This window comes from Taudactylus pleione, unplaced genomic scaffold (assembly GCF_031769625.1).
Source record: "Taudactylus pleione unplaced genomic scaffold, aTauple2 ptg000792l, whole genome shotgun sequence".
NCBI classification, from domain to species: domain Eukaryota; kingdom Metazoa; phylum Chordata; class Amphibia; order Anura; family Myobatrachidae; genus Taudactylus; species Taudactylus pleione.
Genome location: NW_028285194.1, coordinates 1,336,919 through 1,409,007, shown reverse-complemented (window position 1 = coordinate 1,409,007; position 72,089 = coordinate 1,336,919).

Below are 72,089 nucleotides of genomic sequence, written 5' to 3'. Positions count from 1 at the left end.
CAGTAGCCGCACGTGCATCAACAAAGTAGTGCCAAGCGTGCGCCTGTGTCATAAGTAAAGGGCCGGCTGGCTTGACCGTTAAAGGGTGCTGTAACCCCCAAAGTACACTCCAAACCAAATAACAAAATATTTTCTGTGTTTGTGAATTGTGTGCGCAGTAGCCGCACGTGCATCAACAAACTAGTGCCAAGCGTGCGCCTGTGTCATAAGTAAAGGGCCGGCTGGCTTGACCGTTAAAGGGTGCTGTAACCCCCAAAGTACACTCCAAACCAAATAACAAAATATTTTCTGTGTTTGTGAATTGTGTGCGCAGTAGCCGCACGTGCATCAACAAAGTAGTGCCAAGCGTGCGCCTGTGTCATAAGTAAAGGGCCGGCTGGCTTGACCGTTAAAGGGTGCTGTAACCCCCAAAGTACACTCCAGTCCAAACCAAAAAAAAATATATTTTCTGTGTTTGTGAATTGTGTGCGCAGTAGCCGCACGTGCATCAACAAAGTAGTGCCAAGCGTGCGCCTGTGTCATAAGTAAAGGGCCGGCTGGCTTGACCGTTAAAGGGTGCTGTAACCCCCAAAGTACACTCCAGTCCAAACCAAATAAAAAAATATTTTCTGTGTTTGTGAATTGTGTGCGCAGTAGCCGCACGTGCATCAACAAAGTAGTGCCAAGCGTGCGCCTGTGTCATAAGTAAAGGGCCGGCTGGCTTGACCATTAAAGGGTGCTGTAACCCCCAAAGTACACTCCAAACCAAATAACAAAATATTTTCTGTGTTTGTGAATTGTGTGCGCAGTAGCCGCACGTGCATCAACAAAGTAGTGCCAAGCGTGCGCCTGTGTCATAAGTAAAGGGCCGGCTGGCTTGACCATTAAAGGGTGCTGTAACCCCCAAAGTACACTCCAAACCAAATAACAAAATATTTTCTGTGTTTGTGAATTGTGTGCGCAGTAGCCGCACGTGCATCAACAAACTAGTGCCAAGCGTGCGCCTGTGTCATAAGTAAAGGGCCGGCTGGCTTGACCATTAAAGGGTGCTGTAACCCCCAAAGTACACTCCAAACCAAATAACAAAATATTTTCTGTGTTTGTGAATTGTGTGCGCAGTAGCCGCACGTGCATCAACAAAGTAGTGCCAAGCGTGCGCCTGTGTCATAAGTAAAGGGCCGGCTGGCTTGACCGTTAAAGGGTGCTGTAACCCCCAAAGTACACTCCAGTCCAAACCAAATAAAAAAATATTTTCTGTGTTTGTGAGTTGTGTGCGCAGTAGCCGCACGTGCATCAACAAAGTAGTGCCAAGCGTGCGCCTGTGTCATAAGTAAAGGGCCGGCTGGCTTGACCGTTAAAGGGTGCTGTAACCCCCAAAGTACACTCCAGTCCAAACCAAATAAAAAAATATTTTCTGTGTTTGTGAATTGTGTGCGCAGTAGCCGCACGTGCATCAACAAAGTAGTGCCAAGCGTGTGCCTGTGTCATAAGTAAAGTGCCGGCTGGCTTGACCGTTAAAGGGTGCTGTAACCCCCAAAGTACACTCCAAACAAAATAAAAAATATTTTCTGTGTATGTGAATTGTGTGCGCAGTAGCCGCACGTGCATCAACAAAGTAGTGCCAAGCGTGCGCCTGTGTAATAAGTAAAGGGCCGGCTGGCTTGACTGTTAAAGGGTGCTATAACCCCCAAAGTACACTCCAAACAAAATAAAAAAATATTTTCTGTGTATGTGAATTGTGTGCGCAGTAGCCGCACGTGCATCAACAAAGTAGTGCCAAGCGTGTGCCTGTGTCCCATAAGTAAAGGGCCGGCTGGATCATTTCTTAAAGGGTGGTGTAACCCACAAAGTGCACTAGTCTCCAACAAAAATTAAAAATTTCTGTGTTTCTGTGCGCCTTAGCCGCACGTATATATCAATATAACATAAATGGAGGACCAAACTTTCTCCGATAAAAATAAAATAGGGAAAGATCAAGAACCACTTCCTCCTAGTGCTGTTGCTGCTGCTGGGAGTTGTTCATCATTCCAGAGAGGAAGTAGGATCACCACTACTTTTACTAAACAATTGACCCTCCAACAGTCCTTAGCGAGGAGGATGAAGTACGACAGCAGTCATCCTGAAGCAAAATGTATAACTGAGGCCTTGGCTGCTATGTTGGTGTTAGACGTGCGTCCGGTATCCGCCATTAGTGCTGCGGGATTTAGACAATTGATGGAGGTAGTGTGTCCCCAGTTCCAAATCCCGTCTAGATTCCACTTGCATCCTCAAAGCAGCAGCGACAAGCGTGCGTCTGTCTATTAAAGGGTGGTGTAACGTTCAAAGTGCGCTCCACAAGCAATAAAAAAATTCTTCTTTTTTTTTCTGTCTTTGTGAATTGTGAGGGCTGTAGCCGAACCTGCATCCTCAAAGCAGCAGTGACAAGCGTGCGTCTGTCTTTTAAAGGGTGGTGTAACCCTCTAAGTGAGCTCCAACAAAATAAAATAATCTTTTTTTCTGTGTTTGTTTGTGAAATGTATGCACAGTAGCCGCACCTGCATCCTCAAAGCAGCAGCGACAAGCATGCGTCTGTCTGTTAAAGGATTACATTGGTGACAGCATCCAAGTAGGCATGTCAGACAGTCTCTACCTGTACTGGCAGGAAAAAGAGGCAATTTGGAGGTCCCTGTACAAACTGGCTCTATTTTACCTGAGTTGCCCCCCCTCCAGTGTGTACTCCGAAAGAGTGTTTAGTGCAGCCGGGAACCTTGTCAGCGAAAGGCGTAGGAGGTTGCTTCCACAAAATGTGGAGAAGATGATGTTCATAAAATGAATTATCAACTCTTCCAGGGAGACCAGCCTCCAGAACGTATAGAGGGACCTGTGGTTGTGGATTCCAGCGGGGACGAATTAATACTCTGTGAGGATGAGGATGTACACAACACTGAAGAGGGTGAGGAATCGGTGGATGAGGAGGATGAGGACGACATCTTGCCTCCGTAGAGCCAGTTTGTGCAGGGACAGATTAATTGCCAGCTTGTTTTGTGGGGGCCCAAATGAACCAATCATTTCAGCCACAGTCGTGTGGCAGACCCTGGCGCTGAAATGTTTGGTTTGTTAAAGTGTGCATGTCCTGTTTATACAACATAAGGGTGGGTGGGAGGGCCCAAGGACAATTCCATCTTGCACCTCTTTTTTTTCTTTGAATTATGTACTGTTTGGGGCCTATTTTTTCAAACTGCCATCCTGTCTGCCACTGCAGTGTCACTCCTAGATGGGCCACGTGTTTGTGCCGCCCACTCATGTCGCTTAGCATAGTCATCCAGCTACCTCGGTGCAACCTTTTGGACATAAAAACACTATTGTGAGGTGTTCAGAATAGACTGGAAATGAGTGGAAATTAAGGTTATTGAGGTTAATAATAGCATAGGAGCAGAAAAACCCACAAATTCTGTGATTTTAGCTGTTTTTATGCTTTTAAAAAAAAAAAAATACAGATCCAAAACACAAAACCCAGAACCCAAAACACGGAAGGGTGGTTTTGGCAAAACCAATCCAGATCCAAAACACGAAGAAAGATCCAGATCCAAAACCAAAACACAAAACACGAAAAGTGGCCGGTGCACACCCCTAGTATATATGTACTGTATTGATGGGCCACGAGTGGCTATGGTTTGTGACCTTGGTGTCCCTATCATTACATACACTGGCATTTTACAGCTATCTCTGCTAGTAGCGTGGTCAATGCAATAATGGGGTAAAGGAGGTCTCTTTAGCGACCGCCTACTCTTCTATTGTATTGTAACAGGCCAGTAACAATGAAATACTGCAGGTTGATTGGCCAGCCACATGATGTAACAGCACTACAGAGCAGTCACAGGATATGCCAAAACATAGCTGGGTAAATGCATTCATGTTGGTCATAGAAGGATGACTGTCATATCAGCTTTTCCTGTGAATGTATCTTTACATATAGAAATATATTTAATATATACCTATATTTCTGTGTATATACTCTGGCAGTATCACCAGACATGGCGCTGGTGAGCAGCAGATTCTGTGTGGGGTAGGAGAGATCCGCCCACACAGGGTAGAAATACTAAGTTTTTCCACACCTATGGGCTGTAGTGAGAGTCAGTTTGCAAGACTCTGTAGTCAGGACAGGCTGGGTCCTATGTGTCCAGTACAGGTGGGACTACAGTTGGAGACCAGTGTGAGCTGGGAAGCCACTTGTGGCTAGGAAGCCTGGTTTGAGACCTACAGGAGGTAGGGAGAATCCAAAAATTCCACTTAGAAGGTTTTATTAGAAATTCTTAACCCCTTCTTTGACACTAGTAACCTCATTTTGGACACACTTTATTGCAGAGGCACTTGATGCACTTTACATACTTGGCTTCAGTGGCGTAACTAGGGCAGGGCGAGTGGGGTGCGTGCCCTGGGTGCCATTGGCGCCGGTCCTGTGCTGCACACCTGAGCCCGTTCCCTCTCCCTGAGCGCTAGGAGGCAGGCTGAGGCTGTGCATAACACACGCATCGCTGGCAGCGATGCGTGTGTTAAACAGCAGCCAATGAGAGTCAGATAGAGTCTCATTGACTGCTGCAGCACCCACTGCAAGAGCCGTACTTCCGTCCGGCTCCTGCAGTGGGTAATGGGACAGATGTCATGACTTCATGACGTCTGTCCCATAATGCTGAGTGCGCCAGCCCGGGAGGACTGGTGGGCGGCGGCGGGAGCGGCGTTGCGGACCGGAGCAGCAGCAGCGTGGATTCAGGTAAGTATATTTATATTAGGGGTGTGCACCGGCCACTTTTTGTGTTTTGGTTTTGGATCTGGATCTTTCTTCGTGTTTTGGATCTGGATTGGTTTTGCCAAAACCACCCTTCCGTGTTTTGGGTTCTGGGTTTTGTGTTTTGGATCTGTATTTTTTTTAAAAAAAGCATAAAAACAGCTAAAATCACAGAATTTGTAGGTTTTTCTGCTCCTATGCTATTATTAACCTCAATAACCTTAATTTCCACTCATTTCCAGTCTATTCTGAATACCTCACACCTCACAATAGTGTTTTTATGTCCAAAAGGTTGCACCGAGGTAGCTGGATGACTATGCTAAGCGACACGAGTGGGCGGCACAAACACGTGACCCATCTAGGCGTGAAACTGCAGTGGCAGACAGGATGGCATTGAAAAACTAGGCCCCAAACTGTACATAATGCAAAGAAAAAAAAGAGGTGCAAGATGGAATTGTCCTTGGGCCCTCCCACCCACCCTTATGTTGTATAAACAGGACATGCACACTTTAACAAACCAATCATTTCAGCGCCAGGGTCTGCCACACAACTGTGGCTGAAATGATTGGTTCGTTTGGGCCCCCACAAAACAAGCTGGCAATTTATCTGTCCCTGCACAAACTGGCTCTACGGAGGCAAGATGTCATCCTCATCCTCCTCATCCACCGATTCCTCACCCTCTTCAGTGTTGTGTACATCCTCATCCTCACAGAGTATTAATTCGTCCCCGCTGGAATCCACAACCACAGGTCCCTCTATACGTTCTGGAGGCTGGTCTCCCTGGAAGAGTTGATAATTCATTTTATGAACATCATCTTCTCCACATTTTGTGGAAGCAACCTCCTACGCCTTTCGCTGACAAGGTTCCCGGCTGCACTAAACACTCTTTCGGAGTACACACTGGAGGGGGGGCAACTCAGGTAAAATAGAGCCAGTTTGTACAGGGACCTCCAAATTGCCTCTTTTTCCTGCCAGTACAGGTACAGACTGTCTGACATGCCTACTTGGATGCTGTCACCAATGTAATCCTTTAACAGACAGACGCATGCTTGTCGCTGCTGCTTTGAGGATGCAGGTGCGGCTACTGTGCATACATTTCACAAACAAACACAGAAAAAAAGATGATTTTATTTTGTTGGAGCTCACTTAGAGGGTTACACCACCCTTTAAAAGACAGACGCACGCTTGTCGCTGCTGCTTTGAGGATTCAAGTGCGGCTACAGCCCACACAATTCACAAAGATAGAAAAAAAAAAAGAATATTTTTATTGTTTGTGGAGCACACTTTGAGGGTTACACCACCCTTTAACAGACAGACGCACGCTTGTCGCTGCTGCTTTGAGGATGCAAGTGCGGATACAGCCCACACAATTCACAAAGACAGAAAAAAGAAGAATATTTTTATTGTTTGTGTAGCACACTTTGAGGGTGTCACCACCCTTTAACAGACAGACGCACGCTTGTTGCTGCTGCTTTAAGGATGCAGGTGCGGCTACAGCCCACACATTTCACAAAGACCGAAAAAAAAAGAACAATATTTTAATTGTTTGTGTAGAACACTTTGAGGGTGTCACCACCCTTTAACAGACAGACGCACGCTTGTCGCTGCTGCTTTAAGGATGCAGGTGCGGCTACAGCCCACACAATTCACATAGACAGAAAAAAGAAGAAGAATATTTTTATTGTTTGTGTAGCACACTTTGAGGGTGTCACCACCCTTTAACAGACAGACGCACGCTTGTCGCTGCTGCTTTGAGGATGCAAGTGCGGCTACATCGCACACAAGTCACAAACACATTAAAAAAATAGTTTTTTATTTTTTGGAGCACTTTGAGAGTTACACCACCCTTTAACAGACAGACGCACGCTTGTCGCTGCTGCTTTAAGGATGCAGGTGCGGCTACAGCCCACACATTTCACAAAGACCGAAAAAAAAAGAACAATATTTTAATTGTTTGTGTAGCACACTGTGAGGGTGTCACCACCCTTTAACAGACAGACGCACGCTTGTCGCTGCTGCTTTAAGGATGCAGGTGCGGCTACAGCCCACACAATTCACAAAGACAGAAAAAAAAAGAACAATATTTTAATTGTTTGTGTAGCACACTTTGAGGGTGTCACCACCCTTTAACAGACAGACGCACGCTTGTCGCTGCTGCTTTGAGGATGCAGGTGGAATCTAGACGGGATTTGGAACCGAGGACACACTACCTCCATCAATTGTCTAAATCCCCCTGCACTAATGTCGGATACCGGACGCACGTCTAACACCAACATAGTCAAGGCCTCAGTTATACGTTTTGCTTCAGGATGACTGCTGTCGTACTTCATCCTCATCGCTAGGGACTGTTGGAGGGTCAATTGTTTAGTAAAAGTAGTGATGTTCCTACTTCCTCTCTTGGATGATGAACAACTCCCAGCAGCAGCAACAGCACTAGGAGGAAGTGGTTCTTGATCTTTCCCTATTTTATTTTTATCGGAGAAAGTTTGGTCCTCCATTTATGTTATATTGATATATATACGTGCGGCTAAAGCGCACACAAACACAGAAAATATTTTTTTATTTTTGCTGGAGAGTAGTGCACTTTGTGGGTTACACCACCCTTTAAGAAATGAGCCAGCCGGCTCTTTACTTATGGGACACAGGCGCACGCTTGGCGCTGCTCCTTTGTTGATGCACGTGCAGCCACAGTGCACACAAGTCACAAACACAGAAAATATATATTTTTTTGGTTTGGAGTGTACTTTCGGGGGTTACAGCACACTTTAACGGTCTAGCCAGCCGGCCCTTTACTTATGACACAGGCGCACACTTGGCACTATTTTGTTGATGCACGTGCGGCTACTGCGCACACAATTCACAAACACAGAAAATAATTTTTTTTTTGGTTTGGACTGGAGTGTACTTTGGGGGTTACAGCACCCTTTAACGGTCAAGCCAGCCGGCCCTTTACTTATGACACAGGCGCACGCTTGGCACTACTTTGTTGATGCACGTGCGGCTACTGCGCACACAATTCACAAACACAGAAAATAATTTTTTTTTTGGTTTGGACTGGACTGTACTTTCGGGGGTTACAGCACCCTTTAACGGTCAAGCCAGCCGGCCCTTTACTTATGACACAGGCGCACACTTGGCACTACTTTGTTGATGCACGTGCGGCTACTGCGCACACAATTCACAAACACAGAAAATATTTTTTTTTTTGGTTTGGACTGGAGTGTACTTTGGGGGTTACAGCACCCTTTAATGGTCAAGCCAGCCGGCCCTTTACTTATGACACAGGCGCACGCTTGGCACTACTTTGTTGATGCACGTGCGGCTACTGCGCACACAATTCACAAACACAGAAAAAAAATTTTTTGGTTTGGACTGGAGTGTACTTTCGGGGGTTACAGCACCCTTTAATGGTCAAGCCAGCCGGCCCTTTACTTATGACACAGGCGCACGCTTGGCACTACTTTGTTGATGCACGTGCGGCTACTGCGCACACAATTCACAAACACAGAAAATAATTTTTTTTTTGGTTTGGACTGGAGTGTACTTTGGGGGTTACAGCACCCTTTAACGGTCAAGCCAGCCGGCCCTTTACTTATGACACAGGCGCACGCTTGGCACTACTTTGTTGATGCACATGCGGCTACTGCGCACACAATTCACAAACACAGAAAATAAAATTTTTTTTGGTTTGGACTGGAGTGTACTTTGGGGGTTACAGCACCCTTTAACGGTCAAGCCAGCCGGCCCTTTACTTATGACACAGGCGCACGCTTGGCACTACTTTGTTGATGCACATGCGGCTACTGCGCACACAATTCACAAACACAGAAAATATTTTTTATTTTGGTTTGGACTGGAGTGTACTTTCGGGGGTTACAGCACCCTTAACGGTCAAGCCAGCCGGCCCTTTACTTATGACACAGGCGCACGCTTGGCACTACTTTGTTGATGCACATGCGGCTACTGCGCACACAATTCACAAACACAGAAAATATATTATTTTTTTAGCACTTGGGGGAGCACCCCTGATGGACAGTGCACCCCCTGGAAAACACTACAGCACCCCTTTAGGACTGGGACACTGCACAGGACTTTGGAGTGGACACAGCCCCTATGGAGAACTGACTGCACAACACAGTCCAGCCAGCCCCTATGGACTTTGAAGTAGTGGACACAGCCCCTATTAACAACAGCAGCACAGCACAACACAGCCAGCCCCTATGGACTTTGAAGTAGTGGACAACAGCAGCACTACACTACACTACACTACACAGCCCTAACTCCCACCCTCCCTCTTCACTGTCCACAGCCGAGTGAGAAAATGGCGCCGACGCGGGTACCTTATATAGGATCCAAAACCCGCGAGACTCGGAAGGCGGGATGATGACGTTTTGCCTCGATTTCAGATCCGAGTCAGGCGGGAAAAGTCGAGCCTGATTCGGATCGGACTCGGATCGGGGGGGCTCGGGGGGTTTCGGATTTCAGAAATCCGAACCCGCTCACCCCTAATTTATATATATATTTTTTTAACCTATATGCACTACTGGGGGCACAATGTGGGAGGGGGGTGGCTACTACTGGGGGGACCTCTACTGGGGGTGGGGGCACAACGGGGGAGGGGTGGCTACTACTGGGGGCACCATTATTGGGAGGACCTCTATTGGGGGGGCTACTACTTGGGGCACTTAATCGGGAGGGGGAACTTTTACTGGGGACTACTACTTGGGGGGGAACTACCACTGGGGGCATTATAAAAGGGGCCTACTACTAGAGGCACTGCACTCAGGGGACCACTACTGGGGGCAATAATAGGAAGGGCCACTACAGGGGGCACTGGATAGGGGGGATCACTACTGGGTGCCTGCATAAGGGGACCACTACTGGGAAAACTGCATTGGTGGGGACTACTGCTGGGGGCACTATATAAAGGGGACTACTACTGGGGGCACCATATAAAGGGCACTGCATAAGGGGATACCGTTACTGGGCGCACTGCATTGTGGGGACTGCTACTGGGGGCACTGCATAAGGGGGAACACTACATAGGGCACTGCATTTGGGGGGCCACTACTGGGGGTACTGAGTAAGGGGAACTAATTGGGGGCTGTATAAGGGGGACCACTACTGGGGATACTGTATAAGGGGCACTACTATGGGCCTGCATAAGAGGGACCACAACTGCATACTTGGGGTACTGTATAAGGGGTACTACTGGGGTTAAGGTGCATATGGATAGGAATGTTCAGTGTGAAAATAAAGAGGTGTGTCATGTTGACACACCCCATTTTTAAGTGACCATGCCCATTTTTTGCCGTGCGCGCCTTAGGCGTGCCCACATCGGGGGGGGGGGCTCCCTTTTTAAATTTGCCCTGTTCTCCAAATACTCTAGTTATGCCACTGCTTGGCTTGCTTCTCACTTGAATGCATTTATATCTTTATCAGCATTTTCAGATTGTAGACACCTTTCTAGCACTGACACTTTAAATATCTTGCACATGATACCTTATTGAACATAAGGTTAGTCTTATATTATATTGATTTTAAGCACTGTTTGGCGCTGGTTATCAAGTCCACTGTTCACTATTCTTATGCAAATTGCAGATCACCACTGCTTTAAATCTCTTGATTCAGCTGACACACATAAACCCTGGGGTAGTGCACTCTTAAATCTCTTTTAGCTACTACTTTATTATTGTAAAATAGAGGTATAACTAGAATCAAGTGGTGCATTTAATCCTCTGCTTACCCTTAAAATATATATATTAATTAGTTATGAGCGGTTTGATTTTTGAGAAAACGGAACACATCCGAACTTAAAGGTTCTGAGTTGTTGAATCGTGTCCCAGTTTGGAATCACTTTGGGGTGCCAAGTAGAACCGAGTCTTCTCTCAATTCAGAACGTGGATTTCAAAAAATGGATCTTGTGTGTTTTGGATTTATATTAAGTCCCTCCCTCGTGATATCAGGTGCTGTGAGATGGTCAAAATTGACTGCAAATGGCTGGAGATTAATGTTATTGATGTTCATAATGCTAAAAATAAACAAAAACATGTCCAGGTTACATGATTTTAGCTGTTATCAAATTTTAAAGAAATACAAAACCAAAACCGAATCTGAACCAAAACTTGAGGGTTCAGATTATAAAAACCAAAACATGACGATGATTTAGAACCAAATCCAAAACACGGAGGTCTGCTTTAAATCCTGCAGAAAAAACTGCAGAAAATCGCCGGTTATGACAAATCATTGACTAGTCATTACCTCACATCTTGTCATTGCATTTGAGAAGAGGTAGAGTCATCTACATGTAAAATGATCCAACCTCCTCCATGTACATGGAGGAACCAGGTGAGTCAGGGGCTGCACTAGTTTATACAAAATACAGCAATAATTGCAATTTTCCTGATGCATTTACAGGGGTATTCAATTTGGAGCAAAAATTTCGGAATCAGTGATAAATTATCACCGATGACGTCATTTTCACCGATTTCAATTATCCCCGTATTCAGTTTCAAAGACTTTTCGCAGGTTCGAAAAGTCTTTGAAAAAAAACAGGGATAACTTTTCACCACTGAAAAGGTGGTGAAAAAAAGTGCAGAATTGGGGTTTAGGGGTGCAGGCTTAAAAAAAATAGCCTGCAACCCTGAGAATGTCATTTAAAAATAAACTGTGTCAAAAAGAGTTTAAAAAAATATTAGGGACACCCCAAACAAATTATTTAAAAATTGGGGTGAAAAAAAATAATTGGAAAAAAGTGTTTAAAAATAGGGAAATAGGTTCAGGGCTATTCTGCAAGTATGCGGCAGGTGTTTTCTAGAATAGGCTATTAGCGGCAGGTGCATTTTTGCAGAATTTTTAAAAAATCACTTTAGGGACATAAAAATATGCTAGTACCCATTTTCATGTACCCCAAATTTGATGGGACCACTTAAAAAAAAACTAAAAAAAATAACCTAATTGCTCTTCTGCATCACTTCTTCAATGTCTGAAAAAAAAACCTGTCGCGGCTATTTAAAACCCCGACTTTCATTTGCAGGCTTAAATGGGGGTACCCATAGTGATCCCCCATGTTTTTACAGCTTTAGGGGGGTCCTACAATTTATTCCAGGTAAATCCCGTTTTTTTTTGCCGATCCTATTTCGCCGGCTCCCGTTTTGGTAGCTTTTTAATTGAATACGGGGATAAAGCGGGCGTGCGCCCGATACTTTATCCCAGGAAAATCAGCGATGTGGAGGGAAAAGTCCAGCTCGGACTTTTCGCTCCAAATTAAATACCCCTCTTAGTATCTTGCCATTAAACTAGCCATGTTATACTTTCTTTTATTAATGACATATTTCATATTTTTTATTATTTTAGGCTCTAATGAGTTATTTACTGTAGCATCAAAACTGATATCTCACTGATTGTTTTGAAAAAAATATATATTTTGTCTTTTTTTTCCAATACTGTCTGTACTGTAAGTATATGCCTTAACAGATACATGGGCATCTCAGTTCAAGTGATGTTTTTCTCCCAAAACTACTGAAGATTTGTTTATTTCATTGTTCAATTCCCTTAGTTGCACAGATTAAGTGAAGAGTAACAATTAAGCAATAATCTCAGAAGAACATCACATTGTTGTACACTGATGACGATTTCTGGGGGGAATATTATGATTATAGTTTGGAGGCCTGTGTTTTGTTTCTTTTGTAAGTAAAAAAAGAAACCACCAGGCAAAATCATTAAGTAAAATAAAGCTGTATATGTTTGCATGGCATAACAGATTCATAGATGTGTTTTCTAAATATAGTCCATTATATCAGGCAGACAGGTATTAGATAGCATAGTACAGGCATTGGGTCTCCACTCTCCATGAGGCTCTGATATTTCCATAAGTAGCAAATAACCCAAGCTTCCTCAAATAAAAAAAATGGACCATTCCATTGTACAAGAGTAATTGTAGTTGACCATGGTTAACCTATTCAGTGGCATCCACACAAATTCTACTTGCTTTGTCTGTCCCTAGGACACTAATACTGTAGGTCAGTAGACGTGCCTACAATTTATGGTATTGGCTTCTAATACAGTTGGTGGCTTCATTGACCTACCTGCTCCTTTTTCAAATCTATTTTATCCGTTCTTTGGTTTTATTTACACTTTTAATTGGCACTTTCTCTAGTGATCTTGGATTTTTTTCTTTAGCTTCAACAAAGTACTTTAGAACATCCTGACTCTTGAAACAGGGGACTAAATTACTGCTTATGTTGCCTTATAATGTGATCTTCACTGATTAACAATGATCATTGACTTGGTGGTGTTGTGTGTAATCAGAATGGATGACTTTGGATCACCAAAGCTCATCAGGTCTTCTCTCACTGTGGGGCATATTTATAATTATTTTTGGCCAGCATTGAAAATAAAGATTCCTTATCACAACTTGCGGCAATAAAGAATCTTTACTCACCCAGATGTATAATTTCTGAGTTGCTGGGTTAAGGGCTCTGATAGTAGCTTTTCCCGGCGATGAGTGAGAAGTAATGTCATCACATCACTTTACTTCCTGCTTTGCCCACTCAGCATTAGACATCGGCGTAAGTAGCCTTCAGATCCTTGTCCCGGAAAAAAATGGTGAGAGGTAAACCATTCTGCATTCCGGAGCTTGGTAAATCTGGCAGCACAGCAGCTCCCATAGAAACTGTGGCAGATAAACATGTCCTGAAAACATGAATGATGCTAAAATCAATATATATTAAAATCGTCAAACAGTGCTAGACTATATAACAAACCAAAGGGGTCTTCTGCGATAGTATATAGAACAGTATGTGTATTTGTGGAAGATGAGATGATGGTGATGTGTTGCATCTAAGCCTTGACAAAAACTCAGAAAATGACAAAAGACTTCTGGAGCCCAAGATAGCACAATCAGGGCCAGTTTTGCTATAAAGAAGCTTGTCTTTAATGCTGTGGAAACAGGTACTTTCCATGTCTACACAGAAGTCCAAGAATACATTTCTTCTAGAAGGTCTATTCATTACAATGTAATGGTAACTCCCAGCTATTTATGGAGCCCCATCCTGAAATAACAACTATAGCATATTGTATCTACTATAGATATGACAGGCTCTGGTGAAGTGCACGCATTGAGTAGAAGCAGCCATTTTATGGGCTGAGCCAAAATACTGTACTAATGTTTTGGTGACATCACTTGTTCTAGAGGCTGTAGTATATGCATAACAAAGAATAACTACATCAATTGTTTATACGAAACAGTTAACTTTTTGAGGTAACTTATTGACCACAGGCTGTTAATATATTGTGTTTATTTATATTGACTGATTTTACCTTTAGCCGTTATACTGTAAAATTGTGCACAATTAGTAGCTTCATATCTGGAATTTAAAATCTCTAAATAAATGGGTCAAGCTTAAGTATGTTTGTCATTGGTCTGGCTCTAGAAGTCATTTTCACGTGTGCCATTTTTCTGGATATCTGACCTTTAACACTTTGTGAGCACTGAGGAAGAGGCATGTACACTGAATTGTAGCAGAGAATGCAGCCTGAAGCAACTCTACAGATGATTGTTCTCTTGTTGTTTTCTGTTGTTATAGGCGTATAATTCTGACATGACACCAGAATGAATAGTATGCAGTGGTAGCCGGACTCACTCCCCTGAGATCAAATCTCCTCATAGTGAACTGTCATGTTCTCATCTGACACAAAGGACTGTAGATCTGACTGAGAGAACCACTTGGAGCAAAATACATTTGCAAGTGAAGAGAACAAGAGCAGTAACAACTTTTGCAGATATTACTGCACATGACATAATGAGGTTCCCTATTCAACATTTTCATACAAAATGTCAAAGGCGACCAAAATTAAAAAAGCCACCATTTTGTACTGCCTCATACCACATTTGGGCATCCTCTTAATTATATGTATATATATTTTTATCCTGTTGTAATTGTGTTTTTGAACACAAATTTGTTGGTATGAATAACAGACATACTTGTATGTAAATCTTTGGGGAGATCAGCTACATTGCGGACTTTGGAACACTGGGGTGTATGTACTAAGCCTTGGATGGAGATAAAGTGGAGCTGGGTGGCTGGTACTTTATCTCTGTCCACTTTATCTCCATCCAAGGCTTAGTAAATAGACCCCTTTATATTTGTCTTTGTTAGTTTGTCTTTGCATATCAAAGTGATTATTAATAAATGCACTTAGACTATGCGGGTAATCAATCTGACAGACGAAAGTGGTGGGTAGAGATTAGCACCATCTCACAAGTGGTGTGCAAGTCTTCCCATTTTATGAAGCTATGAGGTCTTCCACTAAAACAAGAATGCCTTCAAAGCTATATTACTTTATAAACTTAGGGGTAAATTTACTAAGATTCGAGATAGGTCGAGATGACCATCTCGGGTGATTTATTGATTTTTTTCCCTGCTTGCAAATTTACTAAAGGTAAAGTCAGGTGAGATAGAGAGAGCTTTCTCTCATCTCCCTCGTAAAACTCGGGTGAGATAGCAATCTCGAATCAAATCACATCGGGCCAAATCGGAAGTACTTTTCACCTAAAATATACATCTCTCAATTTACCAAGAATCGGGATGACAAGCTCGGGTGAGATAGGAGCAAACTCTCTCTCAAAATCACTTTTCAAACTCTCACCCCCTGGGCTGTGAGATGGTCAGAAACATACACAAATCATAGTGATTTGTGTATGTTTCTTTCTGTAAATGGTTAAAATAGGGATAATATGTAAAAAAAATGACGTGAGGTCCCCCCCCCCCAAAAGACTAACCAGCCCCGTGCTTGCCAGGCTAACCTGGTTCTTAATTTACAGGGAAAAATGTGTAGGGTTCCACTGTATATTACAAACCAGCAACAGGCAGCAGGGACAGAGCTGGTTTTAAATATACGGAGAAAAAAACTTACGTGAGGTACCCCATATATTTAAATCCAGCCCTGGACCCTTTCTAACGGGGGACTGATGCCACAGCCAGGGGTGCCCTTTCTCCGGGCCCCCCAGCCGCAGCATCAGCCCTGTCCATTAGTCCGCCCAGGCCAGGGATCCCTGGGGAGTTGGGAACCCCACCAATAAAGGGGTCACCCTCTCCAGGGCACCCCTGGCCTAGGCTGATAGCCCGGGGCTATCCCCACCACCCCTGGGTGGTGGGTGGCGGGTTGATATTGATAGGTGTAGTGTAAAAATTACATTTTTCATCATTGTCTTTACAGTGGAACTACAGGTCCCAAGCCTCCCCCGCTGGTACTTGGAGAACCACAAGAACCAGCATGCGGGGCATTAAGGGCCCACTGGTACCTGTAGTTCACCTACCACACCGTGAAAATAAAGCATCCATAAACACACTCAAGCTGGCCACACACTAGACCAACTTTCATCCAACCATCCAACTTGTTGATTGGTTGGAATGAAAATCTGGTAAGGTATGAAAGCAAATGACAATCAGCAATTTGCTCCCAAATGCCGGAAAATGGCCAAAAACTGTTGTTTGAACAAATTGTTTAGATCAAACATTTAACAAACTTGTTTGATTGACCATTTTCATCTGTTTTCTGGCATTTAGAAGCAAATTGCTGATCATCATTTACTCTCATACATTACCAGATTTTCATTCCAACCAATCAACAAGTTGGATGGTTGGATGCAAGGTGGTCTAGTGTATGGCCAGCTTTACACATACTCACCTATTTCCAGATGTTCATGTCCCCTTGTCAACGTAAAGTATCCCATCGAATTACCTGTAAAAAAAGATCCAATACACACCTTTATGTCCCTCGGTGATCTCCGCAGAAATACAATACGGGCTCCGGATACAGTGTAACAACATGCTTCTGCATGCTAATACACTGCGCTAATGTCTACTCGTGGGAACGAGTTCACTTCAGTCCCGGGCCGCCGGCCAATCAGCGGTGGCTAACATTAGCGGCCGCTCATTGGCTGGGACCCACGTGGAGGAACTGCTCATTGGCTAAGCCCACCTGGGTCCCAGCCAATTAGCGGCCGCTAATGTTAGCCACCACTGATTGGCCGGTGGCCCAGAACTGAAGTCAGCTCGTTCCCACGAGCAGTCATTAACACAGTGTAACACCATGAAGAAGCATGTTGTTACAATGTATCCAGAGCCTGTATTGGATTTCTGCGGAGAACATCGAGGGACATAAAGGCGAGTATTAGCTCTTTTTTTTTACAGGTACTTCGATGGGATACTTTACGTTGAAAAGGGGACATGAACATCTGGAAACAGGTGAGTATGTGTAAGTGTGTTTATGGATGCAATAAAGCTTTATTTTCACGGTGTGATGTGTGTTTTATTAACCATTTCTTTACAGGTGAACTACAGGTACCAGTGGGCCCTTAATGGCCCGCATGCTGGTACTTGTGGTTCTCCAAGTACCAGCATACGGGGGAGGCTTGCTGGGACCTGTAGTTCCACTGTAAAGACAATGATGAAAAATCTAATTTTTACACTACACCTAACAATATCAACCCGCCACCCACCACCCAGGGGTGGCGGGGATATCCCGGGCTATCAGCCTAGGACAGGGGTACCCTGGAGAGGGTGACCCCTTTATTGGGGGGGATCCCCAACTCCCCTGGGCTGACTAACGGTCAGGGCTGATGCTGCGGCTTGGGAGCCCGGTGAAAGGGCACCCCTGGCTGTGGCATCAGTCCCCCGTTAGAAAGGGTCCAGGGCTGGTTTTAAATATACGGGGTACCTCACGTAATTTTTTTTCTCTGTATATTTAAAACCAGCTCTGTCCCTGCTACCTGTTGCTGGTTCGTAATTTACAGTGGAACCCTACACATTTTTTTTCACTGTAAATTAAGAACCAGGACAGGCTGGCATGCCCGGGGCTGGTTAGTCTTTTGGGGGTTGACCTCACGTCATTTTAAAAAAAAAACCACAACACACAAGCAGCAGCAGCAAAAAAACACACAAGCAGCAAGCACATATCTCAGTGATATGTGCTGGCTGCTAGCTCGGGAGAGATTTGCAGAGAGAAAACACTGCAATCTCGGGTGAGTAATCTCCTGCAAAACGAGTTACTCGGGAGAGATATCTCGTTCTGATTCACCATCGGCAAACTCGTTTAGCCTCAAATCGCCTGTTGGTAAATTTGCAAAAAAAAAAAGGGATTAATTACCCGAATATTGGCGAGTACCAGCGAGATAAATCACTTTGAAAATCGTGACCATCTCGAATCTTAGTAAATTTACCCCTTAGTTTCTATATTTCACCCCACAAAGCAAATCTAATTTTAGAATTAAGGGGATGCAGTTTATTCACCGGCATCCAGAATGCCGATGCAGGAAGTCCGACTCTGTACTAAAGATAGGCGTCTAAATACTGACACCTATCTTTAGCCAGATGCCGAAATCCCGATGCCCAGCATCACGAACAAAGGTAAACGGGGACTGTTAGCTGTTATTCGCAGGAGAGGGATTTCTTTTAGGCACCCCCAGGGAGGTTTAGGGTTAGGCGCCACTGGGGGGAGGTTAGGGTTAGGCACCCCCCAGGAGGATTAGGTTTAGGGTGAAGGAAGGGGAGGTTAGGCATCACCGGGGAGCAGGTTAGGGTTAGGCACCACCGGTGGGAGGTTAGGGTTAGGTACCACTAAGGGAGGGTTAGAGGGTGGAGAGGGGAGGGTTAACTTACCTGCCACAGTCGGGATCCTGATGGTTCGAGCTTCCAGCGTCGGTATTTAGTCCGCCGGCCATACATCCAGTGGCATTACATACCGAATCTGAATTAAGAATGTCACATACAACATATGGAACACCTTGATCATCGATAATATGTGTTCATCTCAACAAATACAGATGTAATGTAAAGAGTTACCAGATCCGTGACAATGCTCTGATAAGCACATAGTGGTTTATCCTTTTCCATCTGTGGACCAAACTAATTTAATGTTACTTGCTGCAGTCTAGTGCTCTCTCCAGCGTCCATACGCACAGTCGTGACTGAGATGCACAGTTACAGAACTATATTGAAAATGTATTGGGCATTTCTGGGCAGTGCCATGGAGGTGGCTAAGAGGATGCATGGAGATGATCTGTCTTAAGGGCATGTTACGGAAGTGTTATGGACTTAACGTTGAACTCGTTCTTCACCTAGCTTGAAGCCAGTGCAGGTTTTGATGGTGTGATTTATGGTTGCGCCTACAGATGCTCAGAGTGGGTGTCTCAGTCTTTACACATTCTCATGCTCAGCTGTACATCAGGGAAGGGCTTGTAGTGGCATTTGCATAAAGTTGCAGACGTGTGGCTGGCATAAGATGCCGACACAGATGCCACTGTGAATCAGCCTATAATGTGCTCTTTGTGGCACTGTGTCTGCTCCACCTCCTCATAGTGGCTACATGTTTAACCAATGCAAGCTGAACAGCTCAGTCCATCAGCAGAGAGTGACATGATACAGTAGAAGGTTGGGAGACGTTGTGGAAGAATAACATATGGATATCAAGAAACAAGATGCAGCAGGGGACACAGAGCCAGCCAAGGTGACCAGAACACTGGAAGAGGACATTCTGGAAACCCTGGAGTAGTCGAGGGTTTTTTGCAAAAGGGTTTCATAAACACTGTGCCCTCTATTTGCTCAGGTGAAGATATCGAGAACAGGTAGGGCCAATTTGGAATTTTTTGGAAACCTGATAGACCATCAATGAACTCCCTTAGAGGCTAACCCTGGCCCCAAAATCCATATGTGCCCCTAGCACATGTGTTCCCTTATGGTAGGATTTACACTGACAAATTTTTTTTTTCAAAATCACACAGAAATGTATTTTTTTTTTATTTAATTAAGTTTAAAGAGTATTTTTACATATATATTTACATATTTTATTTTGAAATATATATATATATATATCTTTAAGCAACCCCCAGCCCCTGTGTTCATAGGCCCCCATTGAAATGTAATTTCCCACCCCCCCCCCCCCATCAAAAACCCCCAGTGTAGAAAAATCCCCAGCAATATTAACCCTCACTACCCTAGTGGTAATATTTACCTGTAGCAGAGCCCTCACCCCCAGGGACAATGGGTCCCCAATTTAGCCACCTCCCCATGTGCCATGTGTCATACCCCCCAGACAAAAAATATTTTAATATTCATCATGACCCCCCTTGTCTAGTCCCGCCCCTCACCTCCTTATTGCAGAGCGCAGCATAGTGTGGTGCAGGAGAAACTGATCATCAGTCCCCCCTGTTGCAGCTGATCTCTGCACACGCAAAGTTTAGCTTATCGGTGCTCGGAGGGGAACTATGTTCCTCTCTTTGCACTTTAACTTTAGGTGTATGTGCCCCAGAGTGCCATTAGCTATAGGGAGTGATGTTGGCAGTCACAGGCTGCCGCATAACTCCCAGGGGGCCTGAGGAGGAGGAGGAGGAGGAAATCCGTTCTGCACATGTGCAGAACGGATTTCCTCCATTACACAAAGGGGATCCGTAGATGCAGCACTAGCGCATGAGATGCGACCTAGTCAGGTATCGCACTCCTGGCCTATGGTCACATCTTATGCGTTAGTGCCAGGCAAGTGGTTAAAATGTGTTGAAACCTTTGAAAACTGACATTCTCAGAGAAGGATCCTTTGAACCCCCCTCCCCCAGCTAGTACTTGGGACAACTCTACAGCGGAACAGCTGCCAGTCAGGTAAATTATCAGGCATACAACCAATAAAAAATGGTGGTTGTCCATTTGTCATGTACTCCTCATTTGAATTTATTCCTCCTTTCTCTTTGCTGTCCTTCTCTCTCCTCTTTGTTTTTTTATTTTATTTATTATTTTTCAGTTCTTTACACTTTACTCGGGTTATCTGACAATGTGATCTTTGTAGCTTTTTCTATGATTACTGTGTTACCCATTGTATTTGACACTTCTTGCTATATATTTTACATATTGTATCTTCATTGTTTTTGATTTATTTGTTCTTTATGTTTTTGTTGTTATTAAACCCAATAAAGATATTTTGCACTAAAAATGTTTGTATGCCTGTGAATAGCAGCAGTATCTAAATGCAGTTTGCAATACATGATACATCCCATGCCAGTGGCTCTAAGCCTGTACTTCCCTCATGCCACCACAGATTAAATTAACATTAGGCATAATCCAATCAACCACTATACCTCCACCACCATTTTCCATTGCTTTTACATTAGAACATAGGCTACAGAATGTTTTTTCCCATACCTCCCACTAACATTCCCATTTTTTAGTTACTGGGTTACTGGCGTACCAACTCCAACACGATAGCATGGTCGGGAACCCCCTGTCTATCTATCTATCTATCTATAAAAATATATACGATACTGATCAGCCTATATATATATATATATACAATAGCGTCACAAGAGGGTTGCGCACCCGGATGTCACCCGCCGAGGGGTGACACCAAGGTGCAGACTCCCCCTCAGTGACAGGAGCCAGGTACTGCACTGTATAGGTAAGTGCAGCACTCGGTTCCTTGCACTGTGAGGGAGCCAGCCGGCACTGCACGCACCTCCGAAACCCCCCCTGCCTCCAGGCTCCCAGTGATATCGGGACCACAGGGGTTCGGCCGCGAGACCACGCCCCTTCCCGTGAGGTCACACCCCTTACCACAAGACCACACCCCATCACACGAGGTCACGCCCCCTTTTTTGGCACCGCATGGCTTCGCCGTGCAACACGACTTCCCTCCCCACACCGAGTGACACCGTGGGGAGGGACGCCTCTGTGTATATATATATTTCTACTTCAGGGTCCATAGGGTATCCACAGGATACCTTGGGGTATAGGTGTGACGTCAGTCGCAGGGCACCAAAGAGTTAAGCTTTCAGCCTCCCAGGATGCACTAGGACCCCCTCCTATACCCCGCCCCCGGGCCAAGGCACCTCAGTTTAGTTTGGTGCCCGGCCGGAGTTCATGCAGCTGTGGCTGCACAACTGGATGAACAGCATGGACAGTCAGTCCTGACGTCCATGCTGTCTTCCCTACACCCCGCCGGTACCAGAACGCCGGTACTGATCCGGGGATGCTGGTGGGCGTCTGGGGTCACAGCTAGCGGTGACCCCAGATGCTCCGGACCATGGCCGGATTCAAGGGGGACAGAGGTAAGCAGCGGGGTCCCGCGGTGGGTCCCCGCTGATCACATGGTCCTAAGTCCCCAGGCAGGGGGCTCCCTGGGGACTGGCTGCAGCGTGGAGCCAGGCGACCAACCTGCGCTTCCACTACCCCCTGGGACAGCGGACCGCAGCAGAGCGGTAGTGCTGCGGCGTCCCAGGGGTTAAATGCATGCCAGGGGAGCGCGCCTTCCCTGTCTCACAGCCGGCGCCTCCCCCGCTGCACACAGCCCTCTCTGCACTGTGCTGACTGGTCCTGTGTCAGCGCTCCTCCCCCAGGCCAGCTTCTCTCTGCTCCTCGGCGGCCATCTTCTCTGCAACGCATGGTGAACGCTGCTGGAAGTCTGGAAGGAAGCATCGTGGTCTGGGTCCCCCCGCATACCTCTCCTCCGCTGTGGCTCAGGTCTGTGTATGCAGCGCTGTGTCCTACCAGGCCCTGTGTCTGTGTAGTTGAGTGATCAGTGCTGTTAGTGCAGGAATTGTTATTTCTCTGCATTGTATGTGACTGTGCTAGCGCTGCCTGTAACTTTTCTTCTCTAAACTGTCAGCTTTATTACTGTCCCTGTTCTTTCTGCTAAAGCCCTTGCGGTGCGGTGCTGCAGGGTGGTCTCTCGCCTATTTAATACTTAATTGGTGAGAGAGGTCACATACGTGGTGCCATCATGTCTGAAAGTGATTTTCCCCTCCGGCTACAGTGTACCACGTGCAAAGTACCGTTAGCGGAGGGGGAGGGTAGCGCGGAGGGCCTTTGCCGGCAGTGTTTGTCCATGGCGCGGCCTATTACGGTTACAGCACCGGTACAGGAGCCGCCCTGGGCTTGTTTCGCTCAGGCGTTAACAGCTTTAGTGGGCCAGTTAGCTCCGCAGCCCACGTTTACTCCGATGGGTTTGTCCCAGCAGTCTGTGGTGTCGTCACCCATGCAGGGGTTCCCACGACAATTGGTGGTACCCCACAGTCTCCCTATTTCCCCGCTCCCGGGTTCTCAGGAGCCAGCGTGAGTTAACTCCCTGACGAGTTCTGTACAGCACTTGTCGGATGTGTTGCAAGGGGAGTCTGTGATGCGGCCTCATAAAAGGCCGGTGGCGTCTCTGTCCGCTCCTTATGAGGATGACGAAGGGACGTCTGATGATGGGGAGATTCTGGATCCTTACGATCAGGAACCTTTCCATACTAAGGACGCTGATGCTAAGTCCAAAGTATATATTCCTGGACTTATTCGGGCGGTCCGCACAGCCTTGGTGATTGAGGACGAAGTTCCCCCAGCGGCTAAATCTAAGTATGCCTTTTTCAAAGATGTGAAGGGCGATGCCACAGTCTTTCCTCTTTCGGGTCAGTTGGTGGACCATTTAGAGGAGGCGTGGAAACAACCTGGCAAAAGATACCAGCCGCAGAGACGCCTGGCGGTGGCTTATCCGTTCGCGGATAATTATTTTGCTAAGTGTGAATCCCCTCCACAGGTGGATTCTCACGTGACCCGTCTTGTCCGTAGTGACACATTGCCGATGCCATCCATGTCCTCCCTTAAGGATGCTACGGACCGCAAGGTAGAAATCTGCCTGAAGTCCGCTTATTCCCTTGCAGGGGGGGCAGCACGGCCGGCTATGGCCATTTGCTGGGTTGCCAGAGCGATGGAGCGCTGGGCGGATTCATTAGAGGCTTCTTTTGAATCCGACTGTCCGGCCGAACAGGCGGAGTTGATTGGCAATCTCCGTGATTCGGCCACCTACATCAACGAGGCGGCTCTAGACATTAGTACTCTGGTGTCTAGAATTTCTTCAGCAGCGGTAGCTGCCCGTCGCACCTTGTGGCTGTGATCCTGGAAGGCGGACGCAGATCCAAGAAAGGTCTGGAAGCGTTGCCGTTTACCGGAGAAGTTCTCTTCGGTCCGGATCTGGATAAGATTGTGGCCACGCTGGCGGCAGCCAAATCTGCTTGTCTCCCGTCGGCCGCTGCTCCTTCTGGTTCTGGACCATCGTCCTTTCGGTCATCTAGGGCCCAGGGCAGGCCCAAACCACAGTCGTTTCCTCGACAGGCTGGCCCTAAGAAATCGGTCAAGCCCCGGAAACAGGCATGGAGTACCAGACGTCCGGCCCCCAAGCCAGATGACAAGCCTGCGGCCTGACGGTCCGGGTCTCCCCTTGGGGGATCCCAGGGTGGGAGGCCGCCTGCTGCAGTTCTCCCGGTGTTGGTCGTTCACTACGACAGACACTTGGGTTCTGGAGGTGGTCTCTCACGGGTACGCCCTCTCCTTCCGGCACAGACCCCCGGCTCGATTCTTCACCACGGGTCTACCATCAGACCGGAACAAGGCTACGGAGCTGCGGAAGGTATTGCACACTATGCTCCAGGCTGGTGTTATAGTGCCTGTTCCATTCTCCCAGAGGGGCCAGGGTTTCTATTCAAATCTATTTTTGGTACAGAAACCCAATGGGTCATATCGTCCGATTCTCAACCTCAAAGCACTCAACAAGTCTTTGCGGGTCCCGAAGTTTCGGATGGAGACCCTACGGTCCATCATTCTGGCGCTGGAACCTGGGGACTACATGGTGTCATTGGACATACAGGACGCTATGGCGGTCATGGCGGCTTCTCTGCGGCTGCAAGGAGTCCGCATGTTGCCGTACTTGGACGACCTGTTATTGGTGGCAGGATCTCCAGAGCTCCTGTTACACCACTTGGACCTGACCATTGCACTGCTGCAACGGCACGGCTGGCTAATCAACTGGCAGAAGTCCACTCTAATCCCGTCTCGGAGGATTCTGCATCTTGGAGCCTTATTGGACTCGGGACAGCAAAGGATCTTCGTGACGGAGGACAAGATCTCTGCTTTACAGTCAAGGGTGCGCAGTTGTCTGCACAGCCGCCGGGTGTCCTTACACTCGGCGATGAGGTTACTGGGCTCCATGGTGTCGGTGTTCGACATGGTGGAATACGCCCAGTTTCACTCCAGACCTCTGCAGCACCTGATCCTGTCCAAGTGGAACGGGCTGACTCAGTCTCTGAAGTCCCAGACGATTGTGCTCACCCAGGAGGTTCGCCTGTCCCTTACGTGGTGGTTACAGACGACCCACTTCAACAAGGGACGTCCGTTCTGGGTTCCAAATTGGGTCCTGTTGACAACGGACGCCAGTCTTCGGGGCTGGGGAGCAGTTTCGGGTCCACACTTGTTCCAGGGCAGGTGGACGCCGACAGAAGCGGAGCTTCCAATAAATATCTTGGAACTCTGTGCGGTCTTCAATGCTCTCCAGCAGGCACAGCGGTTTCTCCAGGGTCGCCCGGTGCAGGTCCAGTCGGACAATGCTACCACCGTGGCCTACATAAACAGGCAAGGAGGAACTCGCAGTCGGGCGGCTCTCGTAGAGGTCTCTCGGATCCTGGTTTGGGCGGAGCGCAATCTTCCGGCCATATCAGCGGTCTTCATCCCGGGAGTGCTCAATTGGGAGGCGGACTTTCTAAGTCGCCAGGACGTTCATCCGGGGGAATGGTCCCTGCACCCGGACGTTTTTCAACTACTGGTGGACAGGTGGGGTCTTCCAGAAATCGACCTCATGGCGTCCCGGCACAACAACAAGTTGCCGGTGTACGGGTCTCGCACAAGAGACGAAGGGGCGTCTCTGGTGGATGCTCTGTCCGTCCGGTGGACGTTCCGGTTCGCATACCTGTTCCCTCCGGTCTCCCTTCTTCCACGGGTAATCCGGAAATTCAAACAGGAAGGAGGGACGCTCCTGTTGATAGCTCCCGCGTGGCCCAGACGGCACTGGTTCTCAGACCTTCAGGGTCTGTCCGTGGACATTCCTCTGCGGTTGCCGCTACGACCGGACCTTCTGTCTCAGGGTCCTTGCCTTCACCCGGACCTGACTCGGCTGTCTTTGACGGCGTGGCTGTTGAGACGGCCATGCTGAGGTCCCGGGGGTTTTCCAGCTCTGTGGTGCATACCATGTTACGAGCTCGGAAACCGTCTTCCGCGAGGATATACCATCGCGTGTGGCATACGTTCTTCCAGGGGTGTCGACCGAGAGGTTATGCACCGCGGGAGTTTCGTCTGTCTCGGATTCTCGCCTTCCTGCAAGCAGGACTAGATCATGGGCTTCGCCTTGCTTCTTTGAAGGTACAGGTTTCGGCCCTATCTGTCTGGTTTCACCGTAGGATTGCTACAATCCCGGATGTGCGCACCTTTATGCAGGGTGTTCTCCGCATTCAGCCGCCCTTTGTTCCACCTGTGGCGCCTTGGGATTTGGCTGTGGTCCTGAGGGCTCTCCAAGGACCGCCGTTTGAACCACTGGGCTCAGTGGATCTTAAATGGCTAACAGCTAAGACTGTTTTCCTTCTGGCCATTGCTTCGGCCAGACGTGTTTCTGAGTTAGGGGCTCTTTCTTGTAGACCCCCTTTCTTGGTTTTTTATGGGAACAGGGCAGTGCTCCGCACTCGGCCCGAGTTTCTTCCCAAGGTTGTTTCCCAGTTTCATATTAACGAGGAAATAGTTGTTCCGGCCTTTAACTCACCGGGTCTTTCCGTGGGTGAGGCCTCTTTGGATGTTGTGCGGGCCTTAAGGACTTATGTTGACCGCACTTCTTCGTTTAGGAAGTCGGACGCTTTGTTTGTCCTCTTTGGCTTCCGTAAAAAGGGTTGGCCTGCTTCAAAGCAAACTTTGGCAGCCTGGATCCGTATGGCTATTTCTGAAGCTTATCTTCATGAAGGCCTACCGGTCCCTCCTTCTCTGAAGGCTCATTCCACTAGGTCTGTGGGTCCTTCGTGGGCAGCTCGACGTGGTGCCTCGGCAGTTCAGATCTGCAAGGCTGCTACGTGGTCTTCTGTCCATACCTTCGTGAGGTATTACAGGTTTGACACCTTCGCCTCTCAGGATGCTTCCTTCGGGCGGCGGATTCTCCTTTCTGCACAGGAGCGTCCCCACCCTTAAAGGATACTGCTTTGGGACATCCCCAAGGTATCCTGTGGATACCCTATGGACCCTGAAGTAGAAAATATGAGATATGGTAAGAACTTACCCTTGTTATCTCTATTTCTACGAAGTCCATAGGGTTCCACAGGACTCCCGCCCTGTCGCACCTGTGCTGCAGATGGGCTTTGCTCTGGTCACCGGTTTTCCGTCTCCCTCTGGTGAGAATGTGATTCTTGTATGTGTCCAGATCTTTGTTCTCTCTCTTCCTTCTCCTCCTCCGGCCTATGGCTTGGTAACTAACTGAGGTGCCTTGGCCCGGGGGCGGGGTATAGGAGGGGGTCCTAGTGCATCCTGGGAGGCTGAAAGCTTAACTCTTTGGTGCCCTGCGACTGACGTCACACCTATACCCCAAGGTATCCTGTGGAACCCTATGGACTTCGTAGAAATAGAGATAACAAGGGTAAGTTCTTACCATATCTCATATTATTTATTTTATAGGGATGTGCAGGCTCGGATAGGTTTGAATTTTCCCGCCAAGTTCGGATTTTTCCTGCCAAAAAGGGTCTCAGAAAGAGGCAAAACGTCATCTTTCATGGACAAACATCAACTTCCATGGACAAAAGTCCTATCCGAGCCTGCACATCCCTAATATTTTAGGGATGTGCGCCGACCCCTATGTTTTGGTTTGGGATCTGTATCTCCTTCAAGGGTTTGGATCTGGATTTGGTTTTGCAAGTCACCCTCAAGTGTTTTTGTTTTGGATCTGGATTTTTTAAATAAAAAAATAGATAAAAAGTTTTAAAAACAGCTAAAATCATGTAATTTATGCAATTCAAAACCCGAAATTCGGATTTAAAATCCGAATTCCGAACAGCAAAAAGATCAGAACCATGACCCAGATTTACCCGGATCTCCTCAGGAGATTAGAACCGCGACTCGGATTTACCCGGATATACAGTATATATATATATATATATATATATATATATATTTATATATATTAGTTGAGGTGAATAACAATGTTCATATCATTACAATGGAACCTGTCAAGGGGTGGGATATATTAGGCAGCAAGTTAACAGTCAGTTCTTGAAGTAGATGTGCTGGAAGCAGGAAAAATGGGCAAGCACAAGGTTCTCAGCGGCTTTGACAAGGGGTGGGGTCTCTGAATGCAGTGGGTCCTGAGAATTGTGTGGGGAGAGTGGGCATCATACCCTAGCTGCAGAGAAGAAGGAAAGGTCAGAGCAGAGAAAGGGAGGACTGGGAACTTGACAAGTGGCTGGGTAGAGGGGACTTGATGATGGTGGCAGACGGGCCCCCTAGACCACACTAGGCCCTAGGATGCCACCTGTACCTCCTTGTCCATAATTATGCCCTGAGAAGTATAGTAGTTTCTTGTGCACTGCATACTGCTCACATTGTTGTGCGAATAAGATGATTTAAAGGGGAAAAATTGCACAAAAAGACGATTGCTACGCCGAGTCAAACCAGGGCATGAAGGGTTTAACTTGCTGTTTTCAGCTGTCCAGAAGAAGAGATCAGTTTGAATTTTTATATATACACAGTGGATGGGGGCCCAATCCAGTACCCTACCTGGGGCCACATGAGGTCTTAATCCAGCTCTGCTTATTCTTCATGCATGTATGCATCTCTTCACAATTATATTAACAAACACACCTTTACTGTACTCGATCTACATTGGGCTGCCACTTTTACTTTCATTCGCAAACAGTTGCAAATAAGTTTGTGTCCAACTATGTACAGCATATACTCATTTGCTTCCGTCTTGTTTTTTTGGGCATGAGCAGAAAACATTTGCAGAGTTTGTGTTACGAAAACATCAGCATCAGTGTTTTTATTTTTATAATTGACTAGTTTTACCGGAGCATCGTGATCTCTGGGAACTCTTTCATAGTATCACAAATATTACAGTACATTCCATTTTCTATTATTTTTTTTACACTTGTTAATATTATTGCCTGGCTTGGTTCTTCAACAGAAGAATTGCTTAAGAGAGAGGTCACTTTGGAGCTGGCCTCTAGCAAAACGCTAGCACACATGAAAGGCTGTATAGTAACTATACATCTTAGCTCAACATTATTAGCTACAACACATTCAGAATGGATACTGAAAGTACTTACCAGGGTCACCTCCTCGTGGGCATTTCAAACTAGTGGTGAAGTTAATTTTTAATGGCATTTTGCCACAACACACCTCTCAGTAGCAGTAAGTAGTCATTGATCTCCTCTAATAATACTAAAATACATCAGACACACAATTGTCAGCCAAGGCAAGTGAAATGCCTCATTGAACCTCAGCGTAAGATGAATGTGACTAATACATACTCTGTTATGATTTTTAGCTATTTATCTACCAAGTAATTGATGTTGCAGCAACTGTGGTGCTTGCCTTCATTTTAGGGGTCTGAGAGCAGAACTAAGGGCAAACGACGAAGTCATGAGAGGAGTGAAGAGATAAATTCAGCCTAACGAGCACAAGAGGAAGAAATAAGATACAAGTACAGATGTGTCCTTACACATCTTTGCTGCAGTTGCGCTAAAAGCCCCTCTCGTTGCCCCGTGAGACTCTTCTTGCATTTGGCTTCTTTTTTTGCCAAAAATTTGTCTATACTACGCAACACTTGTATATGTGTGCATGACTCTGTATACAAAGTGCTACAATGAGGCTTATTTCATTCCAAGTTCCGTTGTGCTTTATATACAGACTCAGGTGCACACATATTTATACAAGTGTCGCATATCAAATGAATCAGCACAGTCTGCTGGTGTGTCACTAATTAGGAAATTACTCTGCACGTTATCCATTATCTGAGAATAATTAAACTAGATAAAGAGTTCCCTCTATAAGGAGGGGTGCATGGCCATTTTCACTCAGAAAAATAACGTTACGGGGTCTATATACCATTGGTGCTCAGTGACTGGGGTAACTTCCATTACGTATAGCTGCATATTGTAGTGCTAATATATGATCTGCCCATGTGTGTAATCAGCCCATGCGGACCATAATGGGAACTTGCAGTGAAGCCTATCTGGTTCCATTGGTCACCATTGCTGGGTATAGCTAAATATTTTTGCCACTTGGTCTATGGAGTAAGTGGTAAGTGGTGCAAAATAGGTTAATACCAGAAAATGTATTTATTTATTACCTGTTATTTATATAGTGAACAGATATTCTACAGCACTTTACAGAAAATATTCAATCATTCACATCAATCCCTGCCCCAGTGTAGCTTGCAATCTATATTCCCTATTACATGCACACATGCTAGGATTATTTTTTTTGTCAAGAACCATTTTATCTACCAGGTTTGTGGGAGGAAAGCCAAAGTGCCTGGAGGAAACCCAGCAGACATTGGGAGAATATACAAACGCAGCACTGTCATCGTGGGAGTTGAACCCAAGACCTCAGTTCACTTAGACAGGAATGCTAACCATTACACCAACCGTGATGCCCCCAAAAACTCAGTGGTTTCTCCATGGTTAATCTCTTATTAAAATAATACAGAGCCTTTTTCCAGCATTTATGCCAGATATTCACCTTATCTCCATTTTATAAATAGACCAAAACATTTCTAATTCTTTTATTGGGAAGCATTTTGGGCTTTCAGGTTGGAGTTCTACGGAGAAGGCATTTGTAAGTGCCTTCCAAGCAATACAATAAAATGATTCACATACACAAAAGGGCTACATGCTAATAACAGTCCTATCACTATTATCCTATTAATTTATCTGGAAAAAGGATTTTTGCAAGGATGAATTGGAACGGAGGTGGCCCCAAACCAGAATCTTGCCTAGGGCCCCATGAGGTCTTAATCTGGCTCTGGCTGGGATGCGCAAGATGTCGGTGATGATGTAAGTCCATACAGATGACTGTAGATACTCGTTTTCCTAAACTGGCATGATTTTACATGTCTTCGGAGGAAGTGATGTTTGCAACATATTTATAGGAAACTGTATATTTATGTCCAGAAGCAATGAAATAAAAACATGACTTATGTAAGGCATAACTGAAGCGTAAACAAGCAAAAAATAGCACTTAAATAAGGGGGCCTTCATTTTTACTTTTGCCTATATGAATGACCACCTTGTCCCGCAATTGTTTACCCTTTACAAGGAGCATTTTCATGGGGGCACTTTCTGAACCGGAAATGAGGACTTTAATTTATGTGTTCAGCATTTCTCCCAAAAAATGCATTATGACCCTTAATCCCTCTCTATGCTTCTGGTGCCTCTCAGCACAGCAGTGTAATTGCTATGTGGGAGCCATCTGCAGTTAAACTTTGATGCTCTCTCTGAACATGGATACATCAGTATGATCCAAGCCACGTTCAGAAGGGTTCGGGACATCAAATGTAATTTCTAACTACAGATGGCTCCCACAGTGAAACCAGAATGCTGCTCTGTGTGAGATCCCACCCGCTGTATATGTGAGGACCTTACTGTCATTTTAAAGTTGGTTTTAGAATATATATATTTTTTTAACAAAACACCCTCTGTCTGCCTATATTCTCTGGCTCCGCACTGTTATAGTGACACGCCATTTATCTTGTTGCTTTGCACTTACATCTGGTTGCCAGGTACTGGTTGTCAGCTACAGTACCAGGCAGCAGGACGTATTCAGGGTTCACGACCCACTCCACACCATTCCTCAGTTACCCTACAGTAGCTTCAGTTGATTTAAAATCCCTTACTCAATGCCTGTATGGTGCTTTTTTGGGTTGGAGTAGGGCCTCATCTACCTGGATGTAGTTGGGTTATTAAAATTAATTTACAATTAAAAATGGTAAATTTTTATATCTGCATTTAGAAACTACCTTTTAACAAATGGGTTGAAAAGGGGGAGATGTACTAAGACTTTAAAAGCGATTAATTAGAGAGTGATAAAGTGATAAACCAATCAGCTCCTGTCATTTTTCAAACACAGCCTGTAAAGTGACAGTTAGAAGTTGATTGGTTGGTACTTTATCACTCTCCGCTTTATCACTATCAAGACTTAGTACATCTCCCCCATGTGTTATCCAGAGAACCTCTCTCGGGTCTGATTTATTAATCGTATTCTTATTTGTACAAATATGCTGTAACCCATAGCAACATTTTAGATGCGTGGTTTCATTTCTGCAGAATAATAATAAAGTTGCAATCTGGTTGCTGGGCTACCGTCCATTTGTGCATATTGCTCAATGATATTAAATCCACCTCCTTGTATTATTTTCCCATCAAGCTGCAATAGCTTCAAAAACCCTTCTCTGCTGAATGAACAGACAATTCTGGAGGCGAGAAGATTGTAAATGCGCCCAAATTGATTCTTTAAAAAACATCGTTGTGTCCTTTGCGCACGCTCTGTAAAAGAATGATGTCAATAATTTAGGGACAGTCAAAATAATAATGATAAAATAAAAAGCGGTTGTTGCATTTGTGTCATTTTAGGGGTCGTCCCATGCTCTTTTTAGTTATTCATGTTCCCTGAAAGCACAACTGGAAATTGTTCTGTTTTTTTTTATTTTTCTAACTTTTTTTTTTATACACGTTCATAAGATTGACATTTTTCCTGTAGTTTTACAGCCCCCAGCCATTTAATGCAACATCTTGTGAGGCCAAGATTCCACACCCAAGTACATTTAGCAGGTCATAGTCAGTACAGTAATTTTAAATGTCTTTCATTCAGCCCTTTGCCATCTTCAATTATACCTTTCCACCCTACTATTTGTGTAATTTTCTTCTGTCTGAAGTCTCTCTACTGTTGTTCTCTATTGCACAGCATGACAAATTACCCATCAAGCCATATCTTTTCAGCCCAGAACTGTGTAATAACACAAAGTCATGGCATTATCACACAGTGTGCACTTTATTTCCTTACAGTTCATTCAACTGTGTCATTTTATTTTCCTGCCTGCGTTTATCACTATGAAGATGAACCTTCAGACTCAAAAAGCAATCAATTAACCCCTTCTTTAAGAAACTTTAAATCTGCACATATAAAATAATATAACTAAAACATGTTAAAGTGGCACAAAGAAAATTATTTTTGTGCATTGTACAATGAACCTGACATATAAATGTAACTATAAGGGAATATAAAGAGTATTCTGTATAAAATAGAAATTAAGTAAGGAAAACCCTTCTGAAATTCATGAAGAGTGGTGTATAACATGTATTAACATTAAATATACAAGAAATGTCTGAATATATTGATCTGTAAGTTTGTAGTTGTCTGCCTGCACAGTCCAGTGTTACATTTATTTTCACAATACAGTCTAGAGATTGTCACAATAGAAGGTGCGATGTAAATTTAAAGGGGTTTTTAATCTTCAAATAAGTTTAATTTATTCACCTTTACAAGCAAACCTAAAACGTTTTGTAAATAGGTTGCTTCTAAATTAAATTTTTTTGCATATTTTTCAGCCATGTCTTTATTTAATTTTAATAGTATTAAGGTTAAAAATATTTTTTATATTTTTTTATGTCATTTATTTTTTGGAAATTAACAAAAAAAGGCTGATTTATTAAACAAAAAAAAACCCATTGCGGATGAAAATGGGTGTTTTTGATAGTGAAAGGATGTTTATTACTTTTACCCTACACAGCAGTGATGGGCAACGGGTGCCCTGGGGCCAGTTGCGGCCCTACAAGTCTTCACTTGTAGTCCCAAACTCTTTCCTGCTTTGTTTTCATATGTCTGTTATAGTTTGCAATGCTTGTTTAACCATTTGCATCGTTTGCAAACACACCATTCAGTGCATTACCTGACATGGTCGCAAACAATTCAACCTGTCAGAAACTCACACTGGGTGACTGCGGGAAGATAATCTTCCTGCAGCTGCCAATGGCAGAGGGACATACCGGTCCCTCTGCTTCCTTGTTCCCTCCCCCAGTGTCTGCTGTGCTGCCGATCACTGCTGATTGGGCAGCATGGCAGGATCCCCCACCCCACGGCTGCAGAGAGGAGCAGCCCTGGAGAAATGTAAGCACAGCAGCCCTCAGCCCCCCAGTGCATACCTTGGAGGAGCAGCTGCTGGAAAAATGCGAAATTGTGATGTCCCAATGGTCTGGTCATTGATAGTCCAAGATATTTTTTGTGATTCATATGTGTAAAAATCAATATTAATGTTATGTTAACAAAAATTAACAAAATTGTGTTGGATAATTTATAAATAGATGTTCTTGCCCTAATTCAATCACAAAAATAAAAATTTACATTTCTGAACAGTTTTTGGGAAAAATATTAGCCTGTAAGTGGTTACAAGGCCTGCTGATAGGGTATTGCAGATACAGTGGGTGTCTTTTACATTGATTGAAGGAATTAATTTAATTTACTACTGAGATTAAGAGTAATGTGCTTCTCTTTTGGAAGTTAGAGAGCTTCCCAATCTGGCTCTCATAGTGTATGAGGCTGCTTATTACTGTTATACAGTAAGCGTGACCGGTGTTGGAAACTCTTGCTGGAAAACTCTTGCTCTTGCTGGTAAGCTATGGGTAAGCTTATTTAAGAAGTATAATGGTGTCTCGTACTGACAATATGTAGTACTTCTGTAATAATTTAATTAAAAGTAAATAACCAAGTGCAAAATTGTTCTGTTTAGTCATAATGATAATAATATAATAAATATACAGTGCAGAGCACAACAGAGTGTCCATGTGTGTAATCTGTGTGCAATGGTGGGGTGTGCGAGTAAGACGACCAATCACAAGACCTCTTGAATGTGGCTTATGGTTGGTCCTCCAGCTCATACACCTCAAACTTCTGATTTTCAGCCAGGACTTTAAAAGGAATTTTATTGTTGTTATTTTTTATGTATATGGCATCACAAGGATGTCACAGTGGTGTAAATAGTGAATTGTACATATAGCAAAATATTGTACTTGGTACATGGGTGATCAAGGAGGAAAGTTACAAGTTCACAGATTACATAACTGCGCAAAGACACAGGGTGGAGGGACCCTGCACTCAAAAACTTCCATTCTAGAGAGGGAATATGTGAACACATAATGGGTATATGTATCAATATTATTTTTAGAAAAATAATGTGAAAACAGGTGTTTTCATACCCTTTTCACATTACGGGCCTATTCATTATGATTATTAGACCCCGATAATTAACATACTAACTTGACACAAGCGCTGGAGCAAGTCATCAATGCTCCGGCGCAGAGACAACTGATCCAATAATCAGCTGTCTCTCAGAATCCGCTTTTGGAGCAGTGACACTAGTGCGCATGCATGACCTACAGATCATGCATGCACACAAAAGCTCCGGCGTCTGGTGGAAGGAACCGGACAGGGGCAAGGGATCCAAAAGGATCCCTCCACCCCTGGGAAGGAGTGGGTTGCAAACTGCCAGTGGGAGCAAACGCTATCTGAAGATGGCGAATGCTCCCGAAGTCAAGCTCCGAAAATATTGTATTTTCAGAGCTTGATGAATTCTGTCTCCATACTAGTGTATGTGGACAGCGGCAATTTGGGGACAGAAAGCACAGATATCTCCTGCTTTACCTTCTTGATGAATGGCCTGGATACTTAATTTCTACAATTGCAGGTGAAAATCAACATTTTCACCTGCTTTTGTAGAAATGAAGTGATAATGAATAGACCCCTATATATCGCCTAAATGTATGACAGGGCCTTTGGAGGAGAATTTCGCAAAATTCTCCTTCAAGCCCTTAAATTCACATATTGTTAGTAAGCAGATCGCATTTCCCATACTTGTAATGGGAAATGTGACCTGCCCAAATTTACTAAAATTAAATAGTAAAAAAAAATAGCAGAGGCAGCCCTGTGACAATAACGCTATCTTCAGATGGTGTTACTAAAGCTACCTTTCCGTTTCCTCTACTCCAGCTCTGCTCTGACAGCCAGAACAGAGCTCAGAGCTGGCACCTGTAATCAGCCATGTGTGTCTAAATAGACCACTGGCTGATTACTGAAGAAAATAAATATATAAAAATTAAAATAATAAGTTAATACCTGCACGCTGCTGCAGCCAGGGATCAGTGACTCCAGTCAGCTAATTCTGTGAAACGCCCAGCTGACATCTCAGTTTACAGTATTGATCAGCTGATTGGGGTCACAGAAGGAGCCGGCCACAAATCCCTAGCTACAGCAGCATGCAGGTACAGTAAGTGTTAGCTTAGTGGGAAAGAGGGGGAATCATGGGGATGGGGTCGCAGGGTGGTAGGTGGTCGCAGGGGGGAGTGGCCAGCATTTTTTGCGGAAAAAACCCTGAGAAGTATGGAGACTGGATTCGCAGGGATCTCGCAATTTATCACATTGTGATAAATATGTCCCAAAGGAAGATCAGAGTAGAGTTCACAATGATGGCGCCCTGGGAGTTATGGATGCATACAGCAGCTCTGATCTCAGTGAGTCTTTTACTAAATGGTAGTATATTTAATTACAATGAAATACTGAAATATAATTTCTTAAGTATTAAATATAGGAATGTAATACTTTATATTTCCAAAAAAAAAAAAAAGCAAAACCAATTTGTATCCAAAATTACACTAAAACACATTATGGGGCATATGTATCAACGCTTGATGCGAAATAATATTGTGAGATATATATCACCAACCAATCAGCTTCTAACTTACATTTTGCAGGCTGTATTTAAGAAATGATAGTTTGGAGCTGAATGGTTGGTAATATATATTTCACAATTTTATCTCACATCAAGCTTTGATACATATGCCCCTAAATACACTAAATGAAATTCAATAAATAAATAAAACTAAACGAGGGTTACTAAACACAACTATTAGTGAGTTTTGCAAATTAGATACTATTTTGACATGATGATTACTATAGTCTACAATCAGCAGTCCCAGCCATGTCTTATTTGCTGTGGATGTTTCGGTACTACTGTATATATCACATACCATCAATTAAAGAATGACAATACCACCATTGCAAAACTTCTAATGATCCTCAAATTCAGGGGAAGTGCTTTTCATCTTTGATTACAGGGAGGGTGATACAGCAGTTAGTGGTGTCAAAACTTCAGCCAAAAGATGACAGCAGGATAACTCCACTATTGAGGTTTTTAAAACTCTTTGGTTGTTTTAAAGTGGTTTAGAGGGAACTTTATATGAAGCCATGTGTTCTGATCTAGCTTGCACACTTGCTTAAAATCATATGAAAAAAGTTTAAATAAACATCTTTTGTGGAGCTCTGTGAGACTATGCCAAGTTAGGGGCACTACATAAAGTTTCCCCATTCAGTTTATGCGGGCATCCCAAGGGATTTTTAGTTTTCCTGTATACTGTATACTACCTCCACCTCCGCTCCTAGATTTCACTGGATAACAATAAATAATATAGAATAAATAGTAATTTGAAAAATAAAATGTTTTTAAGTGCAATATTTGACAGAAATACCAATATATCGTACAATAGTTACATTGAAGTTGAAAAAACCCCCAAAAAGCTGGTTAAAACTTTTCTAGAGTTTAGCACTGTCGATCTAGAGTAAAGAAAGTATAAAACTCCAAGCGGCCTATTTATTAACCCATTCTGTCTAGTTAACTATGACTACAGTAAATAGCAGTTTTCAAATGATTTTCTCTTAATTAAGTTACTATTTAACATGCTTATAAAAAGATTTGGACTGGACCACCAGGGATTCGGTGAAATCCCAAGTGGGCCCCTGTGATTTGTAGCCACGGCCTCTATCATGGGAGGGCGTGGCCACGGGCATCGTTCATATAGCAGGCTGCAGTGCAGCTGCTTGCTGGGCAGTCATCAAGGCTGTGACTGACCCAGCTGGATACTACAAACAGAGGGCCTGATTCAGACCAGCACGCGAGCGCTATGCGCTAGCAAGCGGGTCGATGGTGGCCCAGTGCGCATGCGCACGATGGAGCCAGCTCCGTCGTGCGCATGCGCGAGACCCGGCTAGCGATGGGCAATCCGTCACTCTGGGTCTCGTACCAAAGGGGGCGTGCTGTCGATGTTGGGTGACAGCATGCCCCCTTTGGGGGCGGGCCGGGGGAGTGGCTGCCCATACGAGGCGTTCCCATGTGAACGCCTCCGTTTGGGGGCGGCCCCACTGATATCACGAGTGATGTTAGTGGGAGCGATTTCGGCTCTGTTTGAGCCGAAATCTCTCTTGGGCTTGCGGCAACGAGACCCTACCACAAGGGTCTCGTCGCAAGCCCGATGGTCGCGATGGTCTTGACCATCGCGACCATCTTCCTGGCCGCTCGCTATAGCTGTGGTGATACTGTGATAAATCCCAGTAGTCTCTGCACAGGATCTCAAGGAGCATGTACTGAGCTCTGATTGGAGGGTCCATCATTCATTATGACGCTGTGACTGCTGCTGTAATTGCTGCTCTGCATCTGCCTGAGGATGCTGTGGCTTCTGCTGAGTACACTGTTTGGGCACTACAGTGCGGCATAATGTGGGCACTACAGTGTGGCACAATGCATAGCCTCCAAAATTACCCCTTCAACCAGGTACAAAATTCTCTGCTTCAGGACTTCACACTTAAGTTATGATTGCAGCCCCCTATGCTGAAATCCCTTCTCATTAATTAATCAGTTCAACACAGATGACTGCAATCATAAATTAAGAGGAAACCACAGGAGAAGAGCATTTTGTACCTGGTGGAAGGGGTCCATATCCACCCCTCCATATTTACCACTACCTATCTCCACTACTCCCTGACCCCTCCTTACCAAACACTTATCTATCTGTACTACCCCCTGACCCCTCCATACTCCCATACTTACCACTATCTATCTGTACTACCCCCTGACCACTCCTTACCAAACACTATCTCTCTGCACTACCTCTCTGACTCCTCCATACTCACCACTACATATCTGCACTATTCCCCTGACCCCTCCTTATTAAACACTATCTCTATGCACTACCTCCCTGACCACTCCATACTCAACACTACCTATCAGTAGCGTCACAAAGGGGGTGCTGGCCGCACCCGGGTGTCAGCCGTCTAGGTGTGACACCAAGGTGCAGACTCCCCCTCAGTGACAGGAGCCGGGTGCTGCACTGTATAATTAAGTGCAGCACTCGGATCCTCATACTGTGAGGGAGCCAGCCGGCACTGCACGCACCTCCATGCATCCTCCCTGCCTCGAGGCTCCCAGTGATATCGGAACCACTGGGGTTCGCCTGCAAGGCCACACCCCTTCCCGCTAGGCCATGCCCCTTCCCATGATGTCACGCCCCTTTTGGCATCGCTTGGCTTTGCTGCGCAACACAACATCTCTCCCGCTCTGGGTGACACCAGACCATGGGGAGGGATGCCACTGCTTATCTGCACTATTGCTCTGACCCCTCCATATCAAACACTAGCTCTCTGCACTACCTCTCTTACCCCTCCATACTCACTACTACCTATATGCACTATTCCCCTGACCCCTGCATACTCACCACTACCTATGTGCACTATTCCCCTGACCTCTCCATACTCACCACTACCTATATGCACAATTAACCTGACCCCTCCATACTCACCACTACCTATCTGCACTATTAACTTGACCCCTCCATACTCACCACTACCTATCTGCACTATTGCCCTGACCCCTCCATACTCAAATCTACCCATCTGCACTATTCCCCTGACCTCTCCATACTCACCACTACCTATCTGCACTATTCCCTGACCCCTCCACACTCACCACTATCTATGTGCACTATTCCCCTGACCCCTCCATACTCACCACTACCTATATGCACTATTCCCCTGACCCCTCCATACTCACCACTAACTCTCTGCACTACCTCCCTGACCCCTCCATACTCACCACTACCTAGCTGCACTATTCCCCTGACCCTTCCATACTCACCACTACCTATCTGCACCATTCCCCTGACCCCTCCATACTCACCACTACCTACCTGCACTAGCTCCCTGACCCCTCCATACTCACCACTACCTATCTGCACCATTCCCCTGACCCCTCCATACTCACAAATAACCTGTCTGCACTACCCCCTGACCCCTCCATACTCACCACTACCTATCTGCACTATTCCCCTGACCCCTCCATACTCAAAATTACCTATCTGCATTACCCACTGACCCCTCCATACTCACCGCTACCTATCTGCGCTATTCCCTGACCCCTCCATACTCACCACTACCTATGTGCACTATTCCCCTGACCCCTCCATACTCACCACTACCTATCTGCACTATTCCCCTGACCCCTCCATACTCACCACTACCTATCTGCACTATCCCCCTGACCCCTCCATACTCACCACTACCTATCTGCACTATTCCCCTGACCCCTCCATACTCACCACTACCTATCTGCACTACCTCCCTGACCCCTCCATACTCACCACTACCTATCTGCCCTACTCCCCTGATCCCTCCTTACCAAACCCTACCTTTCTACACTACCTCCCTGACCCCACCATACTCACCACTACCTTTCTGCACTATTCCCCTGACCCCTCCATACTCACCACTACCTATCTGCACTACCCCCTGACCCCTCCATACTCACCACTACCTATCTGCACTATTCCCCTGACCCCTCCATTCTCACCACTACCTATCTGCACTACCCCCTGACCCCTCCACAGTCACCACTACCTATCTGCACTACCCCCTGACCCCTCCATTCTTACCACTACCTATCTGCACTATTCCCCTGACCCCTCTATACTCAAAACTACCTATCTGCATTACCCACTGACCCCTCCATACTCACCACTACCTATCTGCACCATTCCCCTGACCTCTCCTTAATCACCACTACCTATCTGCACCATTCCCCTTACCTCTCCTTACCAAACACTACCTTTCTGCACTAACTCCCTGATCCCTCCATACTCACCACTACCTATCTGCACTATTCCCCTGACCCCTCCATACTCACCACTACCTATCTGCACTACCCCCTGACCCCTCCATACTTACCACTACCTAACTGCACTATTCCCTGACCCCTCCATACTCACCACTACCTATGTGCACTATTCCCCTGACCCCTCCATACGCACCACTACCTATCTGCACTATTCCACTGACCCCTCCATACTCACCACTACCTATCTGCACTATTCCCCTGACCCCTCCATACTCACCACTACCTATCTGCACTATTCCCCTGACCCCTCCATACTCACCACTGCCTATCTGCACTATTCCCTGACCCCTCCATACTCACAACTGCCTATGTGCACTATTCCCCAGACCCCTCCATACTCACCACTACCTATCTGCACTATTCCCCTGACCCCACCATACTCACCACTACCTATCTGCACTATTCCCCTGACCCCTCCATACTCACCACTACCTATCTGGACTATTCCCTGACCCCTCCATACTCACAACTACCTATGTGCACTATTCCCCTGACCCCTCCATACTCACCACTACCTATGTGCACTTCCTCCCTGACCCCTCCATATTCACCACTACCTATCTGCACCTTACCCCTGACCCCTCCATACTCACCACTACCTATCTGCACTACCCCCTGACCCCTCCACAGTCACCACTACTTATCTGCACTATTCCCCTGACCCCTCCATACTCACCACTACCTATCTGCACTATTCCCCTGACCCCTCCATACTCAACACTACCTGTGTGCACTATTCCCCTGACCCCTCCATACTCACCACTACCTATCTGCACTACCTCCCTGACCCCTCCATACTCACCACTACCTATCTGCCCTACTCCCCTGATTCCCCTGACCTCTCCTTAATCACCACTACCTATCTGCACCATTCCCCTTACCTCTCCTTACCAAACACTACCTTTCTGCACTAACTCCCTGACCCCTCCATACTCACCACTACCTATCTGCACTATTCCCCTGACCCCTCCATACTCACCACTACCTATCTGCACTACCCCCTGACCCCTCCATACTTACCACTACCTAACTGCACTATTCCCTGACCCCTCCATACTCACCACTACCTATGTGCACTATTCCCCTGACCCCTCCATACGCACCACTACCTATCTGCACTATTCCACTGACCCCTCCATACTCACCACTACCTATCTGCACTATTCCCCTGACCCCTCCATACTCACCACTACCTATCTGCACTATTCCCCTGACCCCTCCATACTCACCACTGCCTATCTGCACTATTCCCTGACCCCTCCATACTCACAACTACCTATGTGCACTATTCCCCTGACCCCTCCATACTCACCACTACCTATCTGCACTACCTCCCTGACCCCTCCATACTCACCACTACCTATCTGCACTACCTCCCTGACCCCTCCATACTCACCACTACCTATCTGCCCTACTCCCCTGATCCCTCCTTACCAAACCCTACCTTTCTACACTACCTCCCTGACCCCTCCATACTCACCACTACCTTTCTGCACTATTCCCCTGACCCCTCCATACTCACCACTACCTATCTGCACTACCCCCTGACCCCTCCATACTCACCACTACCTATCTGCACTATTCCCCTGACCCCTCCATTCTCACCACTACCTATCTGCACTACCCCCTGACCCCTCCACAGTCACCACTACCTATCTGCACTACCCCCTGACCCCTCCATTCTTACCACTACCTATCTGCACTATTCCCCTGACCCCTCTATACTCAAAACTACCTATCTGCATTACCCACTGACCCCTCCATACTCACCACTACCTATCTGCACCATTCCCCTGACCTCTCCTTAATCACCACTACCTATCTGCACCATTCCCCTTACCTCTCCTTACCAAACACTACCTTTCTGCACTAACTCCCTGATCCCTCCATACTCACCACTACCTATCTGCACTATTCCCCTGACCCCTCCATACTCACCACTACCTATCTGCACTACCCCCTGACCCCTCCATACTTACCACTACCTAACTGCACTATTCCCTGACCCCTCCATACTCACCACTACCTATGTGCACTATTCCCCTGACCCCTCCATACGCACCACTACCTATCTGCACTATTCCACTGACCCCTCCATACTCACCACTACCTATCTGCACTATTCCCCTGACCCCTCCATACTCACCACTACCTATCTGCACTATTCCCCTGACCCCTCCATACTCACCACTGCCTATCTGCACTATTCCCTGACCCCTCCATACTCACAACTACCTATGTGCACTATTCCCCTGACCCCTCCATACTCACCACTACCTATCTGCACTATTCCCCTGACCCCACCATACTCACCACTACCTATCTGCACTATTCCCCTGACCCCTCCATACTCACCACTACCTATCTGGACTATTCCCTGACCCCTCCATACTCACAACTACCTATGTGCACTATTCCCCTGACCCCTCCATACTCACCACTACCTATGTGCACTTCCTCCCTGACCCCTCCATATTCACCACTACCTATCTGCACCTTACCCCTGACCCCTCCATACTCACCACTACCTATCTGCACTACCCCCTGACCCCTCCACAGTCACCACTACCTATCTGCACTATTCCCCTGACCCCTCCATACTCACCACTACCTATCTGCACTATTCCCCTGACCCCTCCATACTCAACACTACCTGTGTGCACTATTCCCCTGACCCCTCCATACTCACCACTACCTATCTGCACTACCTCCCTGACCCCTCCATACTCACCACTACCTATCTGCCCTACTCCCCTGATTCCCCTGACCTCTCCTTAATCACCACTACCTATCTGCACCATTCCCCTTACCTCTCCTTACCAAACACTACCTTTCTGCACTAACTCCCTGACCCCTCCATACTCACCACTACCTATCTGCACTATTCCCCTGACCCCTCCATACTCACCACTACCTATCTGCACTACCCCCTGACCCCTCCATACTTACCACTACCTAACTGCACTATTCCCTGACCCCTCCATACTCACCACTACCTATGTGCACTATTCCCCTGACCCCTCCATACGCACCACTACCTATCTGCACTATTCCACTGACCCCTCCATACACACCACTACCTATCTGCACTATTCCCCTGACCCCTCCATACTCACCACTACCTATGTGCACTATTCCCCTGACCCCTCCATACGCACCACTACCTATCTGCACTATTCCACTGACCCCTCCATACTCACCACTACCTATCTGCACTATTCCCCTGACCCCTCCATACTCACCACTACCTATCTGCACTATTCCCCTGACCCCTCCATACTCACCACTGCCTATCTGCACTACCCCCTGACCCCTCCATACTCACCACTACCTATGTGCACTATTCCCCTGACCCCTCCATACGCACCACTACCTATCTGCACTATTCCACTGACCCCTCCATACTCACCACTACCTATCTGCACTATTCCCCTGACCCCTCCATACTCACCACTACCTATCTGCACTATTCCCCTGACCCCTCCATACTCACCACTACCTATCTGCACTATTCCCTGACCCCTCCATACTCACAACTACCTATGTGCACTATTCCCCTGACCCCTCCATACTCACCACTACCTATCTGCACTATTCCCCTGACCCCTCCATACTCACCACTACCTATCTGCACTATTCCCCTGACCCCTCCATACTCACCACTGCCTATCTGCACTATTCCCTGACCCCTCCATACTCACAACTACCTATGTGCACTATTCCCCTGACCCCTCCATACTCACCACTACCTATCTGCACTATTCCCCTGACCCCTCCATACTCACCACTACCTATCTGCACTATTCCCCTGACCCCTCCATACTCACCACTACCTATCTGCACTATTCCCTGACCCCTCCATACTCACAACTACCTATGTGCACTATTCCCCTGACCCCTCCATACTCACCACTACCTATCTGCACTTCCTCCCTGACCCCTCCATATTCACCACTACCTATCTGCACCTTACCCCTGACCCCTGCATTCTCACCACTACCTATCTGCACTACCCCCTGACCCCTCCACAGTCACCACTACCTATCTGCACTATTCCCCTGACCCCTCCATACTCACCACTACCTATCTGCACTATTCCCCTTACCCCTCCATACTCAACACTACCTGTGTGCACTATTCCCCTGACCCCTCCATACTCACCACTACCTATCTGCACTACCTCCCTGACCCCTCCATACTCACCACTACCTATGTGCACTATTCCCCTGACCCCTCCATACGCACCACTACCTATCTGCACTATTCCACTGACCCCTCCATACTCACCACTACCTATCTGCACTATTCCCCTGACCCCTCCATACTCACCACTACCTATCTGCACTATTCCCCTGACCCCTCCATACTCACCACTGCCTATCTGCACTATTCCCTGACCCCTCCATACTCACAACTACCTATGTGCACTATTCCCCTGACCCGTCCATACTCACCACTACCTATCTGCACTATTCCCCTGACCCCTCCATACTCACCACTACCTATCTGCACTACCTCCCTGACCCCTCCATACTCACCACTACCTATCTGCCCTACTCCCCTGATTCCCCTGACCTCTCCTTAATCACCACTACCTATCTGCACCATTCCCCTTACCTCTCCTTACCAAACACTACCTTTCTGCACTAACTCCCTGACCCCTCCATACTCACCACTACCTATCTGCACTATACCCCTGACCCCTCCATACTCACCACTACCTATCTGCACTACCCCCTGACCCCTCCATACTTACCACTACCTAACTCACCACTACCTATCTGCACCATTCCCCTGACCCCTCCATACTCACCACTACCTATCTGCACTACCCCCTGACCCCTCCACAGTCACCACTACCTATCTGCACTATTCCCCTGACCCCTTCATACTCACCACTACCTATCTGCACTAATCCCCTGACCCTTCCATACTCATCACTACCTATCTGCACCATTCCCCTGACCCCTCCATACTCACCACAACCTGTCTGCACTACCCCCTGACCCCTCCATACTCACCACTACCTATCTGCACTATTCCCCTGACGCCTCTATACTCAAAACTACCTATCTGCATTACCCACTGACCCCTTCATACTCACCACTACCTATCTGCACCATTCCCCTGACCTCTCCTTACTCACCACTACCTATCTGCACCATTCCCCTGACATCTCCTTACCAAACACTACCTTTCTGCACCACCTCCCTGACCCCTCCATACTCACCACTACCTATCTGCACTATTCCCCTGACCCCTCCATACTCACCACTACCTATCTGCACTACCGCCTGACCCCTCCATACTCACCACTACCTAACTGCACTATTCCTTGACCCCTCCATACTCACCACTACCTATGTGCACTATTCCCCTGACCCCTCCATACGCACCACTACCTATCTGCACTATTCCACTTACCCCTCCTTACTCACCACTACCTATCTGCACTATTCCCCTGACCCCTCCATACTCACCACTACCTATCTGCACTATTCCCCTGACCCCTCCATACTCACCACTACCTATCTGCACTATTCCCTGACCCCTCCATACTCACAACTACCGATGTGCACTATTCCCCTGACCCCTCCATACTCACCACTACCTATCTACACTATTCCCCTGACCCCTCCATACTCACCACTACCTATCTGCTCAACCTCCCTGACCCCTCCATACTCACCACTACCTATCTGCACTACTCCACTGATCTCTCCTTAACAAACTCTACCTCTCTGCACTACCTCCCTGACCCCTCCATACTCACCACTACCTATCTGCACTACCCCCTGACCCCTCCACAGTCACCACTACCTATCTGCACTATTCCCCTGACCCCTCCATACTCACCACTACCTATCTGCACTATTCACCTGACCCCTCCATACTCACCACTACCTATCTGCACCATTCCACTGACCCCTCCATACTCACCACAACCTGTCTGCACTACCCCCTGACCCCTCCATACTTACCACTACCTATCTGCACTATTCCCCTGACCCCTCTATACTCAAAACTACCTATTTGCATTACCCACTGACCCCTCCATACTCACCACTACCTATCTGCACCATTCCCCTGACCTCTCCTTACTCACCACTACCTATCTGCACCATTCCCCTTACCTCTCCTTACCAAACACTACCTTTCTGCACTACCTCCCTGACCCCTCCATACTCACCACTACCTATCTGCACTATTCCCCTGACCCCTCCATACTCACCACTACCTATCTGCACTACCCCCTGACCCCTCCATACTCACCACTACCTAACAACACTATTCCCTGACCCCTCCATACTCACCACTACCTATGTGCACTATTCCCCTGACCCCTCCATACGCACCACTACCTATCTGCACTATTCCACTGACCCCTCCATACTCACCACTACCTATCTGCACTATTCTCCTGACCCCTCCATACTCAACATTACCTATCTGCACTATTCCCCTGATCACTCCATACTCACCACTACCTATCTGCACTATTCCCTGACCCCTCCATACTCACCACTACCTATCTGCACTATTCCCCTGACCCCTCCATACTCACCACTACCTATCTGCACTACCTCCCTGACCCCTCCATACTCACCACTACCTATCTGCACTACTCCACTGATCCCTCCTTAACAAACACTACCTCTCTGCACTACCTGCCTGACCCCTCCATACTCACCACTACCTATCTGCACTACCCCCTGACCCCTCCACAGTCACCACTACCTATCTGCACTATTCCCCTGACCCCTCCATACTCACCACTACCTATCTGCACCATTCCCCTTACCTCTCCTTACCAAACACTACCTTTCTGCACTACCTCCCTGACCTCTCCATACTCACCCCTACCTATCTGCACTATTCCCCTGACCCCTCCATACTCACCACTACCTATCTGCACTACCCCCTGACCCCTCCATACTCACCAGTAACTAACGACACTATTCCCTGACCCCTCCATACTCACCACTACCTATGTGCACTATTCCCCTGACCCCTCCATACGCACCACTACCTATCTGCACTATTCCACTGACCCCTCCATACTCACCACTACCTATCTGCACTATTCTCATGACCCCTCCTTACTCACCATTATCTATCTGCACTATTCCCCTGACCCCTCCATACTCACCACTACCTATCTGCACTATTCCCTGACCCCTCCATACTCACCACTACCTATGTGCACTATTCCCCTGACCCCTCCATACTCACCACTACCTATCTGCACTATTCCCCTGACCCCTCCATACTCACCACTACCTATCTGCACTATTCCCCTGACCCCTCCATACTCACCACTACCTTTCTGCACTATTCCCTGACCCCTCCATACTCACAACTACCTATGTGCACTATTCCCCTGACCCCTCCATACTCACCACTAACTATCTGCACTATTCCCCTGACCCCTCCATACTCACCACTACCTATCTGCACTACCTCTCTGACCCCTCCATATTCACCACTACCTATCTGCACCATTCCCCTGACCCCTCCATACTCACCACTACCTATCTGCACTACCCCCTGACCCCTCCACAGTCACCACTACCTATCTGCACTATTCCCCTGACCCCTCCATACTCACCACTACCTATCTGCACCATTCCCCTGACCCCTCCATACTCACCACTACCTATCTGCACTACCCCCTGACCCCTCCACAGTCACCACTACCTATCTGCACTATTCCCCTGACCCCTCCATACTCACCACTACCTATCTGCACTATTCCCCTGACCCTTCCATACTCACCACTACCTATCTGCACCATTCCCCTGACCCCTCCATACTCGCCAAGACCTGTCTGCACTACCCTCTGACCCCTCCATACTCACCACTACCTATCTGCACTATTCCCCTGACCCCTCCATACTCAACACTACCTATCTGCACTACCTCCCTGACCCCTCCATACTCACCACTACCTATCTGCACTACTCCACTGATCCCTCCTTAACAAACACTACCTCTCTGCACTACCTCCCTGACCCCTCCATACTCACCACTACCTATCTGCACTATCCCCTGACCCCTCCACAGTCACCACTACCTAGCTGCACTATTCCCCTGACCCCTCCATACTCACCACTACCTATCTGCACTATTCACCTGACCCCTCCATACTCACCACTACCTATCTGCACCATTCCACTGACCCCTCCATACTCACCACAACCTGTCTGCACTACCCCCTGACCCCTCCAAACTTACCACTACCTATCTGCACTATTCCCCTGACCCCTCTATACTCAAAACTACCTATTTGCATTACCCACTCACCCCTCCATACTCACCACTACCTATCTGCACTATTCCCCTGACCCCTCCATACTCACCACTACCTATCTGCACTACCCCCTGACCTCTCCATACTCACCACTACCTAACGACACTATTCCCTGACCCCTCCATACTCACCACTACCTATCTGCACTATTCCCCTGACCCCTCCATAGTCACCACTACCTATCTGCACTATTCCCTGACCCCTCCATACTCACAAGTACCTATGTGCACTATTCCCCTGACCCCTCCATACTCACCACTACCTATCTGCACTATTCTCCTGACCCCTCCATACTCACCACTACCTATCTGCACTATTCCCCTGACCCCTCCATACTCACCACTACCTATCTGCACTATTCCCTGACCCCTCCATACTCACAACTACATATGTGCACTATTCCCCTGACCCCTCCATACTCGCCAAGACCTGTCTGCACTACTGCCCTGACCCCTCCATACTCACCACTACCTATCTGCACTATTCCCCTGACCCCTCCATACTCACCACTACCTATCTGCACTACCTCCCTGACCCCTCCATACTCACCACTACCTATCTGCACTACTCCACTGATCCCTCCTTAACAAACACTACCTCTCTGCACTACCTCCCTGACCCCTCCATACTCACCACTACCTATCTGCACTATCCCCTGACCCCTCCACAGTCACCACTACCTATCTGCACTATTCCCCTGACCCCTCCATACTCACCACTACCTATCTGCACTATTCTCCTGACCCCTCCATACTCACCACTACCTATCTGCACTATTCCCCTGACCCCTCCATACTCACCACTACCTATCTGCACTATTTCCTGACCCCTCCATACTCACAACTACATATGTGCACTATTCCCCTGACCCCTCCATACTCGCCAAGACCTGTCTGCACTACTGCCCTGACCCCTCCATACTCACCACTACCTATCTGCACTATTCCCCTGACCCCTCCATACTCACCACTACCTATCTGCACTACCTCCCTGACCCCTCCATACTCACCACTACCTATCTGCACTACTCCACTGATCCCTCCTTAACAAACACTACCTCTCTGCACTACCTCCCTGACCCCTCCATACTCACCACTACCTATCTGCACTATCCCCTGACCCCTCCACAGTCACCACTACCTATCTGCACTATTCCCCTGACCCCTCCATACTCACCACTACCTATCTGCACTATTCACCTGACCCCTCCATACTCACCACTACCTATCTGCACCATTCCACTGACCCCTCCATACTCACCACAACCTGTCTGCACTACCCCCTGACCCCTCCAAACTTTCCACTACCTATCTGCACTATTCCCCTGACCCCTCTATACTCAAAACTACCTATTTGCATTACCCACTCACCCCTCCATACTCACCACTACCTATCTGCACCATTCCCCTGACCTCTCCTTACTCACCACTACCTATCTGCACCATTCCCCTTACCTCTCCTTACCAAACACTACCTTTCTGCACTACCTCCCTGACCCCTCCATACTCACCACTACCTATCTGCACTATTCCCCTGACCCCTCCATACTCACCACTACCTATCTGCACTACCCCCTGACCTCTCCATACTCACCACTACCTAACGACACTATTCCCTGACCCCTCCATACTCACCACTACCTATCTGCACTATTCCCCTGACCCCTCCATACTCACCACTACCTATCTGCACTATTCCCTGACCCCTCCATACTCACAAGTACCTATGTGCACTATTCCCCTGACCCCTCCATACTCACCACTACCTATCTGCACTATTCTCCTGACCCCTCCATACTCACCACTACCTATCTGCACTATTCCCCTGACCCCTCCATACTCACCACTACCTATCTGCACTATTCCCTGACCCCTCCATACTCACAACTACCTATGTGCACTATTCCCCTGACCCCTCCATACTCACCACTACCTATCTGCACTATTCCCCTGATCCCTCCATACTCACCACTACCTATCTGCACTACCTCTCTGACCCCTCCATATTCACCACTACCTATCTGCACCATTCCCCTGACCCCTCCATACTCACCACTACCTATCTGCACTACCCCCTGACCCCTCCACAGTCACCACTACCTATCTGCACTATTCCCCTGACCCCTCCATACACACCACTACCTATCTGCACCATTCCCCTGACCCCTCCATACTCACCACTACCTATCTGCACTACCCCCTGACCCCTCCACAGTCACCACTACCTATCTGCACTATTCGCCTGACCCCTCCATACTCACCACTACCTATCTGCACTATTCCCCTGACCCTTCCATTCTCACCACTGCCTATCTGCACCATTCCCCTGACCCCTCCATACTCGCCAAGACCTGTCTGCACTACCCCCTGACCCCTCCATACTCACCACTACCTATCTGCACTATTCCCCTGACCCCTCTATACTCAAAACTACCTATCTGCATTATCCACTGATCCCTCCATACTCACCACTACCTTTCTGCACCATTCCCCTGACCTCTCCTTACTCACCACTACCTATCTGCACCATTCTCCTGACCTCTCCTTACCAAACACTACCTTTCTGCACTACCTCCCTGACCCCTCCATACTCACCACCACCTATCTGCACTACCCCCTGAACCCTCCACAGTCACCACTACCTATCTGCACTATTCCCCTGACCCCTCCATACTCACCACTACCTATCTGCACCATTCCCCTGACCCCTCCATACTCACCACTACCTATCTGCACTACCCCTGACCCCTCCACAGTCACCACTACCTATCTGCACTATTCCCCTGACCCCTCCATTCTCACCACTACCTATCTGCACTATTCCCCTGACCCTTCCATACTCACCACTACCTATCTGCACCATTCCCCTGACCCCTCCATACTCACCAAGACCTGTCTGCACTACCCCCTGACCCCTCCATACTTACCACTACCTATCTGCACTATTCCCCTGACCCCTCTATACTCAAAACTACCTATCTGCATTACCCACTGACCCCTCCATACTCACCACTACCTATCTGCACTATTCCCCTGACCCCTCCATACTCACCACTACCTATCTGCACTATTCCCTGACCCCTCCATACTCACAACTACATATGTGCACTATTCCCCTGACCCCTCCATACTCGCCAAGACCTGTCTGCACTACTGCCCTGACCCCTCCATACTCACCACTACCTATCTGCACTATTCCCCTGACCCCTCCATACTCACCACTACCTATCTGCACTACCTCCCTAACCCCTCCATACTCACCACTACCTATCTGCACTACTCCACTGATCCCTCCTTAACAAACACTACCTCTCTGCACTACCTCCCTGACCCCTCCATACTCACCACTACCTATCTGCACTATCCCCTGACCCCTCCACAGTCACCACTACCTATCTGCACTATTCCCCTGACCCCTCCATACTCACCACTACCTATCTGCACTATTCTCCTGACCCCTCCATACTCACCACTACCTATCTGCACTATTCCCCTGACCCCTCCATACTCACCACTACCTATCTGCACTATTCCCTGACCCCTCCATACTCACAACTACATATGTGCACTATTCCCCTGACCCCTCCATACTCGCCAAGACCTGTCTGCACTACTGCCCTGACCCCTCCATACTCACCACTACCTATCTGCACTATTCCCCTGACCCCTCCATACTCACCACTACCTATCTGCACTACCTCCCTGACCCCTCCATACTCACCACTACCTATCTGCACTACTCCACTGATCCCTCCTTAACAAACACTACCTCTCTGCACTACCTCCCTGACCCCTCCATACTCACCACTACCTATCTGCACTATCCCCTGACCCCTCCACAGTCACCACTACCTATCTGCACTATTCCCCTGACCCCTCCATACTCACCACTACCTATCTGCACTATTCACCTGACCCCTCCATACTCACCACTACCTATCTGCACCATTCCACTGACCCCTCCATACTCACCACAACCTGTCTGCACTACCCCCTGACCCCTCCAAACTTTCCACTACCTATCTGCACTATTCCCCTGACCCCTCTATACTCAAAACTACCTATTTGCATTACCCACTCACCCCTCCATACTCACCACTACCTATCTGCACCATTCCCCTGACCTCTCCTTACTCACCACTACCTATCTGCACCATTCCCCTTACCTCTCCTTACCAAACACTACCTTTCTGCACTACCTCCCTGACCCCTCCATACTCACCACTACCTATCTGCACTATTCCCCTGACCCCTCCATACTCACCACTACCTATCTGCACTACCCCCTGACCTCTCCATACTCACCACTACCTAACGACACTATTCCCTGACCCCTCCATACTCACCACTACCTATCTGCACTATTCCCCTGACCCCTCCATACTCACCACTACCTATCTGCACTATTCCCTGACCCCTCCATACTCACAAGTACCTATGTGCACTATTCCCCTGACCCCTCCATACTCACCACTACCTATCTGCACTATTCTCCTGACCCCTCCATACTCACCACTACCTATCTGCACTATTCCCCTGACCCCTCCATACTCACCACTACCTATCTGCACTATTCCCTGACCCCTCCATACTCACAACTACCTATGTGCACTATTCCCCTGACCCCTCCATACTCACCACTACCTATCTGCACTATTCCCCTGATCCCTCCATACTCACCACTACCTATCTGCACTACCTCTCTGACCCCTCCATATTCACCACTACCTATCTGCACCATTCCCCTGACCCCTCCATACTCACCACTACCTATCTGCACTACCCCCTGACCCCTCCACAGTCACCACTACCTATCTGCACTATTCCCCTGACCCCTCCATACACACCACTACCTATCTGCACCATTCCCCTGACCCCTCCATACTCACCACTACCTATCTGCACTACCCCCTGACCCCTCCACAGTCACCACTACCTATCTGCACTATTCGCCTGACCCCTCCATACTCACCACTACCTATCTGCACTATTCCCCTGACCCTTCCATTCTCACCACTGCCTATCTGCACCATTCCCCTGACCCCTCCATACTCGCCAAGACCTGTCTGCACTACCCCCTGACCCCTCCATACTCACCACTACCTATCTGCACTATTCCCCTGACCCCTCTATACTCAAAACTACCTATCTGCATTATCCACTGATCCCTCCATACTCACCACTACCTTTCTGCACCATTCCCCTGACCTCTCCTTACTCACCACTACCTATCTGCACCATTCTCCTGACCTCTCCTTACCAAACACTACCTTTCTGCACTACCTCCCTGACCCCTCCATACTCACCACTACCTATCTGCACTACCCCCTGAACCCTCCACAGTCACCACTACCTATCTGCACTATTCCCCTGACCCCTCCATACTCACCACTACCTATCTGCACCATTCCCCTGACCCCTCCATACTCACCACTACCTATCTGCACTACCCCTGACCCCTCCACAGTCACCACTACCTATCTGCACTATTCCCCTGACCCCTCCATTCTCACCACTACCTATCTGCACTATTCCCCTGACCCTTCCATACTCACCACTACCTATCTGCACCATTCCCCTGACCCCTCCATACTCACCAAGACCTGTCTGCACTACCCCCTGACCCCTCCATACTTACCACTACCTATCTGCACTATTCCCCTGACCCCTCTATACTCAAAACTACCTATCTGCATTACCCACTGACCCCTCCATACTCACCACTACCTATCTGCACCATTCCCCTGACCTCTCCTTACTCACCACTACCTATCTGCACCATTCCCCTGACCTCTCCTTACCAAACACTTCCTTTCTGCACTACCTCCCTGACCCCTCCATACTCACCACTACGTATCTGCACTATTCCCCTGACCCCTCCATACTCACCACTACCTATCTGCACTATTCCCCTGACCTCTCCATACTCGCCACTACCTATATGCACTATTCCCTGACCCCTCCACACTCACCACTATCTATGTGCACTATTCCCCTGACCCCTCCATACTCACCGCTACCTATATGCACTATTCCCCTGACCCCTCCATACTCACCACTATCTCTCTGCACTACCTCCCTGACCCCTCCATACTCACCACTACCTAGCTGCACTATTCCCCTGACCCCTCCATACTCACCACTACCTATCTGCACCATTCCCCTGACCCCTCCAAACTCACCACTACCTATCTGCACTACCTCCCTGACCCCTCCATACTCACCACTACCTATCTGCACCATTCCCCTGACCCCTCCATACTCACCACAACCTGTCTGCACTACCCCCTGACCCCTCCATACTCACCACTACCTATCTGCACTATTCCCCTGACCCCTCCATACTCAAAACTACCTATCTGCATTACCCACTGACCCCTCCATACTCACCACTACCTATCTGCATCATTCCCCTGACCTCTCCTTACCAAACACTATCTCTCTGCACTACCCGCTGAACCCAAACTCACCAATACCTATCTGCACTATTCCCTGACCCCTCCATACTCAGCACTACCTATGTGCACTATTCCCCTGACCCCTCCATACTCACCACTACCTATCTGCACTATTCCCCTGACCCCTCCATACTCACCACTACCTATCAGCACTATTCCCCTGACCCCTCCATACTCACCAATACCTATCTGCACTATTCCCCTGACCCCTCCATACTCACCACTACCTATCTGCACTATTCCCCTGACTCCTCCATACTCACCACTACCTGTGTGCACTATTCCCCTGACCCCTCCATACTCAACACTACCTATCTGCACTACCTCCCTGACCCCTCCATACTCACCACTAACTATCTGCCCTACTCCCCTGATCCCTCCTTACCAAACCCTACCTCTCTACACTACCTCCCTGACCCCTCCCTACTCACCACTACCTATCTGCACTATTCCCCTGACCCCTCCATACTCACCACTACCTATCTGCACTACCCCCTGACCCCTCCATACTCACCACTACCTATCTGCACTATTCCCCTGACCCCTCCATACTCACCACTACTTATCTGCACCATTCCCCTGACCCCTCCATACTCACCACTACCTATCTGCACTACCCACTGACCCCTCCACAGTCACCACTACCTATCTGCACTATTCCCCTGACCCCTCCATACTCACCACAACCTATCTGCACTTTTCCCCTGACCCCTCCATACTCACCACTACCTATCTGCACCATTCCACTGACCTCTCCATACTCACCACAACCTGTCTGCACTACCCCTGACCCCTCCATACTTACCACTACCTATCTGCACTATTCCCCTGACCCCTCTATACTCAAAACTACCTGTCTGCATTACCCACTGACCCCTCCATATTCACCACTACCTATCTGCTCCATTCCCCTGACCTTTCCTTACTCACCACTACCTATCTGCACCATTCCCCTGACCTCTCCTTACCAAACACTACCTTTCTGCACTACCTCCCTGACCCCTCCATACTCACCACTACCTATCTGCACTATTCCCCTGACCCCTCCATACTCACCACTACCTATCTGCACCATTTCCCTGACCCCTCCATACTCACCATTACCTATCTGCACTACCCCCTGACCCCTCCATACTCACCACTACTTATCTGCACTATTCCCCTGACCCCTCCATATTCACCACTACCTATCTGCACCATTCCCCTGACCCCTCCTTACTCACCACAACCTATCTGCACTACCCCCTGACCTCTACACACTCACCACTACCTATCTGCACTGTTCCCCTGACCCCTCCATACTCACCACTACCTATCTGCACCATTCCCCTGACCCCTCCATACTCACCACTACCTATCTGCACTACCCCTGACCCCTCCACAGTCACCACTACCTATCTGCACTATTCCCCTGACCCCTCCATTCTCACCACTACCTATCTGCACTATTCCCCTGACCCTTCCATACTCACCACTACCTATCTGCACCATTCCCCTGACCCCTCCATACTCACCAAGACCTGTCTGCACTACCCCCTGACCCCTCCATACTTACCACTACCTATCTGCACTATTCCCCTGACCCCTCTATACTCAAAACTACCTATCTGCATTACCCACTGACCCCTCCATACTCACCAATACCTATCTGCACCATTCCCCTGACCTCTCCTTACTCACCACTACCTATCTGCACCATTCCCCTGACCTCTCCTTACCAAACACTTCCTTTCTGCACTACCTCCCTGACCCCTCCATACTCACCACTACGTATCTGCACTATTCCCCTGACCCCTCCATACTCACCACTACCTATCTGCACTATTCCCCTGACCTCTCCATACTCGCCACTACCTATATGCACTATTCCCTGACCCCTCCACACTCACCACTATCTATGTGCACTATTCCCCTGACCCCTCCATACTCACCGCTACCTATATGCACTATTCCCCTGACCCCTCCATACTCACCACTATCTCTCTGCACTACCTCCCTGACCCCTCCATACTCACCACTACCTAGCTGCACTATTCCCCTGACCCCTCCATACTCACCACTACCTATCTGCACCATTCCCCTGACCCCTCCAAACTCACCACTACCTATCTGCACTACCTCCCTGACCCCTCCATACTCACCACTACCTATCTGCACCATTCCCCTGACCCCTCCATACTCACCACAACCTGTCTGCACTACCCCCTGACCCCTCCATACTCACCACTACCTATCTGCACTATTCCCCTGACCCCTCCATACTCAAAACTACCTATCTGCATTACCCACTGACCCCTCCATACTCACCACTACCTATCTGCATCATTCCCCTGACCTCTCCTTACCAAACACTATCTCTCTGCACTACCCGCTGAACCCAAACTCACCAATACCTATCTGCACTATTCCCTGACCCCTCCATACTCAGCACTACCTATGTGCACTATTCCCCTGACCCCTCCATACTCACCACTACCTATCTGCACTATTCCCCTGACCCCTCCATACTCACCACTACCTATCAGCACTATTCCCCTGACCCCTCCATACTCACCAATACCTATCTGCACTATTCCCCTGACCCCTCCATACTCACCACTACCTATCTGCACTATTCCCCTGACTCCTCCATACTCACCACTACCTGTGTGCACTATTCCCCTGACCCCTCCATACTCAACACTACCTATCTGCACTACCTCCCTGACCCCTCCATACTCACCACTAACTATCTGCCCTACTCCCCTGATCCCTCCTTACCAAACCCTACCTCTCTACACTACCTCCCTGACCCCTCCCTACTCACCACTACCTATCTGCACTATTCCCCTGACCCCTCCATACTCACCACTACCTATCTGCACTACCCCCTGACCCCTCCATACTCACCACTACCTATCTGCACTATTCCCCTGACCCCTCCATACTCACCACTACTTATCTGCACCATTCCCCTGACCCCTCCATACTCACCACTACCTATCTGCACTACCCACTGACCCCTCCACAGTCACCACTACCTATCTGCACTATTCCCCTGACCCCTCCATACTCACCACAACCTATCTGCACTTTTCCCCTGACCCCTCCATACTCACCACTACCTATCTGCACCATTCCACTGACCTCTCCATACTCACCACAACCTGTCTGCACTACCCCTGACCCCTCCATACTTACCACTACCTATCTGCACTATTCCCCTGACCCCTCTATACTCAAAACTACCTGTCTGCATTACCCACTGACCCCTCCATATTCACCACTACCTATCTGCTCCATTCCCCTGACCTTTCCTTACTCACCACTACCTATCTGCACCATTCCCCTGACCTCTCCTTACCAAACACTACCTTTCTGCACTACCTCCCTGACCCCTCCATACTCACCACTACCTATCTGCACTATTCCCCTGACCCCTCCATACTCACCACTACCTATCTGCACCATTTCCCTGACCCCTCCATACTCACCACTACCTATCTGCACTACCCCCTGACCCCTCCATACTCACCACTACTTATCTGCACTATTCCCCTGACCCCTCCATATTCACCATTACCTATCTGCACCATTCCCCTGACCCCTCCTTACTCACCACAACCTATCTGCACTACCCCCTGACCTCTACACACTCACCACTACCTATCTGCACTGTTCCCCTGACCCCTCCATACTCACCACTACCTATCTGCACTATTCCCCTGACCCCTCCATACTCACCACTACCTATCTGCATCATTCCCCTGACCTCTCCTTACCAAACACTATCTCTCTGCACTACCCGCTGAACCCTACTCACCACTACCTTTCTGCACTACCCTCTGACCCCTCCATACTCACCACTACCTATCTGCACTATTACCCTGGCCCCTCCATACTCAAAACTACCTATCTGCATTAACCACTGACCCCTCCATACTCACCAATACCTATCTGCACCATTCCCCTGACCTCTGCTTACTCACCACTACCTATCTGCACCATTCCCCTGACCTCTCCTTACCAAACACTATCTCTCTGCACTACCCCCTGACCCCTTCATACTCACCACTACCTATCTGCACCATTCCCCTGACCCTTCCATACTCACCACTACCTATCGGCACTACCCCCTGACCCCTCCATACTCACCACTACCTATCTGCAGTAGCGTCACAAAGGGGGTGCTGGCGCACCCGTGTGTCACCCGTCTAGGGGTGACACCAATGTGCAGACTCCCCCTCAGTGACAGGAGCCAGGTGCTGCACTGTATAATTAAGTGCAGCACTCGGATCCTCATACTGTGAGGGAGCCATCCAGCACTGCACGCACCTCCATGCACCCCCCCTGCCTCCAGGCTCCCGGTGGTATCGGAACCACTAGGGTTCGGCTGCAAGGCCACACCACTTCCCGCTAGACCATGCCCCTTCCCGTGATGTCACGCCCCTTTTGGCGTCGCTTGGCTTTGCTGCGCAACACAACGTCCCTCACGCTCTGGGTGACACCATACCATGGGGAGGGATGCCACTGCTTATCTGCACTATTCCTCTGACCCCTCCTTATCAAACACTATCTTTCTGCACTACCTCCCTGACCCCTCCATACTCACCACTACCTATATCCACTATTCCCCTGACCCCTCCATACTCACCACTACCTATCTGCACTATTCCCCTGACCCCTCCATACTCACCACTACCTATCTGCACCATTCCACTGACCTCTCCATACTCACCACAACCTGTCTGCACTACCCCTGACCCCTCCATACTTACCACTACCTATCTGCACTATTCCCCTGACCCCTCTATACTCAAAACTACCTGTCTGCATTACCCACTGACCCCTCCATATTCACCACTACCTATCTGCTCCATTCCCCTGACCTTTCCTTACTCACCACTACCTATCTGCACCATTCCCCTGACCTCTCCTTACCAAACACTACCTTTCTGCACTACCTCCCTGACCCCTCCATACTCACCACTACCTATCTGCACTATTCCCCTGACCCCTCCATACTCACCACTACCTATCTGCACCATTTCCCTGACCCCTCCATACTCACCACTACCTATCTGCACTACCCCCTGACCCCTCCATACTCACCACTACTTATCTGCACTATTCCCCTGACCCCTCCATATTCACCACTACCTATCTGCACCATTCCCCTGACCCCTCCTTACTCACCACAACCTATCTGCACTACCCCCTGACCTCTACACACTCACCACTACCTATCTGCACTGTTCCCCTGACCCCTCCATACTCACCACTACCTATCTGCACTATTCCCCTGACCCCTCCATACTCACCACTACCTATCTGCATCATTCCCCTGACCTCTCCTTACCAAACACTATCTCTCTGCACTACCCGCTGAACCCTACTCACCACTACCTTTCTGCACTACCCTCTGACCCCTCCATACTCACCACTACCTATCTGCACTATTACCCTGGCCCCTCCATACTCAAAACTACCTATCTGCATTAACCACTGACCCCTCCATACTCACCAATACCTATCTGCACCATTCCCCTGACCTCTCCTTACTCACCACTACCTATCTGCACCATTCCCCTGACCTCTCCTTACCAAACACTATCTCTCTGCACTACCCCCTGACCCCTCCATACTCACCACTACCTATCTGCACCATTCCCCTGACCCTTCCATACTCACCACTACCTATCGGCACTACCCCCTGACCCCTCCATACTCACCACTACCTATCTGCAGTAGCGTCACAAAGGGGGTGCTGGCGCACCCGTGTGTCACCCGTCTAGGGGTGACACCAATGTGCAGACTCCCCCTCAGTGACAGGAGCCAGGTGCTGCACTGTATAATTAAGTGCAGCACTCGGATCCTCATACTGTGAGGGAGCCATCCAGCACTGCACGCACCTCCATGCACCCCCCCTGCCTCCAGGCTCCCGGTGGTATCGGAACCACTAGGGTTCGGCTGCAAGGCCACACCACTTCCCGCTAGACCATGCCCCTTCCCGTGATGTCACGCCCCTTTTGGCGTCGCTTGGCTTTGCTGCGCAACACAACGTCCCTCACGCTCTGGGTGACACCATACCATGGGGAGGGATGCCACTGCTTATCTGCACTATTCCTCTGACCCCTCCTTATCAAACACTATCTTTCTGCACTACCTCCCTGACCCCTCCATACTCACCACTACCTATATCCACTATTCCCCTGACCCCTCCATACTCACCACTACCTATCTGCACTATTCCCCTGACCCCTCCATACTCACCACTACCTATCTGCACTATTCCCCTGACCCCTCCATACTCACCACTACCTATCTGCACTGTTCTCCTGACCCCTCCATACTCACCACTACCTATCTGCATCATTCCCCTGACCTCTCCTTACCAAACACTATCTCTCTGCACTACCCGCTGAACCCTACTCACCACTACCTTTCTGCACTACCCTCTGACCCCTCCATACTCACCACTACCTATCTGCACTATTACCCTGGCCTCTCCATACTCAAAACTACCTATCTGCATTAACCACTGACCCCTCCATACTCACCAATACCTATCTGCACCATTCCCCTGACCTCTCCTTACTCACCACTACCTATCTGCACCATTCCCCTGACCTCTCCTTACCAAACACTATCTCTCTGCACAACCCCCTGACCCCTCCATACTCACCACTACCTATCTGCACCATTCCCCTGACCCTTCCATACTCACCACTACCTATCGGCACTACCCCCTGACCCCTCCATACTCACCACTACCTATCTGCAGTAGCGTCACAAAGGGGGTGCTGGCGCACCCGTGTGTCACCCGTCTAGGGGTGACACCAATGTGCAGACTCCCCCTCAGTGACAGGAGCCGGGTGCTGCACTGTATAATTAAGTGCAGCACTCGGATCCTCATACTGTGAGGGAGCCATCCAGCACTGCACGCACCTCCATGCACCCCCCCTGCCTCCAGGCTCCCGGTGATATCGGAACCACTAGGGTTCGGCTGCAAGGCCACACCACTTCCCGCTAGACCATGCCCCTTCCCGTGATGTCACGCCCCTTTTGGCGTCGCTTGGCTTTGCTGCGCAACACAACGTCCCTCACGCTCTGGGTGACACCATACCATGGGGAGGGATGCCACTGCTTATCTGCACTATTCCTCTGACCCCTCCTTATCAAACACTATCTTTCTGCACTACCTCCCTGACCCCTCCATACTCACCACTACCTATCTCCACTATTCCCCTGACCCCTCCATACTCACCACTACCTATCTGCACTATTCCCCTGACCCCTCCATACTCACCACTACCTATCTGCACTATTCCCCTGACCCCTCCATACTCACCACTACCTATCTGCACTATTCCACTGACCCCTCCATACTCACCACTTCCTATCTGCTCTATTCCCTGACCCCTCCATACTCACCACTTCCTATCTGCACCATTCCCCTGACCCCTCCATACTCACCACTACCTATCTGCACTACCCCCTGACCCCTCCATACTCACCACAACCTTTCTGCACTACCCAATGACCCCTCCTTATCAAACACTGTCTCTCTGCACTGTCCCCTGACCCCTCCATACTCACCACTACCTATCTGCACTATTCCCCTGACTCCTCCATACTCTCCACTACCTGTGTGCACCATTCCCCTGACCCCTCCGTACTCACCACTACCTATCTGCACTACCCACTGACCCCTCCACAGTCACCACTACCTATCTGCACTATTCCCCTGACCCCTCCATACTCACCACAACCTATCTGCACTATTCCCCTGACCCCTCCATACTCACCACTACCTATCTGCACCATTCCACTGACCTCTCCATACTCACCACAACCTGTCTGCACTACCCCTGACCCCTCCATACTTACCACTACCTATCTGCACTATTCCCCTGACCCCTCTATACTCAAAACTACCTGCCTGCATTACCCACTGACCCCTCCATACTCACCACTACCTATCTGCACCATTCCCCTGACCTCTCCTTACTCACCACTACCTATCTGCACCATTCCCCTGACCTCTCCTTACCAAACACTACCTTTCTGCACTACCTCCCTGACCCCTCCATACTCACCACTACCTATCTGCACTATTCCCCTGACCCCTCCATACTCACCACTACCTATCTGCACTACCCCCTGACCCCTCCATACTCATCACTACCTAACTGCACTATTCCCTGACCCCTCCATACTCACCACTACCTATGTGCACTATTCCCCTGACCCCTCCATACGCACCACTACCTATCTGCACTATTCCACTGACCCCTCCTTACTCAACACTACCTATCTGCACTATTCCCCTGACCCCTCCATACTCACCACTACCTATCTGCACTATTCCCCTGACCCCTCCATACTCACCACTACCTATCTGCACTATTTCCTGACCCCTCCATACTCACAACTACCTATGTGCACTATTCCCCTGACCCCTCCATACTCACCACTACCTATCTGCACTATTCCCCTGACCACTCCATAATCACCACTACCTATCTGCACTACCTCCCTGAGCCCTCCATACTCACCACTACCTATCTGCACTACTCCTCTGATCCCTCCTTACCAAACACTACCTCTCTGCACTACCTCCCTGACCCCTCCATACTCACCACTACCTATCTGCACTACCCCCTGACCCCTCCATACTCACCACTACCTATCTGCACTATTCCCCTGACCCCTCCATTTTCACCACTACCTATCTGCACCATTCCCCTGACCCCTCCATACTCACCACTACCTATCTGCACCATTCCCCTGACCTCTCCTTACTCACCACTACCTATCTGCACCATTCCCCTGACCTCTCCTTACCAAACACTATCTCTCTGCACTACCCCCTGACCCCTCCATACTCACCACTACCTATCTGCACCATTCCCCTGACCCCTCCATACTCACCACTACCTATCTGCACTACCCGCTGTCCCCTCCATACTCACCACTACATATCTGCAGTAGCGTCACAAAGGGGGTGCTGGCGCACCCGTGTGTCACCCGTCTAGGGGTGACACCAATGTGCAGACTCCCCCTCAGTGACAGGAGCCAGGTGCTGCACTGTATAATTAAGTGCAGCTCTCGGATCCTCATACTGTGAGGGAGCCATCCAGCACTGCACGCACCTCCATGCACCCCCCCTGCCTCCAGGCTCCCGGTGATATCGGAACCACTGGGGTTCGGCTGCAAGGCCCCACCTCTTCCCGCTAGACCATGCCCCTTCCCGTGATGTCATGCCCCTTTTGGCGTCGCTTGGCTTTGCTGCGCAACACATCGTCCCTCACGCTCTGGGTGACACCATACCATGGGGAGGGATGCCACTGCTTATCTGCACTATTCCTCTGACCCCTCCTTATCAAACACTATCTTTCTGCACTACCTCCCTGACCCCTCCATACTCACCACTACCTATCTCCACTATTCCCGTGACCCCTCCATACTCACCACTACCTATCTGCACTATTCCCCTGACCCCTCCATACACACCACTACCTATCTGCACTATTCCACTGACCCCTCCATACTCACCACTACCTATCTGCTCTATTCCCTGACCCCTCCATACTCACCACTACCTATCTGCACCATTCCCCTGACCCCTCCATACTCACCACTACCTATCTGCACTACCCCCTGACCCCTCCTTACTCACCACAACCTTTCTGCACTACCCAATGACCCCTCCTTATCAAACACTATCTCTCTGCACTATCCCCTGACCCCTCCATACTCACCACTACCTATCTGCACCATTCCCCTGACCCCTCCATACTCACCACTACCTATCTGCACTACCCCCTGAACCCTTCATACTCATCACTACCTATCTGCACTACTCCGCTGATCCCTCCTTACCAAACACTACCTATCTGCACTATTCCCCTGACCCCTCCATACTCACCACTACCTATCTGCACTATTCCCCTGACCCCTCCATACTCACCACTACCTATCTGCACCATTCCCCTGACCCCTCCATACTCACCACTACCTATCTGCACTATTCCCTTGACCCCTCCATACTCACCACTACCTATCTGCACTATTCCCCTGACTCCTCCATACTCACCACTACCTGTGTGCACTATTCCCCTGACCCCTCCATACTCACCACTACCTATCTGCACTACCTCCCTGACCTCTCCATACTCACCACTAACTATCTGCCCTACTCCCCTGATCCCTCCTTACCAAACCCTACCTCTCTACACTACCTCCCTGACCCCTCCATACTCACCACTACCTATCTGCACTATTCCCCTGACCCCTCCATACTCACCACTACCTATCTGCACTACCCCTGACCCCTCCATACTCACCACTACCTATCTGCCCTATTCCCCTGACCCCTCCATACTCACCACTACCTATCTGCACCATTCCCCTGACCCCTCCATACTCACCACTACCTATCTGCACTACCCCCTGACCCCTCCACAGTCACCACTACCTATCTGCACTATTCCCCTGACCCCTCCATACTCACCACAACCTATCTGCACTATTCCCCTGACCCCTCCATACTCACCACTACCTATCTGCACCATTCCACTGACCTTTCCATACTCACCACAACCTGTCTGCACTACCCCTGACCCCTCCATACTTACCACTACCTATCTGCACTATTCCCCTGACGCCTCTATACTCAAAACTACCTGTCTGCATTACCCACTGACCCCTCCATACTCACCACTACCTATCTGCACCATTCCCCTGACCACTCCTTACTCACCACTACCTATCTGCACCATTCCCCTGACCCCTCCATACTCACCACTACCTATCTGCACTACCCCCTGACCCCTCCACGGTCACCACTACCTATCTGCACTATTCCCCTGACCCCTCCATACTCACCACTACCTATCTGCACTATTCCACTGACCCCTCCATACTCACCACTACCTATCTGCACCATTCCCCTGACCCCTCCATACTCACCACAACCTGTCTGCACTATCCCCTGACCCCTCCATACTCACGACTACCTATCTGCACTATTCCCCTGACCCCTCTATACTCAAAACTAATTATCTGCATTACCCACTGACCCCTCCATACTCACCACTACCTATCTGCACCATTCCCCTGACCTCTCCTTACTCACCACTACCTATCTGCACCATTCCCCTGACCTCTCCTTACCAAACACTACCTTTCTGCACTACCTCCCTGACCCCTCCATACTCACCACTACCTATCTGCACTATTCCCCTGACCCCTCCATATTCACCACTACCTATCTTCACTATTCCCCTGACCTCTCCATACTCGCCACTACCTATCTGCACTATTCCCTGACCCCTCCACACTCAACACTATCTATGTGCACTATTCCCCTGACCCCTCCATACTCACCACTACCTATATGCACTATTCCCCTGACCCCTCCATACTCACAACTACCTCTCTGCACTACCTCCCTTGACCCCTCCATACTCACCACTACCTAGCTGCACTATTCCCCTGACCACTCCATACTCACCACTACCTATCTGCACCGTTCCCCTGACCCCTCCATACTCACCACTACCTATCTGCACTACCTCCCTGACCCCTCTATACTCAACACTACCTATCTGCACCATTCCCCTGACCCCTCCATACTCACCACAACCTGTCTGCACTACCCCCTGACCCCTCCATACTCACCACTACCTATCTGCACTATTCCCCTGACCCCTCCATACTCAAAACTACCTATCTGCATTACCCACTGACCCCTCCATACTCACCACTACATATCTGCACTATTCCCTGACCCCTCCATACTCACCACTACCTATGTGCACTATTCCCCTGACCCCTCCATACTCGCCACTACCTATCTGCACTATTCCCATGACCCCTCAATACTCACCACTACCTATCTGCAATATTCTCCTGACCCCTCCATACTCACCACTACCTATCTGCACTATTCCCCTGACTCCTCCATACTCACCACTACCTGTGTGCACTATTCCCCTGACCCCTTCATACTCACCACTACCTATCTGCACTACCTCCCTGACCCCTCCATACTCACCACTAACTATCTGCCCTACTCCCCTGATCCCTCCTTACCAAACCCTACCTCTCTACACTACCTCCCTGACCCCTCCATACTCACCACTACCTATCTGCACTATTCCCCTGACCCCTCCATACTCACCACTACCTATCTGCACTATTCCCCTGACACCTCCATACTCACCACAACCTATCTGCACTATTCCCCTGACCCCTTCATACTCACCACTACCTATCTGCACCATTCCCCTGAACCCTCCATACTCACCACTACCTCTCTGCACTACCCCCTGACCCCTCCACGGTCACCACTACCTATCTGCACTATTCCCCTGACCCCTCCATACTCACCACTACCTATCTGCATTATTCCCCTGACCCCTCCATACTCACCACTACCTATCTGCACCATTCCCCTGACCCCTCCATACTCACCACAACCTGTCTGCACTACCCCCTGACCCCTCCATACTCACCACTACCTATCTGCACTATTCCCCTGACCCCTCCATACTCACCACTACCTAGCTGCACTATTCCCCTGACCACTCCATACTCACCACTACCTATCTGCACCGTTCCCCTGACCCCTCCATACTCACCACTACCTATCTGCACTACCTCCCTGACCCCTCTATACTCAACACTACCTATCTGCACCATTCCCCTGACCCCTCCATACTCACCACAACCTGTCTGCACTACCCCCTGACCCCTCCATACTCACCACTACCTATCTGCACTATTCCCCTGACCCCTCCATACTCAAAACTACCTATCTGCATTACCCACTGACCCCTCCATACTCACCACTACCTATCTGCACTATTCCCTGACCCCTCCATACTCACCACTACCTATGTGCACTATTCCCCTGACCCCTCCATACTCGCCACTACCTATCTGCACTATTCCCATGACCCCTCAATACTCACCACTACCTATCTGCAATATTCTCCTGACCCCTCCATACTCACCACTACCTATCTGCACTATTCCCCTGACTCCTCCATACTCACCACTACCTGTGTGCACTATTCCCCTGACCCCTTCATACTCACCACTACCTATCTGCACTACCTCCCTGACCCCTCCATACTCACCACTAACTATCTGCCCTACTCCCCTGATCCCTCCTTACCAAACCCTACCTCTCTACACTACCTCCCTGACCCCTCCATACTCACCACTACCTATCTGCACTATTCCCCTGACCCCTCCATACTCACCACTACCTATCTGCACTATTCCCCTGACACCTCCATACTCACCACAACCTATCTGCACTATTCCCCTGACCCCTTCATACTCACCACTACCTATCTGCACCATTCCCCTGAACCCTCCATACTCACCACTACCTCTCTGCACTACCCCCTGACCCCTCCACGGTCACCACAACCTGTCTGCACTACCCCCTGACCCCTCCATACTCACCACTACCTATCTGCACTATTCCCCTGACCCCTCCATACTCACCACTACCTATCTGCACTATTCCCCTGACCCCTCCATACTCACCACTACCTATCTGCACTATTCCCCTGTCCCCTCCATACTCACCACTACCTAGCTGCACTATTCCCCTGACTCCTCCATACTCACCACTACCTGTGTGCACTATTCCCCTGACCCCTCCATACTCACCACTACCTATCTGCACTACCTCCCTGACCCCTCCATACTCACCACTAACTATCTGCCCTACTCCCCTGATCCCTCCTTACCAAACCCTACCTCTCTACACTACCTCCCTGACCCCTCCATACTCACCACTATCTATCTGCACTATTCCCCTGACCCCTCCATTCTCACCACTACCTATCTGCACTACCCCCTGACCCCTCCATACTCAGCACTACCTATCTGCACTATTCCCCTGACCCCTCCATACTCACCACTACCTATCTGCACCATTCCCCGGACCCCTCCATACTCACCACTACCTATCTGCACTACCCCCTGACCCCTCCACAGTCATCACTACCTATCTGCACTATTCCCCTGACCCCTCCATACTCACCACAACCTATCTGCACTATTCCCCTGACCCCTCCATACTCACCACAACCTAACTGCACCATTCCCCTGATCTCTCCTTACTCACCACTACCTATCTGCACCATTCCCCTGACCTCTCCTTACCAAACACTACCTTTCTGCACTACCTCCCTGACCCCTCCATACTCACCACTACCTATCTGCACTATTCCCCTGACCCCTCCATACTCACCACTACCTATCTGCACTACCCCCTGACCCCTCCATACTCACCACTACCTAACTGCACTATTCCCTGACCCCTCCATACTCACCACTACCTATGTGCACTATTCCCCTGACCCCTCCATACGCACCACTACCTATCTGCACTATTCCACTGACCCCTCCATACTCACCACTACCTATCTGCACTATTCCCCTGACCCCTCCATACTCACCACTACCTATCTGCACTATTCCCCTGACCCCTCCATACTCACCACTACCTATCTGCACTATTCCCTGACCCCTCCATACTCACAACTACCTATCTGCACTATTCCCCTGACCTCTCCATACTCACCACTACCTATCTGCACCATTCCCCTGACCTCTCCTTACTCACCACTACCTATCTGCACCATTCCCCTGACCTCTCCTTACCAAACACTACCTTTCTGCACTACCTCCCTGACCCCTCCATACTCACCACTACCTATCTGCACTATTCCCCTGAGCCCTCCATTCTCACCGCTACCTATCTGCACTATTCCCCTGACCCCTCCATACTCACCACTACCTATCTGCACTATTCCCTGACCCCTCCATACTCACAACTACCTATGTGCACTATTCCCCTGACCACTCCATACTCACCACTACCTATCTGCACTATTCCCCTGACCCCTCCATACTCACCACTACCTATCTGCACTACCTCCCTGACCCCTCCATATTCACCACTACCTATCTGCTCCATTCCCCTGACCCCTCCATACTCACCACTACCTATCAGCTCTACCCCCTGACCCCTCCACAGTCACCACTACCTATCTGCACTATTCCCCTGACCCCTACATACTCACCACTACCTATCTGCACTATTCCCCTGACCCCTCCATACTCACCACTACCTATCTGCACCATTCCCCTGAACCCTCCATACTCACCACTACCTATCTGCACTACCCCCTGACCCCTCCACGGTCACCACTACCTATCTGCACTATTCACCTGACCCCTCCATACTCACCACTACCTATCTGCACTATTCCCCTGACCCCTCCATACTCACCACTACATATCTGCACCATTCCCCTGACCCCTCCATACTCACCACAACCTGTCTGCACTACCCCCTGACCCCTCCATACTCACCACTACCTATCAGCACTATTCCCCTGACCCCTCTATACTCAAAACTAACTATCTGCATTTCCCACTGACCCTCCATACTCACCACTACCTATCTGCACCATTCCCCTGACCTCTCCTTACTCACCACTACCTATCTGCACTTTTCCCCTGACCCCTCCATACTCACCACTACCTATCTGCACTATTCCCCTGACCCCTCCATACTCACCACTACCTATCTGCACTACCTCCCTGACCCCTCCATATTCACCACTACCTATCTGCACCATTCCCATGACCCCTCCATACTCACCACTACCTATCTGCACTACCCCATGACCCCTCCACAGTCACCACTACCTATCTGCACTATTCCCCTGACCCCTCCATACTCACCACTACCTATCTGCACTATTCCCCTGACCCCTCCATACTCACCACTACCTATCTGCACCATTCCCCTGACCCCTCCATACTCACCACTACCTATCTGCACTACCCCCTGACCCCTCCACGGTCACCACTACCTATCTGCACTATTCCCCTGACCCCTCCATACTCACCACTACCTATCTGCACTATTCCCCAGACCCCTCCATACTCACCACTACCTATCTGCACCATTCCCCTGACCCCTCCATACTCACCACAACCTGTCTGCACTATCCCCTGACCCCTCCATACTCACGGCTACCTATCTGCAGTATTCCCCTGACCCCTCTATACTCAAAACTAACTCTATCTGCATTACCCACTGACCCCTCCATACTCACCACTACCTATCTGCACCATTCCCCTGACCTCTCCTTACTCACCACTACCTATCTGCACCATTCCCCTGACCTCTCCTTACCAAACACTACCTTTCTGCACTACCTCCCTGACCCCTCCATACTCACCACTACCTATCTGCACTATTCCCCTGACCTCTCCATACTCGCCACTACCTATCTGCACTATTCCCTGACCCCTCCACACTCAACACTATCTATGTGCACTATTCCCCTGACCCCTCCATACTCACCACTACCTATATGCACTATTCCCCTGACCCCTCCATACTCACAACTACCTCTCTGCACTACCTCCCTTGACCCCTCCATACTCACCACTACCTAGCTGCACTATTCCCCTGACCACTCGATACTCACCACTACCTATCTGCACCGTTCCCCTGACCCCTCCATACTCACCACTACCTATCTGCACTACCTCCCTGACCCCTCTATACTCAACACTACCTATCTGCACCATTCCCCTGACCCCTCCATACTCACCACAACCTGTCTGCACTACCCCCCTGACCCCTCCATACTCACCACTACCTATCTGCACTATTCCCCTGA